This window comes from Schistocerca gregaria, chromosome 11 (assembly GCF_023897955.1).
Source record: "Schistocerca gregaria isolate iqSchGreg1 chromosome 11, iqSchGreg1.2, whole genome shotgun sequence".
In the NCBI taxonomy this organism is placed as follows: domain Eukaryota; kingdom Metazoa; phylum Arthropoda; class Insecta; order Orthoptera; family Acrididae; genus Schistocerca; species Schistocerca gregaria.
Window position 1 is genome coordinate 8,368,543 of NC_064930.1, and position 72,089 is coordinate 8,440,631.

A 72,089-nucleotide genomic window follows, 5' to 3' on the forward strand; every position below is an offset into this window, starting at 1 on the left:
TTTAAGACGTTAAAAACAGACGGAATTTGCATTTGTAATACCAGAGCATTGAAACTACTTGGAACTTTTGTGTATATGAACGTGTCCGCGCCTTTGTACTCTGCTCCCTTCACCGCTACAAACCAACCAACCATCGTGTCCGTGCGCATCAGAGTCGCAAAGAATGGGGAATAGCGCAGTTTGGTCGTGCATGTGGCGTAGCTCAGTTGGTAGAGCGTTCGCTTCGCATCTCAAAGGTGCAGGGTTTAAGCCGCGGCGCTTACATTTTTTGTGGTCAGTGCATGGTAAGTGTTGGTCGCGGCGAACCTAAAGGCACGCAAGATGTTGCAAAGCCAGCGTCACAGACTGATATGATGTATACTGACGTAAGGAGAGCAAGATGTAAGTGTGGGGACCGGCTGTTATCGAGGTGTCATCGAGTGCAGATCTGTCTTAGGTATCACGGCTTAACCTCATTGAAATCTAGAGGGTGGACAACACGTTCGTCTTACTCAGAGCGGTGTCCGAACTCTATTTTTAACGTTATACGTGCCACTTTCATTGTGGCCAACGACGATTCGATACAGAATGCACGAAACCTGAAAGACACCCTAACGGATACATAGAGAGTAGTGTTTGTCTGCTGAATAATGGGAGTGCAAGGGTCTGTGTCGTCTATATTGCTGTATGTAGCACCATTAGTCTTCGGGGGGGCGGGCGTAGCTCAGGTGGTAGAGCGCTCGCTTAGAATGCGAGAGGTACTGGGAACAATACCCAGTGCCTCCAGAATTTTTAACACACCTACATGCGCACCTTGCCATGCAAGTGGAATAATTCTCAGCCTGCAGATGTGTCTAGGAAGATACAAGCGAATGATTAGCATCCACAATTGGCCAGCGTGCTGTTATTAGTGCGCGGGAAGCACCCTCCTCCCACGCCTACACTTTATTTAGAAACAGTACAAGTGTTCCCGTAAGATTCTCAAGCCTATGTCGGAAAGATCTGCCTTGCGCCGAGTTCACGTAAATCCCACTGCACATTCCTATTCTTTGCGTGCAGTCGGCTGCTACTGGTGTTGCTAGTTGTGACTGCTGATAACAGATGCCGTAGCAATCAATTCATGGAGTGAGTTGTATGTTTTGCGATAGTCTGTCTCTGACAAGCAAGCACAGGTGACATAGGTGCGAACACAGGAAGCTAGCAGACCGTCGCTGCCTGCAGACACCGAGCAGCCACACTAGGAGGGCGGCCTAAGCCGTAGGCGAAATGTGCTCATTCGCTTTGGCGCGACGTCGAACTATAAATAATGCTGTCACTAGCGTGAGCGTCATGGAAAGTCGCAAAAGTCGGCTGCGTGGGTGAGTGCCAAGTTTGGGGAGCGTTTTGTAGTATGCGCAGTGCAATGGAGACGCGAAACTTGTTGTGGCCTAGTGTTTTGCAGTTGGACGACAAGATTGGTACACAGTGGTAAAGAGCGAGTCACTGAGTTGGCATGAATAATGGAGTGCACAATGGCGCTCGAGATGTGTTTGTTACCTCAGGTGCTGTATGATTGTCGACAAGGAGTGAAAACGGAGCAATTTGTGACGGCTCTTTCAATTTAAGACGTTAAAAACAGACGGAATTTGCATTTGTAATACCAGAGCATCGAAACTACTTGGAACTTTTGTGTATATGAACGTGTCCGCGCCTTTGTACTCTGCTCCCTTCACCGCTACAAACCAACCAACCATCGTGTCCGTGCGCATCAGAGTCGCAAAGAATGGGGATTCTCGCAGTTTGGTCGTGCATGTGGCGTAGCTCAGTTGGTAGAGCGTTCGCTTCGCATGTGAAAGATGCATTGTTCAAGCCGCGGCGCCTCCATTTTTTGTGGTCAGTGCATTGTAAGTGTTGGTCGCGGCGAACCTAAAGGCACGCAAGATGTTGCAAAGCCAGCGTCACAGACTGATATGATGTATACTGACGTAAGGAGAGCAAGATGTAAGTGTGGGGACCGGCTGTTATCGAGGTGTCATCGAGTGCAGATCTGTCTTAGGTATCACGGCTTAACCTCATTGAAGTCTAGAGGGTGGACAACACGTTCGTCTTACTCAGAGCGGTGTCCGAACTCTATTTTCAACGTTATACGTGCCACTTTCATTGTGGCCAACTACGATTCGATACAGAATGCACGAAACCTGAAAGACACCCTAACGGATACGTAGAGAGTAGTGTTTGTCTGCTGAATAATGGGAGTGCAAGGGTCTGTATCGTCTATATTGCTGTATGTAGCACCATTAGACTTCGGGGGGGAGGGCGGGCGTAGCTCAGATGGTAGAGCGCTCGCTTAGAATGCGAGAGGTACTGGGATCAATACCCAGTGCCTCCAGAACTTTTAACACACCTACATGCGCACCTTTCCATGCAAGTGGAATAATTCTCAGCCTGCAGATGTGTCTAGGAAGATACAAGCGAATGATTAGCATCCACAATTGGCAAGCGTGCTGTTATTAGTGCGCGGGAAGCACCCTCCTCCCACGCCTACACTTTATTTAGAAACAGTACAAGTGTTCCCGTAAGATTCTCAAGCCTATGTCGGAAAGATCTGCCTTGCGCCGAGTTCACGTAAATCCCACTGCACATTCCTATTCTTTGCGTGCAGTCGGCTGCTACTGGTGTTGCTAGTTGTGACTGTTGATAACAGATGCCGTAGCAATCAATTCATGGAGTGAGTTGTATGTTTTGCGATAGTCTGTCTCTGACAAGCAAGCACAGGTGACATAGGTGCGAACACAGGAAGCTAGCAGACCGTCGCTGCCTGCAGACACCGAGCAGACACACTAGGAGGGCGGCCTAAGCCGTAGGCGAAATGTGCTCATTCGCTTTGGCGCGACGTCGAACTATAAATAATGGTGTCACTAGCGTGAGCGTCGTGGAAAGTCGGAAAAGTCGGCTGCGTGGGTGAGTGCCAAGTTTGGGGAGCATTTTGTAGTATGCGCAGTGCAATGGAGACGCGGAAACTTGTTGTGGCCTAGTGTTTTGCAGTTGGACGACAAGATTGGTACACAGTGGTAAAGAGCGAGGCACTGAGTTGGCATGAATAATGGAGTGCACAATGGGGCTCGAGATGTGTTTGTTACCTCAGGTGCTGTATGATTGTCGACAAGGAGTGAAAACGGAGCAATTTGTGACGGCTCTTTCAATTTAAGACGTTAAAAACAGACGGAATTTGCATTTGTAATACCAGAGCATTGAAACTACTTGGAACTTTTGTGTATATGAACGTGTCCGCGGCCTTGTACTCTGCTCCCTTCACCGCTACAAACCAACCAACCATCGTGTCCGTGCGCATCAGAGTCGCAAAGAATGGGGAATAGCGCAGTTTGGTCGTGCATGTGGCGTAGCTCAGTTGGTAGAGCGTTCGCTTCGCATCTGAAAGGTGCAGGGTTCAAGCCGCGGGGCTTCCATTTTTTGTGGTCAGTGCATGGTAAGTGTTGGTCGCGGCGAACCTAAAGGCACGCAAGATGTTGCAAAGCCAGCGTCACAGACTGATATGATGTATACTGACGTAAGGAGAGCAAGATGTAAGTGTGGGGACCGGCTGTTATCGAGGTGTCATCGAGTGCAGATCTGTCTTAGGTATCACGGCTTAACCTCATTGAAGTCTAGAGGGTGGACAACACGTTCGTCTTACTCAGAGCGGTGTCCGAACTCTATTTTCAACGTTATACGTGCCACTTTCATTGTGGCCAACTACGATTCGATACAGAATGCACGAAACCTGAAAGACACCCTAACGGATACATAGAGAGTAGTGTTTGTCTGCTGAATAATGGGAGTGCAAAGGTCTGTATCGTCTATATTGCTGTATGTAGCACCATTAGTCTTCGGGGGGGCGGGCGTAGCTCAGATGGTAGAGCGCTCGCTTAGAATGCGAGAGGTACTGGGATCAATACCCAGAGCCACCAGAATTTTTAACACACCTACATGCGCACCTTGCCATGCAAGTGGAATAATTCTCAGCCTGCAGATGTGTCTAGGAAGATACAAGCGAATGATTAGCATCCACAATTGGCAAGCGTGCTGTTATTAGTGCGCGGGAAGCACCCTCCTCCCACGCATACACTTTATTTAGAAACAGTACAAGTGTTCCCGTAAGATTCTCAAGCCTATGTCGGAAAGATCTGCCTTGCGCCGAGTTCACGTAAATCCCACTGCACATTCCTATTCTTTGCGTGCAGTCGGCTTCTACTGGTGTTGCTAGTTGTGACTGTTGATAACAGAAGCCGTAGCAATCAATTCATGGAGTGAGTTGTATGTTTTGCGATAGTCTGTCTCTGACAAGCAAGCACAGGTGACATAGGTGCGAACACAGGAAGCTAGCAGACCCTCGCTGCCTGCAGACACCGAGCAACCACACTAGGAGGGCGGCCTAAGCCGTAGGCGAAATGTGCTCATACGCTTTGGCGCGACGTCGAACTATAAATAATGCTGTCACTAGCGTGAGCGTCGTGGAAAGTCGCCGCGCCTTTGTACTCTGCTCCCTTCACCGCTACAAACCAACCAACCATCGTGTCCGTGCGCATCAGAGTCGCAAAGAATGGGGAATAGCGCAGTTTGGTCGTGCATGTGGCGTAGCTCAGTTGGTAGAGCGTTCGCTTCGCATGTGAAAGGTGCAGGCTTCAAGCCGCGGCACCTCCATTTTTTGTGGTCAGTGCATTGTAAGTGTTGGTCGCGGCGAACCTAAAGGCACGCAAGATGTTGCAAAGCCAGCGTCACAGACTGATATGATATATACTGACGTAAGGAGAGCAAGATGTAAGTGTGGGGACCGGCTGTTATCGAGGTGTCATCGAGTGCAGATCTGTCTTAGGTATCACGGCTTAACCTCATTGAAGTCTAGAGGGTGGACAACACGTTCGTCTTACTCAGAGCGGTGTCCGAACTCTATTTTCAACGTTATACGTGCCACTTTCATTGTGGCCAACTACGATTCGATACAGAATGCACGAAACCTGAAAGACACCCTAACGGATACATAGAGAGTAGTGTTTGTCTGCTGAATAATGGGAGTGCAAGGGTCTGTGTCGTCTATATTGCTGTATGTAGCACCATTGGTCTTCGGGGGGGCGGCCGTAGCTCAGATGGTAGAGCGCTCGCTTAGAATGCGAGACGTACTGGGATCAATACCCAGTGCCTCCAGAATTTTTAACACACCTACATGCGCACCTTGCCATGCAAGTGGAATAAATCTCAGCCTGCAGATGTGTCTAGGAAGATACAAGCGAATGATTAGCATCCACAATTGGCAAGCGTGCTGTTATTAGTGCGCGGGAAGCACCCTCCTCCCACGCCTACACTTTATTTAGAAACAGTACAAGTGTTCCCGTAAGATTCTCAAGCCTATGTCGGAAAGATCTGCCTTGCGCCGAGTTCACGTAAATCCCACTGCACATTCCTATTCTTTGCGTGCAGTCGGCTGCTACTGGTGTTGCTAGTTGTGACTGCTGATAACAGATGCCGTAGCAATCAATTCATGGAGTGAGTTGTATGTTTTGCGATAGTCTGTCTCTGACAAGCAAGCACAGGTGACATAGGTGCGAACACAGGAAGCTAGCAGACCGTCGCTGCCTGCAGACACCGAGCAGCCACACTAGGAGGGCGGCCTAAGCCGTAGGCGAAATGTGCTCATTCGCTTTGGCGCGACGTCGAACTATAAATAATGCTGTCACTAGCGTGAGCGTCGTGGAAAGTCGGAAAAGTCGGCTGCGTGGGTGAGTGCCAAGTTTGGGGAGCGTTTTGTAGTATGCGCAGTGCAATGGAGACGCGGAAACTTGTTGTGGCCCAGTGTTTTGCAGTTGGACGACAAGATTAGTACAGAGTGGTAAAGAGCGAGGCACTGAGTTGGCATGAATAATGGAGTGCACAATGGGGCTCGAGATGTGTTTGTTACCTCAGGTGCTGTATGATTGTCGACAAGGAGTGAAAACGGAGCAATTTGTGACGGCTCTTTCAATTTAAGACGTTAAAAACAGACGGAATTTGGATTTGTAATACCAGAGCATCGAAACTACTTGGAACTTTTGTGTATATGAACGTGTCCGCGCCTTTGTACTCTGCTCCCTTCACCGCTACAAACCAACCAACCATCGTGTCCGTGCGCATCAGAGTCCCAAAGAATGGGGAATCTCGCAGTTTGGTCGTGCATGTGGCGTAGCTCAGTTGGTAGAGCGTTCGCTTCGCATGTGAAAGATGCAGGGTTCAAGCCGCGACGCCTCCATTTTTTGTGGTCAGTGCATTGTAAGTGTTGGTCGCGGCGAACCTAAAGGCACGCAAGATGTTGCAAAGCCAGCGTCACAGACTGATATGATGTATACTGACGTAAGGAGAGCAAGATGTAAGTGTGGGGACCGGCTGTTATCGAGGTGTCATCGAGTGCAGATTTGTCTTAGGTATCACGGCTTAACCTCATTGAAGTCTAGAGGGTGGACAACACGTTCGTCTTACTCAGAGCGGTGTCCGAACCTCAATTTTCAACGTTATACGTGCCACTTTCATTGTGGCCAACTACGATTCGATACAGAATGCACGAAACCTGAAAGACACCCTAACGGATACATAGAGAGTAGTGTTTGTCAGCTGAATAATGGGAGTGCAAGGGTCTGTGTCGTCTATATTGCTGTATGTAGCACCTTTTGTCTTCGGGGGGGGCGGGCGTAGCTCAGATGGTAGAGCGCTCGCTTAGAATGCGAGAGGTACTGGGATCAATACCCAGTGCCTCCAGAATTTTTAACACACCTACATGCGCACCTTGCCACGCAAGTGGAATAATTCTCAGCCTGCAGATGTGTCTAGGAAGATACAAGCGAATGATTAGCATCCACAATTGGCAAGCGTGCTGTTATTAGTGCGCGGGAAGCACCCTCCTCCCACGCCTACACTTTATTTAGAAACAGTACCAGTGTTCCCGTAAGATTCTCAAGCCTATGTCGGAAAGATCTGCCTTGCGCCGAGTTCACGTAAATCCCACTGCACATTCCTATTCTTTGCGTGCAGTCGGCTGCTACTGGTGTTGCTAGTTGTGACTGCTGATAACAGATGCCGTAGCAATCAATTCATGGAGTGAGTTGTATGTTTTGCGATAGTCTGTCTCTGACAAGCAAGCACAGGTGACATAGGTGCGAACACAGGAAGCTAGCAGACCCTCGCTGCCTGCAGACACCGAGCAGCCACACTAGGAGGGCGGCCTAAGCCGTAGGCGAAATGTGCTCATTCGCTTTGGCGCGACGTCGAACTATAAATAATGCTGTCACTAGCGTGAGCGTCGTGGAAAGTCGGAAAAGTCGGCTGCGTGGGTGAGTGCCAAGTTTGGGGAGCGTTTTGTAGTATGCGCAGTGCAATGGAGACGCGGAAACTTGTTGTGGCCCAGTGTTTTGCAGTTGGAGGACAAGATTAGTACACAGTGGTAAAGAGCGAGGCACTGAGTTGGCATGAATAATGGAGTGCACAATGGGGCTCGAGATGTGTTTGTTACCTCAGGTGCTGTATGATTGTCGACAAGGAGTGAAAACGGAGCAATTTGTGACGGCTCTTTCAATTTAAGACGTTAAAAACAGACGGAATTTGCATTTGTAATACCAGAGCATCGAAACTACTTGGAACTTTTGTGTATATGAACGTGTCAGCGCCTTTGTACTCTGCTCCCTTCACCGCTACAAACCAACCAACCATCGTGTCCGTGCGCATCAGAGTCGCAAAGAATGGGGAATAGCGCAGTTTGGTCGTGCATGTGGCGTAGCTCAGTTGGTAGAGCGTTCGCTTCGCATGTGAAAGGTGCAGGCTTCAAGCCGCGGCACCTCCATTTTTTGTGGTCAGTGCATTGTAAGTGTTGGTCGCGGCGAACCTAAAGGCACGCAAGATGTTGCAAAGGCAGCGTCACAGACTGATATGATATATACTGACGTAAGGAGAGCAAGATGTAAGTGTGGGGACCGGCTGTTATCGAGGTGTCATCGAGTGCAGATCTGTCTTAGGTATCACGGCTTAACCTCATTGAAGTCTAGAGGGTGGACAACACGTTCGTCTTACTCAGAGCGGTGTCCGAACTCTATTTTCAACGTTATACGTGCCACTTTCATTGTTGCCAACTACGATTCGATACAGAATGCACGAAACCTGAAAGACACCCTAACGGATACATAGAGAGTAGTGTTTGTCTGCTGAATAATGGGAGTGCAAGGGTCTGTGTCGTCTATATTGCTGTATGTAGCACCACAGGTCTTCGGGGGGGGCGGCCGTAGCTCAGATGGTAGAGCGCTCGCTTAGAATGCGAGACGTACTGGGATCAATACCCAGTGCCTCCAGAATTTTTAACACACCTACATGCGCACCTTGCCATGCAAGTGGAATAAATCTCAGCCTGCAGATGTGTCTAGGAAGATACAAGCGAATGATTAGCATCCACAATTGGCAAGCGTGCTGTTATTAGTGCGCGGGAAGCACCCTCCTCCCACGCCTACACTTTATTTAGAAACAGTACAAGTGTTCCCGTAAGATTCTCAAGCCTATGTCGGAAAGATCTGCCTTGCGCCGAGTTCACGTAAATCCCACTGCACATTCCTATTCTTTGCGTGCAGTCGGCTGCTACTGGTGTTGCTAGTTGTGACTGCTGATAACAGATGCTGTAGCAATCAATTCATGGAGTGAGTTGTATGTTTTGCGATAGTCTGTCTCTGACAAGCAAGCACAGGTGACATAGGTGCGAACACAGGAAGCTAGCAGACCGTCACTGCCTGCAGACACCGAGCAGCCACACTAGGAGGGCGGCCTAAGCCGTAGGCGAAATGTGCTCATTCGCTTTGGCGCGACGTCGAACTATAAATAATGCTGTCACTAGCGTGAGCGTCGTGGAAAGTCGGAAAAGTCGGCTGCGTGGGTGAGTGCCAAGTTTGGGGAGCGTTTTGTAGTATGCGCAGTGCAATGGAGACGCGGAAACTTGTTGTGGCCCAGTGTTTTGCAGTTGGACGACAAGATTAGTACAGAGTGGTAAAGAGCGAGGCACTGAGTTGGCATGAATAATGGAGTGCACAATGGGGCTCGAGATGTGTTTGTTACCTCAGGTGCTGTATGATTGTCGACAAGGAGTGAAAACGGAGCAATTTGTGACGGCTCTTTCAATTTAAGACGTTAAAAACAGACGGAATTTGCATTTGTAATACCAGAGCATCGACACTACTTGGAACTTTTGTGTATATGAACGTGTCCGCGCCTTTGTACTCTGCTCCCTTCACCGCTACAAACCAACCAACCATCGTGTCCGTGCGCATCAGAGTCGCAAAGAATGGGGAATAGCGCAGTTTGGTCGTGCATGTGGCGTAGCTCAGTTGGTACAGCGTTCGCTTCGCATGTGAAAGGTGCAGGCTTCAAGCCGCGGCACCTCCATTTTTTGTGGTCAGTGCATTGTAAGTGTTGGTCGCGGCGAACCTAAAGGCACGCAAGATGTTGCAAAGGCAGCGTCACAGACTGATATGTTGTATACTGACGTAAGGAGAGCAAGATGTACGTGTGGGGACCGGCTGTTATCGAGGTGTCATCGAGTGCAGATCTGTCTTAGGTATCACGGCTTAACCTCATTGAAGTCTAGAGGGTGGACAACACGTTCGTCTTACTCAGAGCGGTGTCCGAACTCTATTTTCAACGTTATACGTGCCACTTTCATTGTGGCCAACTACGATTCGATACAGAATGCACGAAACCTGAAAGACACCCTAACGGATACATAGAGAGTAGTGTTTGTCTGCTGAATAATGGGAGTGCAAGGGTCTGTGTCGTCTATATTGCTGTATGTAGCACCATTAGTCTTCGGGGGGACGGGCGTAGCTCAGATGGGAGAGCGCTCGCTTAGAATGCGAGAGGTACTGGGATCAATACCCAGTGCCTCCAGAATTTTTAACACACCTACATGCGCACCTTGCCACGCAAGGGGAATAATTCTCAGCCTGCAGATGTGTCTCGGAAGATACAAGCGAATGATTAGCATCCACAATTGGCAAGCGTGCTGTTATTAGTGCGCGGGAAGCACCCTCCTCCCACGCCTACACTTTATTTAGAAACAGTACAAGTGTTCCCGTAAGATTCTCAAGCCTATGTCGGAAAGATCTGCCTTGAGCCGAGTTCACGTAAATCCCACTGCACATTCCTATTTTTTGCGTGCAGTCGGCTGCTACTGGTGTTGCTAGTTCTGACTGCTGATAACAGATGCCGTAGCAATCAATTCATGGAGTGAGTTGTATGTTTTGCGATAGTCTGTCTCTGACAAGCAAGCACAGGTGACATAGGTGCGAACACAGGAAGCTAGCAGACCGTCGCTGCCTGCAGACACCGAGCAGCCACACTAGGAGGGCGGCCTAAGCCGTAGGCGAAATGTGCTCATTCGCTTTGGCGCGACGTCGAACTATAAATAATGCTGTCACTAGCGTGAGCGTCGTGGAAAGTCGGAAAAGTCGGCTGCGTGGGTGAGTGCCAAGTTTGGGGAGCGTTTTGTAGTATGCGCAGTGCAATGGAGACGCGGAAACTTGTTGTGGCCTAGTGTTTTGCAGTTGGACGACAAGATTGGTACACAGTGGTAAAGAGCGAGGCACTGAGTTGGCATGAGTAATGGAGTGCACAATGCGGCTCGAGATGTGTTTGTTACCTCAGGTGCTGTATGATTGTCGACAAGGAGTGAAAACGGAGCAATTTGTGACGGCTCTTTCAATTTAACACGTTAAAAACAGACGGAATTTGCATTTGTAATACCAGAGCATCGAAACTACTTGGAACTTTTGTGTATATGAACGTGTCCGCGCCTTTGTACTCTGCTCCCTTCACCGCTACAAACCAACCAACCATCGTGTCCGTGCGCATCAGAGTCGCAAAGAATGGGGAATCTCGCAGTTTGGTCGTGCATGTGGCGTAGCTCAGTTGGTAGAGCGTTCGCTTCGCATGTGAAGGGTGCAGGGTTCTAGCCGCGGCGCCTCCATTTTTTGTGGTCAGTGCATTGTAAGTGTTGGTCGCGGCGAAACTAAAGGCACGCAAGATGTTGCAAAGCCAGCGTCACAGACTGATATGATGTATACTGACGTAAGGAGAGCAAGATGTAAGTGTGGGGACCGGCTGTTATCGAGGTGTCATCGAGTGTAGATGTGTCTTAGGTATCACGGCTTAACCTCATTGAAGTCTAGAGGGTGGACAACACGTTCGTCTTACTCAGAGCGGTGTCCGAACTCTATTTTCAACGTTATACGTGCCACTTTCATTGTGGCCAACTACGATTCGATACAGAATGCACGAAACCTGAAAGACACCCTAACGGATACATAGAGAGTAGTGTTTGTCTGCTGAATAATGGGAGTGCAAGGGTCTGTGTCGTCTATATTGCTGTATGTAGCACCATTAGTCTTCGGGGTGCCGGGTGTAGCTCAGATGGTAGAGCGCTCGCTTAGAATGCGAGAGGTACTGGGATCAATACCCAGTGCCTCCAGAATTTTTAACACACCTACACGCGCACCTTGCCATGCAAGTGGAATAATTCTCAGCCTGCAGATGTGTCTCGGAAGATACAAGCGAATGATTAGCATCCACAATTGGCAAGCGTGCTGTTATTAGTGCGCGGGAAGCACCCTCCTCCCACGCCTACACTTTATTTAGAAACAGTACAAGTGTTCCCGTAAGATTCTCAAGCCTATGTCGGAAAGATCTGCCTTGCGCCGAGTTCACGTAAATCCCACTGCACATTCCTATTCTTTGCGTGCAGTCGGCTGCTACTGGTGTTGCTAGTTGTGACTGCTGATAACAGATGCCGTAGCAATCAATTCATGGAGTGAGTTGTATGTTTTGCGATAGTCTGTCTCTGACAAGCAAGCACAGGTGACATAGGTGCGAACACAGGAAGCTAGCAGACCGTCGCTGCCTGCAGACACCGAGCAGCCACACTAGGAGGGCGGCCTAAGCCGTAGGCGAAATGTGCTCATTCACTTTGGCGCGACGTCGAACTATAAATAATGCTGTCACTAGCGTGAGCGTCGTGGAAAGTCGGAAAAGTCGGCTGCGTGGGTGAGTGCCAAGTTTGGGGAGCGTTTTGTAGTATGCGCAGTGCAATGGAGACGCGGAAACTTGTTGTGGCCTAGTGTTTTGCAGTTGGACGACAAGATTGGTACACAGTGGTAAAGACCGAGGCACTGAGTTGGCATGAATAATGGAGTGCACAATGGGGCTCGAGATGTGTTTGTTACCTCAGGTGCTGTATGATTGTCGACAAGGAGTGAAAACGGAGCAATTTGTGACGTCTCTTTCAATTTGAGACGTAAAAATCAGACGGAATTTGCATTTGTAATACCAGAGCATCGAAACTACTTGGAACTTTTGTGTATATGAACGTGTCCGCGCCTTTGTACTCTGCTCCCTTCACCGCTACAAACCAACCAACCATCGTGTCCGTGCGCATCAGAGTCGCAAAGAATGGGGAATAGCGCAGTTTGGTCGTGCATGTGGCGTAGCTCAGTTGGTAGAGCGTTCGCTTCGCATGTGAAATGTGCAGCGTTCAAGAAGCGGCGCCTTCATTTTTTGTGGTCAGTGCATTGTAAGTGTTGGTCGCGGCGAACCTAAAGGCACGCAAGATGTTGCAAAGCCAGCGTCACAGACTGATATGATGTATACTGACGTAAGGAGAGCAAGATGTAAGTGTGGTTACCGGCTGTTATCGAGGTGTCATCGAGTGTAGATCTGTCTTAGGTATCACGGCTTAACCTCATTGAAGTCTAGAGGGTGGACAACACGTTCGTCTTACTCAGAGCGGTGTCCGAACTCTATTTTCGACGTTATACGTGCCTCTTTCATTGTGGCCAACTACGATTCGATACAGAATGCACGAAACCTGAAAGACACCCTAACGGATACACAGAGAGTAGTGTTTGTCTGCTGAATAGTGGGAGTGCAAGAGACTGTGTCGTCTATATGGCTGTATGTAGCACCATTAGTCTTGGGGGGGGCGGGCGTAGCTCAGATGGTAGAGCGCTCGCTTAGTATGCGTGAGGTACTGGGATCAATACCCAGTGCCTCCAGAATTTTTAACACACCTACATGCGCACCTTGCCATGCAAGTGGAATAATTCTCAGCCTGCAGATGTGTCTAGGAAGATACAAGCGAATGATTAGCATCCACAATTGGCAAGCGTGCTGTTATTAGTGCGCGGGAAGCACCCTCCTCCCACGCCTAAACTTTATTTAGGAACAGTACAAGTGTTCCCGTAAGATTCTTAAGCCTATGTCGGAAAGATCTGCCTTGCGCCGAGTTCACGTAAATCCCACTGCACATTCCTATTTTTTGCGTGCAGTCGGCTGCTACTGGTGTTGCTAGTTGTGACTGCTGATAACAGATGCCGTAGCAATCAATTCATGGAGTGAGTTGTATGTTTTGCGATAGTCTGTCTCTGACAAGCAAGCACAGGTGACATAGGTGCGAACACAGGAAGCTAGCAGACCCTCGCTGCCTGCAGACACCGAGCAGCCACACTAGGAGGGCGGCCTAAGCGGTAGGCGAAATGTGCTCATTCGCTTTGGCGCGACGTCGAACTATAAATAATGCTGTCACTAGCGTGAGCGTCGTGGAAAGTCGGAGAAGTCGGCTGCGTGGGTGAGTGCCAAGTTTGGGGAGCGTTTTGTAGTATGCGCAGTGCAATGGAGACGCGGAAACTTGTGGTAGCCCAGTGTTTTGCAGTTGGACGACAAGATTGGTACACAGTAGTAAAGAGCGAGGCACTGAGTTGGCATGAATAATGGAGTGCACAATGGGGCTCGAGATGTGTTTGTTACCTCAGGTGCTGTATGATTGTCGACAAGGAGTGAAAACGGAGCAATTTGTGACGGCTCTTTCAATTTAAGACGTTAAAAACAGACGGAATTTGCATTTGTAATACCAGAGCATCGAAACCACTTGGAACTTTTGTGTATAAGAACGTGTCTGCGCCTTTGTACTCTGCTCCCTTCACCGCTACAAACCAACCAACCATCGTGTCCGTGCGCATCAGAGTCGCAAAGAATGGGGAATAGCGCAGTTTGGTCGTGCATGTGGCGTAGCTCAGTTGGTAGAGCGTTCGCTTCGCCTGTGAGAGGTGCAGGGTTCAAGCCGCGGCGCCTCCACTTTTTGTGATCAGTGCATGGTATGTGTTGGTCGCGGCGAACCTAAAGGCACGCAAGATGTTGCAAAGCCAGCGTCACAGACTGATATGATGTATACTGACGTAAGGAGAGCAAGATGTAAGTGTGGGGACCGGCTGTTATCGAGGTGTCATCGAGTGCAGATCTGTCTTAGGTATCACGGCTTAACCTCATTGAAGTCTAGAGGGTGGACAACACGTTCGTCTTACTCAGAGCGGTGTCCGAACTCTATTTTCAACGTTATACGTGCCACTTTCATTGTGGCCAACTACGATTCGATACAGAATGCACGAAACCTGAAAGACACCCTAACGGATGCATAGAGAGTAGTGTTTGCCTGCTGAATAATGGGAGTGCAAGGGTCTGTGTCGTCTATATGGCTGTATGTAGCACCATTAGTCTTCGAGGGGGCGGGCGTAGCTCAGATAGTAGAGCCCTCGCTTAGTATGCGAGAGGTACTGGGATCAATACCCATTGCCTCCAGAATTTTTAACACACCTACATGCGCATCTTGCCATGCAAGTGGAATAATTCTCAGCCTGCAGATGTGTCTAGGAAGATACAAGCGAATGATTAGCATCCACAATTGGCAAGCGTGCTGTTATTAGTGCGCGGGAAGCACCCTCCTCCCACGCCTACACTTTATTTAGAAACAGTACAAGTGTTCCCGTAAGATTCTCAAGCCTATGTCGGAAAGATCTGCCTTGCGCCGAGTTCACGTAAATCCCACTGCACATTCCTATTCTTTGCGTGCAGTCGGCTGCTACTGGTGTTGCTAGTTGTGACTGCTGATAACGGATGCCGGAGCAGTCAATTCATGGAGTGAGTTGTATGTTTTGCGATAGTCTGTCTCTGACAAGCAAGCACAGGTGACATAGGTGCGAACACACGAAGCTAGCAGACCCTCGCTGCCTGCAGACACCGAGCAGCCACACTAGGAGGGCGGCCTAAGCCGTAGGCGAAATGTGCTCATTCGCTTTGGCGCGACGTCGAACTATAAATAATGCTGTCACTAGCGTGAGCGTTGCGTGAGCGTCGTGGAAAGTCGGAAAAGTTGGCTGCGTGGGTGAGTGCCAAGTCTGGGGAGCGTTTTGTAGTATGCGCAGTGCAATGGAGACGTGGAAACTTGTTGTGGCCCAGTGTTTTGCAGTTGGACGACAAGATTAGTACACAGTAGTAAAGAGCGAGGCACTGAGTTGGCATGAATAATGGAGTGCACAATGGGGCTCGAGATGTGTTTGTTACCTCTGGTGCTGTATGATTGTCGACAAGGACTGAAAACGGAGCAATTTGTGACGTCTCTTTCAATTTAAGACGTTAAAAACAGACGGAATTTGCATTTGTAATACCAGAGCATTGAAACTACTTGGAACTTTTGTGTATATGAACGTGTCCGCGCCTTTGTACTCTGCTCCCTTCACCACTACAAACCAACCAACCATCGTGTCCGTGCGCATCAGGTCGCAAAGAATGGGGAATAGCGCAATTTGGTCGTCCATGTGGCGTAGCTCAGTTGGTAGAGCGTTCGCTTCGCATGTGAAAGGTGCAGGGTTCAAGCCGCGGCGCCTCAATTTTTTGTGGTCAGTGCATTGTAAGTGTTGGTCGCGGCGAACCTAAAGGCACGCAAGATGTTGCAAAGCCAGCGTCACAGACTGATATGATGTATACTGACGTAAGGAGAGCAAGATGTAAGTGTGGGGACCGGCTGTTATCGAGGTGTCATCGAGTGCAGATCTGTCTTAGCTATCACGGCTTAACCTCATTGAAGTCTAGAGGGTGGACAACACGTTCGTCTTACTCAGAGTGGTGTCCGAACTCTACTTTCGACGTTATACGTGCCACTTTCATTGTGGCCAACTACGATTCGATACAGAATGCACGAAACCTGAAAGACACCCTAACGGATACATAGAGAGTAGTGTTTGTCTGCTGAATAATGGGAGTGCAAGGGTCTGTGTCGTCTATATGGCTGTATGTAGCACCATTAGTCTTCGTGGGGGGCGGGCGTAGCTCAGATGGTAGAGTGCTCGCTTAGTATGCGAGAGGTACTGGGATCAATACCCAGTGCCTCCAGAATTTTTAACACACCTACATGCGCACCTTGCCATGCAAGTGGAATAAGTCTCAGCCTGCAGATGTGTCTAGGAAGATACAAGCGAATGATTAGCATCCACAATTGGCAAGCGTGCTGTTATTAGTGCGCGGGAAGCACCCTCCTCCCACGCCTACACTTTATTTAGAAACAGTACAAGTGTTCCCGTAAGATTCTCAAGCCTATGTCGGAAAGATCTGGCTTGCGCCGAGTTCACGTAAATCCCACTGCACATTCCTATTCTTTGCGTGCAGTCGGCTGCTACTGGTGGTGCTAGTTGTGACTGCTGATAACAGATGCCGTTGCAATCAATTCATGGAGTGAGTTGTATGTTTTGCGATAGTCTGTCTCTGACAAGCAAGCACAGGTGACATAGGTGCGAACACAGGAAGCTAGCAGACCGTCGCTGCCTGCAGACACCGAGCAGCCACACTAGGAGGGCGGCCTAAGCCGTAGGCGAAATGTGCTCATTCGCTTTGGCGCGACGTCGAACTATAAATAATGCTGTCACTACTGTGAGCGTCGTGGAAAGTCGGAAAAGTAGGCTGCGTGGGTGAGTGCCAAGTTTGGGGAGCGTTTTGTAGTATGCGCAGTGCAATGGAGACGTGGAAACTTGTTGTGGCCCAGTGTTTTGAAGTTGGACGACAAGATTAGTACACAGTAGTAAAGAGCGAGGCACTGAGTTGGCATGAATAATGGAGTGCACAATGGGGCTCGAGATGTGTTTGTTACCTCTGGTGCTGTATGATTGTCGACAAGGAGTGAAAACGGAGCAATTTGTGACGGCTCTTTCAATTTAAGACGTTAAAAACAGACGGAATTTGCATTTGTAATACCAGAGCATCGAAACTACTTGGAACTTTTGTGTATATGAACGTGTCCGCGCCTTTGTACTCTGCTCCCTTCACCACTACAAACCAACCAACCATCGTGTCCGTGCGCATCAGGTCGCAAAGAATGGGGAATAGCGCAATTTGGTTGTCCATGTGGCGTAGCTCAGTTGGTAGAGCGTTCGCTTCGCATGTGAAAGGTGCAGGGTTCAAGCCGCGGCGCCTCAATTTTTTGTGGTCAGTGCATTGTAAGTGTTGGTCGCGGCGAACCTAAAGGCACGCAAGATGTTGCAAAGCCAGCGTCACAGACTGATATGATGTATACTGACGTAAGGAGAGCAAGATGTAAGTGTGGGGACCGGCTGTTATCGAGGTGTCATCGAGTGCAGATCTGTCTTAGCTATCACGGCTTAACCTCATTGAAGTCTAGAGGGTGGACAACACGTTCGTCTTACTCAGAGCGGTGTCCGAACTCTACTTTCGACGTTATACGTGCCACTTTCATTGTGGCCAACTACGATTCGATACAGAATGCACGAAACCTGAAAGACACCCTAACGGATACATAGAGAGTAGTGTTTGTCTGCTGAATAATGGGAGTGCAAGGGTCTGTGTCGTCTATATGGCTGTATGTATCACCATTAGTCTTCGTGGGGGGCGGGCGTAGCTCAGATGGTACAGCGCTCGCTTAGTATGCGAGAGGTACTGGGATCAATACCCAGTGCCTCCAGAATCTTTAACACACCTACATGCGCACCTTGCCATGCAAGTGGAATAAGTCTCAGCCTGCAGATGTGTCTAGGAAGATACAAGCGAATGATTAGCATCCACAATTGGCAAGCGTGCCGTTATTAGTGCGCGGGAAGCACCCTCCTCCCACGCCTACACTTTATTTAGAAACAGTACAAGTGTTCCCGTAAGATTCTCAAGCCTATGTCGGAAAGATCTGGCTTGCGCCGAGTTCACGTAAATCCCACTGCACATTCCTATTCTTTGCGTGCAGTCGGCTGCTACTGGTGTTGCTAGTTGTGACTGCTGATAACAGATGCCGTAGCAATCAATTCATGGAGTGAGTTGTATGTTTTGCGATAGTCTGTCTCTGACAAGCAAGCACAGGTGACATAGGTGCGAACACAGGAAGCTAGCAGACCCTCGCTGCCTGCAGACACCGAGCAGCCACACTAGGAGGGCGGCCTAAGCAGTAGGCGAAATGTGCTCATTCGCTTTGGCGCGACGTCGAACTATAAATAATGCTGTCACTAGCGTGAGCGTCGTGGAAAGTCGGAAAAGTAGGCTGCGTGGGTGAGTGCCAAGTTTGGGGAGCGTTTTGTAGTATGCGCAGTGCAATGGAGACGCGGAAACTTGTTGTGGCCCAGTGTTTTGCAGTTGGACGACAAGATTGGTACACAGTAGTAAAGAGCGAGGCACTGAGTTGGCATGAATAATGGAGTGCACAATGGGGCTCGAGATGTGTTTGTTACCTCAGGTGCTGTATGATTGTCGACAAGGAGTGAAAACGGAGCAATTTGTGACGGCTCTTTCAATTTAAGACGTTAAAAACAGACGGAATTTGCATTTGTAATACCAGAGCATCGAAACTACTTGGAACTTTTGTGTATATGAACGTGTCCGCGCCTTTGTACTCTGCTCCCTTCACCTCTACAAACAAACCAACCATCGTGTCCGTGCGCATCAGAGTCGCAAAGAATGGGGAATAGCGCAGTTTGGTCGTGCGTGTGGCGTAGCTCAGTTGGTAGAGCGTTCGCTTCGCATGTGAAAGGTGCAGGGTTCAAGCCGCGGCGCCTCAATTTTTTGTGGTCAGTGCATTGTAAGTGTTGGTCCCGGCGAACCTAAAGACACGCAAGATGTTGCAAAGCCAGCGTCACAGACTGATATGATGTATACTGACGTAAGGAGAGCAAGATCTAAGTGTGGGGACCGGCTGTTATCGAGGTGTCATCGAGTGCAGATCTGTCTTAGGTATCACGGCTTAACCTCATTGAAGTCTAGAGGGTGGACAACACGTTCGTCTTACTCAGAGCGGTGTCTGAACTCTATTTTCAACGTTATACGTGCCACTTTCATTGTGGCCAACTACGATTCGATACAGAATGCACGAAACCTGAAATACACCCTAACGGATACATAGAGAGTAGTGTTTGTCTGCTGAATAATGGGAGTGCAAGGGTCTGTGTCGTCTATATGGCTTTATGTAGCAACATTAGCCTTCGTGGGGGGCAGGCGAAGCTCAGATGGTAGAGCGCTCGCTTAGTATGCGAGAGGTACTGGGATCAATACCCAGTGCCTCCAGAATTTTTAACACACCTACATGCGCACCTTGCCATGCAAGTGGAATAATTCTCAGCCTGCAGATGTGTCTAGGAAGATACAAGCGAATGATTAGCATCCACAATTGGCAAGCGTGCTTTTATTAGTGCGCGGGAAGCACCCTCCTCCCACGCCTACACTTTATTTAGAAACAGTACAAGTGTTTCCGTAAGATTCTCAAGCCTATGTCGGAAAGATCTGGCTTGCGCCGAGTTCTCGTAAATCCCACTGCACATTCCTATTCTTTGCGTGCAGTCGGCTGCTACTGGTGTTGCTAGTTGTGACTGCTGATAACAGATGCCGTAGCAATCAATTCATGGAGTGAGTTGTATGTTTTGCGATAGTCTGTCTCTGACAAGCAAGCACAGGTGACATAGGTGCGAACACAGGAAGCTAGCAGAACCTCGCTGCCTGCAGACACCGAGCAGCCACACTAGGAGGGCGGCCTAAGCAGTAGGCGAAATGTGCTCATTCGCTTTGGCGCGACGTCGAACTATAAATAATGCTGTCACTAGCGTGAGCGTCGTGGAAAGTCGGAAAAGTCGGCTGCGTGGGTGAGTGCCAAGTTTGGGGAGCGTTTTGTAGTATGCGCAGTGCAATGGAGACGCGGAAACTTGTTGTGGCCCAGTGTTTTGCAGTTGGACGACAAGATTGGTACACAGTAGTAAAGAGCGAGGCACTGAGTTGGCATGAATAATGGAGTGCACAATGGGGCTCGAGATGTGTTTGTTACCTCAGGTGCTGTATGATTGTCGACAAGGAGTGAAAACGGAGCAATTTGTGACGGCTCTTTCAATTTAAGACGTTAAAAACAGACGGAATTTGCATTTGTAATACCAGAGCATCGAAACTACTTGGAACTTTTGTGTATATGAACGTGTCCGCGCCTTTGTACTCTGCTCCCTTCACCGCTACAAACCAACCAACCATCGTGTCCGTGCGCATCAGAGTCGCAAAGAATGGGGAATAGCGCAGTTTGGTCGTGCATGTGGCGTAGCTCAGCTGGTAGAGCGTTCGCTTCGCATGTGAAAGGTGCAGGGTCAAGCCGCGGCGCCTCAATTTTTTGTGGTCAGTGCATTGTAAGTGTTGGTCGCGGCGAACCTAAAGGCACGCAAGATGTTGCAAAGCCAGCGTCACAGACTGATATGATGTATACTGACGTAAGGAGAGCAAGATCTAAGTGTGGGGACCGGCTGTTATCGAGGTGTCATCGAGTGCAGATCTGTCTTAGGTATCACGGCTTAACCTCATTGAAGTCTAGAGGGTGGACAACACGTTCGTCTTACTCAGAGCGGTGTCTGAACTCTATTTTCAACGTTATACGTGCCACTTTCATTGTGGCCAACTACGATTCGATACAGAATGCACGAAACCTGAAATACACCCTAACGGATACATAGAGAGTAGTGTTTGTCTGCTGAATAATGGGAGTGCAAGGGTCTGTGTCGTCTATATGGCTTTATGTAGCAACATTAGCCTTCGTGGGGGGCAGGCGTAGCTCAGATGGTAGAGCGCTCGCTTAGTATGCGAGAGATATTGGGATCAATACCCAGTGCCTCCAGAATTTTTAACACACCTACATGCGCACCTTGCCATGCAAGTGGAATAATTCTCAGCCTGCAGATGTGTCTAGGAAGATACAAGCGAATGATTAGCATCCACAATTGGCAAGCGTGCTGTTATTAGTGCGCGGGAAGCACCCTCCTCCCACGCCTACACGTTATTTAGAAACAGTACAAGTGTTCCCCTAAGATTCTCAAGCCTATGTCGGAAAGATCTGCCTTGCGCCGAGTTCACGTAAATCCCACTGCACATTCCTATTCTTTGCGTGCAGTCGGCTGCTACTGGTGTTGCTAGTTGTGACTGCTGATAACAGATGCCGTAGCAATCAATTCATGGAGTGAGTTGTATGTTTTGCGATAGTCTGTCTCTGACAAGCAAGCACAGGTGACATAGGTGCGAACACAGGAAGCTAGCAGACCCTCGCTGCCTGCAGACACCGAGCAGCCACACTAGGAGGGCGGCCTAAGCAGTAGGCGAAATGTGCTCATTCGCTTTGGCGCGACGTCGAACTATAAATAATGCTGTCACTAGCGTGAGCGTCGTGGAAAGTCGGAAAAGTCGACTGCGTGGGTGAGTGCCAAGTTTGGGGAGCGTTTCGTAGTATCCGCAGTGCAATGGAGACGCGGAAACTTGTTGTGGCCCAGTGTTTTGCAGTTGGACGACAAGATTGGTACACAGTAGTAAAGAGCGAGGCACTGAGTTGGCATGAATAATGTAGTGCACAATGGGGCTCGAGATGTGTTTGTTACCTCAGGTGCTGTATGATTGTCGACAAGGAGTGAAAACGGAGCAATTTGTGACGGCTCTTTCAATTTAAGACGTTAAAAACCGACGGAATTTGCATTTGTAATACCAGAGGATCGAAACTACTTGGAACTTTTGTGTATATGAACGTGTCCGCGCCTTTGTACTCTGCTCCCTTCACCGCTACAAACCAACCAACCATCGTGTCCGTGCGCATCAGAGTCCCAAAGAATGGGGAATAGCGCAGTTCGGTCGTGCATGTGGCGTAGCTCAGTTGGTAGAGCGTTCGCTTCGCATGTGAAAGGTGCAGGGTTCAAGCTGCGGCGCCTCCATTTTTTGTGGTCAGTGCATTGTAAGTGTTGGTCGCGGCGAACCTAAAGGCACGCAAGATGTTGCAAAGCCAGCGTCACAGACTGATATGATGTATACTGACGTAAGGAGAGCAAGATGTAAGTGTGGGGACCGGCTGTTATCGAGGTGTCATCGAGTGCAGATCTGTCTTAGCTATCACGGCTTAACCTCATTGAAGTCTAGAGGGTGGACAACACGTTCGTCTTACTCAGAGCGGTGTCCGAACTCTACTTTCGACGTTATACGTGCCACTTTCATTGTGGCCAACTACGATTCGATACAGAATGCACGAAACCTGAAAGACACCCTAACGGATACATAGAGAGTAGTGTTTGTCTGCTGAATAATGGGAGTGCAAGGGTCTGTGTCGTCTATATGGCTGTATGTATCACCATTAGTCTTCGTGGGGGGCGGGCGTAGCTCAGATGGTACAGCGCTCGCTTAGTATGCGAGAGGTACTGGGATCAATACCCAGTGCCTCCAGAATTTTTAACACACCTACATGCGCACCTTGCCATGCAAGTGGAATAATTCTCAGCCTGCAGATGTGTCTAGGAAGATACAAGCGAATGATTAGCATCCACAATTGGCAAGCGTGCTGTTATTAGTGCGCGGGAAGCACCCTCCTCCCACGCCTACACGTTATTTAGAAACAGTACAAGTGTTCCCCTAAGATTCTCAAGCCTATGTCGGAAAGATCTGCCTTGCGCCGAGTTCACGTAAATCCCACTGCACATTCCTATTCTTTGCGTGCAGTCGGCTGCTACTGGTGTTGCTAGTTGTGACTGCTGATAACAGATGCCGTAACAATCAATTCATGGAGTGAGTTGTATGTTTTGCGATAGTCTGTCTCTGACAAGCAAGCACAGGTGACATAGGTGCGAACACAGGAAGCTAGCAGACCCTCGCTGCCTGCAGACACCGAGCAGCCACACTAGGAGGGCGGCCTAAGCAGTAGGCGAAATGTGCTCATTCGCTTTGGCGCGACGTCGAACTATAAATAATGCTGTCACTAGCGTGAGCGTCGTGGAAAGTCGGAAAAGTCGGCTGCGTGGGTGAGTGCCAAGTTTGGGGAGCGTTTTGTAGTATGCGCAGTGCAATGGAGACGCGGAAACTTGTTGTGGCCCAGTGTTTTGCAGTTGGACGACAAGATTGGTACACAGTAGTAAAGAGCGAGGCACTGAGTTGGCATGAATAATGGAGTGCACAATGGGGCTCGAGATGTGTTTGTTACCTCAGGTGCTGTATGATTGTCGACAAGGAGTGAAAACGGAGCAATTTGTGACGGCTCTTTCAATTTAAGACGTTAAAAACAGACGGAATTTGCATTTGTAATACCAGAGCATCGAAACTACTTGGAACTTTTGTGTATATGAACGTGTCCGCGCCTTTGTACTCTGCTCCCTTCACCGCTACAAACCAACCAACCATCGTGTCCGTGCGCATCAGAGTCGCAAAGAATGGGGAATAGCGCAGTTTGGTCGTGCATGTGGCGTAGCTCAGCTGGTAGAGCGTTCGCTTCGCATGTGAAAGGTGCAGGGTCAAGCCGCGGCGCCTCAATTTTTTGTGGTCAGTGCATTGTAAGTGTTGGTCGCGGCGAACCTAAAGGCACGCAAGATGTTGCAAAGCCAGCGTCACAGACTGATATGATGTATACTGACGTAAGGAGAGCAAGATCTAAGTGTGGGGACCGGCTGTTATCGAGGTGTCATCGAGTGCAGATCTGTCTTAGGTATCACGGCTTAACCTCATTGAAGTCTAGAGGGTGGACAACACGTTCGTCTTACTCAGAGCGGTGTCTGAACTCTATTTTCAACGTTATACGTGCCACTTTCATTGTGGCCAACTACGATTCGATACAGAATGCACGAAACCTGAAATACACCCTAACGGATACATAGAGAGTAGTGTTTGTCTGCTGAATAATGGGAGTGCAAGGGTCTGTGTCGTCTATATGGCTTTATGTAGCAACATTAGCCTTCGTGGGGGGCAGGCGTAGCTCAGATGGTAGAGCGCTCGCTTAGTATGCGAGAGATATTGGGATCAATACCCAGTGCCTCCAGAATTTTTAACACACCTACATGCGCACCTTGCCATGCAAGTGGAATAATTCTCAGCCTGCAGATGTGTCTAGGAAGATACAAGCGAATGATTAGCATCCACAATTGGCAAGCGTGCTGTTATTAGTGCGCGGGAAGCACCCTCCTCCCACGCCTACACGTTATTTAGAAACAGTACAAGTGTTCCCCTAAGATTCTCAAGCCTATGTCGGAAAGATCTGCCTTGCGCCGAGTTCACGTAAATCCCACTGCACATTCCTATTCTTTGCGTGCAGTCGGCTGCTACTGGTGTTGCTAGTTGTGACTGCTGATAACAGATGCCGTAGCAATCAATTCATGGAGTGAGTTGTATGTTTTGCGATAGTCTGTCTCTGACAAGCAAGCACAGGTGACATAGGTGCGAACACAGGAAGCTAGCAGACCCTCGCTGCCTGCAGACACCGAGCAGCCACACTAGGAGGGCGGCCTAAGCAGTAGGCGAAATGTGCTCATTCGCTTTGGCGCGACGTCGAACTATAAATAATGCTGTCACTAGCGTGAGCGTCGTGGAAAGTCGGAAAAGTCGACTGCGTGGGTGAGTGCCAAGTTTGGGGAGCGTTTCGTAGTATCCGCAGTGCAATGGAGACGCGGAAACTTGTTGTGGCCCAGTGTTTTGCAGTTGGACGACAAGATTGGTACACAGTAGTAAAGAGCGAGGCACTGAGTTGGCATGAATAATGTAGTGCACAATGGGGCTCGAGATGTGTTTGTTACCTCAGGTGCTGTATGATTGTCGACAAGGAGTGAAAACGGAGCAATTTGTGACGGCTCTTTCAATTTAAGACGTTAAAAACCGACGGAATTTGCATTTGTAATACCAGAGGATCGAAACTACTTGGAACTTTTGTGTATATGAACGTGTCCGCGCCTTTGTACTCTGCTCCCTTCACCGCTACAAACCAACCAACCATCGTGTCCGTGCGCATCAGAGTCCCAAAGAATGGGGAATAGCGCAGTTCGGTCGTGCATGTGGCGTAGCTCAGTTGGTAGAGCGTTCGCTTCGCATGTGAAAGGTGCAGGGTTCAAGCTGCGGCGCCTCCATTTTTTGTGGTCAGTGCATTGTAAGTGTTGGTCGCGGCGAACCTAAAGGCACGCAAGATGTTGCAAAGCCAGCGTCACAGACTGATATGATGTATACTGACGTAAGGAGAGCAAGATGTAAGTGTGGGGACCGGCTGTTATCGAGGTGTCATCGAGTGCAGATCTGTCTTAGCTATCACGGCTTAACCTCATTGAAGTCTAGAGGGTGGACAACACGTTCGTCTTACTCAGAGCGGTGTCCGAACTCTACTTTCGACGTTATACGTGCCACTTTCATTGTGGCCAACTACGATTCGATACAGAATGCACGAAACCTGAAAGACACCCTAACGGATACATAGAGAGTAGTGTTTGTCTGCTGAATAATGGGAGTGCAAGGGTCTGTGTCGTCTATATGGCTGTATGTATCACCATTAGTCTTCGTGGGGGGCGGGCGTAGCTCAGATGGTACAGCGCTCGCTTAGTATGCGAGAGGTACTGGGATCAATACCCAGTGCCTCCAGAATTTTTAACACACCTACATGCGCACCTTGCCATGCAAGTGGAATAAGTCTCAGCCTGCAGATGTGTCTAGGAAGATACAAGCGAATGATTAGCATCCACAATTGGCAAGCGTGCTGTTATTAGTGCGCGGGAAGCACCCTCCTCCCACGCCTACACTTTATTTAGAAACAGTACAAGTGTTCCCGTAAGATTCTCAAGCCTATGTCGGAAAGATCTGGCTTGCGCCGAGTTCACGTAAATCCCACTGCACATTCCTATTCTTTGCGTGCAGTCGGCTGCTACTGGTGTTGCTAGTTGTGACTGCTGATAACAGATGCCGTAGCAATCAATTCATGGAGTGAGTTGTATGTTTTGCGATAGTCTGTCTCTGACAAGCAAGCACAGGTGACATAGGTGCGAAAACATTAAGCTAGCAGACCGTCGCTGCCTGCAGACACCGAGCAGCCACACTAGGAGGGCGGCCTAAGCAGTAGGCGAAATGTGCTCATTCGCTTTGGCGCGACGTCGAACTATAAATAATGCTGTCACTAGCGTGAGCGTCGTGGAAAGTCGGAAAAGTAGGCTGCGTGGGTGAGTGCCAAGTTTGGGGAGCGTTTTGTAGTATGCGCAGTGCAATGGAGACGCGGAAACTTGTTGTGGCCCAGTGTTTTGCAGTTGGACGACAAGATTGGTACACAGTAGTGAAGAGCGAGGCACTGAGTTGGCATGAATAATGGAGTGCACAATGGGGCTCGAGATGTGTTTGTTACCTCAGGTGCTGTATGATTGTCGACAAGGAGTGAAAACGGAGCAATTTGTGACGGCTCTTTCAATTTAAGACGTTAAAAACAGACGGAATTTGCATTTGTAATACCAGAGCATCGAAACTACTTGGAACTTTTGTGTATATGAACGTGTCCGCGCCTTTGTACTCTGCTCCCTTCACCTCTACAAACAAACCAACCATCGTGTCCGTGCGCATCAGAGTCGCAAAGAATGGGGAATAGCGCAGTTTGGTCGTGCGTGTGGCGTAGCTCAGCTGGTAGAGCGTTCGCTTCGCATGTGAAAGGTGCAGGGTCAAGCCGCGGCGCCTCAATTTTTTGTGGTCAGTGCATTGTAAGTGTTGGTCGCGGCGAACCTAAAGGCACGCAAGATGTTGCAAAGCCAGCGTCACAGACTGATATGATGTATACTGACGTAAGGAGAGCAAGATCTAAGTGTGGGGACCGGCTGTTATCGAGGTGTCATCGAGTGCAGATCTGTCTTAGGTATCACGGCTTAACCTCATTGAAGTCTAGAGGGTGGACAACACGTTCGTCTTACTCAGAGCGGTGTCTGAACTCTATTTTCAACGTTATACGTGCCACTTTCATTGTGGCCAACTACGATTCGATACAGAATGCACGAAACCTGAAATACACCCTAACGGATACATAGAGAGTAGTGTTTGTCTGCTGAATAATGGGAGTGCAAGGGTCTGTGTCGTCTATATGGCTTTATGTAGCAACATTAGCCTTCGTGGGGGGCAGGCGTAGCTCAGATGGTAGAGCGCTCGCTTAGTATGCGAGAGATATTGGGATCAATACCCAGTGCCTCCAGAATTTTTAACACACCTACATGCGCACCTTGCCATGCAAGTGGAATAATTCTCAGCCTGCAGATGTGTCTAGGAAGATACAAGCGAATGATTAGCATCCACAATTGGCAAGCGTGCTGTTATTAGTGCGCGGGAAGCACCCTCCTCCCACGCCTACACGTTATTTAGAAACAGTACAAGTGTTCCCCTAAGATTCTCAAGCCTATGTCGGAAAGATCTGCCTTGCGCCGAGTTCACGTAAATCCCACTGCACATTCCTATTCTTTGCGTGCAGTCGGCTGCTACTGGTGTTGCTAGTTGTGACTGCTGATAACAGATGCCGTAGCAATCAATTCATGGAGTGAGTTGTATGTTTTGCGATAGTCTGTCTCTGACAAGCAAGCACAGGTGACATAGGTGCGAACACAGGAAGCTAGCAGACCCTCGCTGCCTGCAGACACCGAGCAGCCACACTAGGAGGGCGGCCTAAGCAGTAGGCGAAATGTGCTCATTCGCTTTGGCGCGACGTCGAACTATAAATAATGCTGTCACTAGCGTGAGCGTCGTATAAAGTCGGAAAAGTCGGCTGCGTGGGTGAGTGCCAAGTTTGGGGAGCGTTTTGTAGTATGCGCAGTGCAATGGAGACGCGGAAACTTGCTGTGGCCCAGTGTTTTGCAGTTGGACGACAAGATTGGTACACAGTAGTAAAGAGCGAGGCACTGAGTTGGCATGAATAATGTAGTGCACAATGGGGCTCGAGATGTGTTTGTTACCTCAGGTGCTGTATGATTGTCGACAAGGAGTGAAAACGGAGCAATTTGTGACGGCTCTTTCAATTTAAGACGTTAAAAACCGACGGAATTTGCATTTGTAATACCAGAGCATCGAAACTACTTGGAACTTTTGTGTATATGAACGTGTCCGCGCCTTTGTACTCTGCTCCCTTCACAGCTACAAACCAACCAACCATCGTGTCCGTGCGCATCAGAGTCGCAAAGAATGGGGAATAGCGCAGTTCGGTCGTGCATGTGGCGTAGCTCAGTTGGTAGAGCGTTCGCTTCGCATGTGAAAGGTGCAGGGTTCATGCCGCGGCGCTTCAATTTTTTGTGGTCAGTGCATTGTAAGTGTTGGTCGCGGCGAACCTAAAGGCACGCAAGATGTTGCAAAGCCAGCGTCACAGACTGATATGATGTATACTGACGTAAGGAGAGCAAGATGTAAGTGTGGGGACCGGCTGTTATCGAGGTGTCATCGAGTGCAGATCTGTCTTAGCTATCACGGCTTAACCTCATTGAAGTCTAGAGGGTGGACAACACGTTCGTCTTACTCAGAGCGGTGTCCGAACTCTACTTTCGACGTTATACGTGCCACTTTCATTGTGGCCAACTACGATTCGATACAGAATGCACGAAACCTGAAAGACACCCTAACGGATACATAGAGAGTAGTGTTTGTCTGCTGAATAATGGGAGTGCAAGGGTCTGTGTCGTCTATATGGCTTTATGTATCACCATTAGTCTTCGTGGGTGGCGGGCGTAGCTCAGATGGTACAGCGCTCGCTTAGTATGCGAGAGGTACTGGGATCAATACCCAGTGCCTCCAGAATTTTTAACACACCTACATGCGCACCTTGCCATGCAAGTGGAATAAGTCTCAGCCTGCAGATGTGTCTAGGAAGATACAAGCGAATGATTAGCATCCACAATTGGCAAGCGTGCTGTCATTAGTGCGCGGGAAGCACCCTCCTCCCACGCCTACACTTTATTTAGAAACAGTACAAGTGTTCCCGTAAGATTCTCAAGCCTATGTCGGAAAGATCTGGCTTGCGCCGAGTTCACGTAAATCCCACTGCACATTCCTATTCTTTGCGTGCAGTCGGCTGCTACTGGTGTTGCTAGTTGTGACTGCTGATAACAGATGCCGTAGCAATCAATTCATGGAGTGAGTTGTATGTTTTGCGATAGTCTGTCTCTGACAAGCAAGCACAGGTGACATAGGTGCGAACACAGGAAGCTAGCAGACCCTCGCTGCCTGCAGACACCGAGCAGCCACACTAGGAGGGCGGCCTAAGCAGTAGGCGAAATGTGCTCATTCGCTTTGGCGCGACGTCGAACTATAAATAATGCTGTCACTAGCGTGAGCGTCGTGGAAAGTCGGAAAAGTAGGCTGCGTGGGTGAGTGCCAAGTTTGGGGAGCGTTTTGTAGTATGCGCAGTGCAATGGAGACGCGGAAACTTGTTGTGGCCCAGTGTTTTGCAGTTGGACGACAAGATTGGTACACAGTAGTAAAGAGCGAGGCACTGAGTTGGCATGAATAATGGAGTGCACAATGGGGCTCGAGATGTGTTTGTTACCTCAGGTGCTGTATGATTGTCGACAAGGAGTGAAAACGGAGCAATTTGTGACGGCTCTTTCAATTTAAGACGTTAAAAACAGACGGAATTTGCATTTGTAATACCAGAGCATCGAAACTACTTGGAACTTTTGTGTATATGAACGTGTCCGCGCCTTTGTACTCTGCTCCCTTCACCTCTACAAACAAACCAACCATCGTGTCCGTGCGCATCAGAGTCGCAAAGAATGGGGAATAGCGCAGTTTGGTCGTGCGTGTGGCGTAGCTCAGCTGGTAGAGCGTTCGCTTCGCATGTGAAAGGTGCAGGGTCAAGCCGCGGCGCCTCAATTTTTTGTGGTCAGTGCATTGTAAGTGTTGGTCGCGGCGAACCTAAAGGCACGCAAGATGTTGCAAAGCCAGCGTCACAGACTGATATGATGTATACTGACGTAAGGAGAGCAAGATCTAAGTGTGGGGACCGGCTGTTATCGAGGTGTCATCGAGTGCAGATCTGTCTTAGGTATCACGGCTTAACCTCATTGAAGTCTAGAGGGTGGACAACACGTTCGTCTTACTCAGAGCGGTGTCTGAACTCTATTTTCAACGTTATACGTGCCACTTTCATTGTGGCCAACTACGATTCGATACAGAATGCACGAAACCTGAAATACACCCTAACGGATACATAGAGAGTAGTGTTTGTCTGCTGAATAATGGGAGTGCAAGGGTCTGTGTCGTCTATATGGCTTTATGTAGCAACATTAGCCTTCGTGGGGGGCAGGCGTAGCTCAGATGGTAGAGCGCTCGCTTAGTATGCGAGAGATATTGGGATCAATACCCAGTGCCTCCAGAATTTTTAACACACCTACATGCGCACCTTGCCATGCAAGTGGAATAATTCTCAGCCTGCAGATGTGTCTAGGAAGATACAAGCGAATGATTAGCATCCACAATTGGCAAGCGTGCTGTTATTAGTGCGCGGGAAGCACCCTCCTCCCACGCCTACACGTTATTTAGAAACAGTACAAGTGTTCCCCTAAGATTCTCAAGCCTATGTCGGAAAGATCTGCCTTGCGCCGAGTTCACGTAAATCCCACTGCACATTCCTATTCTTTGCGTGCAGTCGGCTGCTACTGGTGTTGCTAGTTGTGACTGCTGATAACAGATGCCGTAGCAATCAATTCATGGAGTGAGTTGTATGTTTTGCGATAGTCTGTCTCTGACAAGCAAGCACAGGTGACATAGGTGCGAACACAGGAAGCTAGCAGACCCTCGCTGCCTGCAGACACCGAGCAGCCACACTAGGAGGGCGGCCTAAGCAGTAGGCGAAATGTGCTCATTCGCTTTGGCGCGACGTCGAACTATAAATAATGCTGTCACTAGCGTGAGCGTCGTATAAAGTCGGAAAAGTCGGCTGCGTGGGTGAGTGCCAAGTTTGGGGAGCGTTTTGTAGTATGCGCAGTGCAATGGAGACGCGGAAACTTGCTGTGGCCCAGTGTTTTGCAGTTGGACGACAAGATTGGTACACAGTAGTAAAGAGCGAGGCACTGAGTTGGCATGAATAATGTAGTGCACAATGGGGCTCGAGATGTGTTTGTTACCTCAGGTGCTGTATGATTGTCGACAAGGAGTGAAAACGGAGCAATTTGTGACGGCTCTTTCAATTTAAGACGTTAAAAACCGACGGAATTTGCATTTGTAATACCAGAGCATCGAAACTACTTGGAACTTTTGTGTATATGAACGTGTCCGCGCCTTTGTACTCTGCTCCCTTCACCGCTACAAACCAACCAACCATCGTGTCCGTGCGCATCAGAGTCGCAAAGAATGGGGAATAGCGCAGTTCGGTCGTGCATGTGGCGTAGCTCAGTTGGTAGAGCGTTCGCTTCGCATGTGAAAGGTGCAGGGTTCATGCCGCGGCGCTTCAATTTTTTGTGGTCAGTGCGTGGTAAGTGTTGGTCGCGGCGAACCTAAAGGCACGCAAGATGTTGCAAAGCCAGCGTCACAGACTGATATGATGTATACTGACGTAAGGAGAGCAAGATGTAAGTGTGGGGACCGGCTGTTATCGAGGTGTCATCGAGTGCAGATCTGTCTTAGGTATCACGGCTTAACCTAAATGAAGTCTAGAGGGTGGACAACACGTTCGTCTTACTCAGAGCGGTGTCCGAACTCTATTTTCGACGTTATACGTGCCACTTTCATTGTGGCCAACTACGATTCGATACAGAATGCACGAAACCTGAAAGACACCCTAGCGGATACATAGAGAGTAGTGTTTGTCTGCTGAATAATGGGAGTGCAAGGGTCTGTGTCGTATATATGGCTGTATGTAGCAACATTAGCCTTCGTGGGGGGCGGGCGTAGCTCAGATGGTAGAGCGCTCGCTTAGTATGCGAGAGGTACTGGGATCAATACCCAGTGCCTCCAGAATTTTTAACACACCTACATGCGCACCTTGCCATGCAAGTGGAATAATTCTCAGCCTGCAGATGTGTCTAGGAAGATACAAGCGAATGATTAGCATCCACAATTGGCAAGCGTGCTGTTATTAGTGCGCGGGAAGCACCCTCCTCCCACGCCTACACTTTATTTAGAAACAGTACAAGTGTTCCCGTAAGATTCTCAAGCCTATGTCGGAAAGATCTGGCTTGCGCCGAGTTCACGTAAATCCCACTGCACATTCCTATTCTTTGCGTGCAGTCGGCTGCTACTGGTGTTGCTAGTTGTGACTGCTGATAACAGATGCCGTAGCAATCAATTCATGGAGTGAGTTGTATGTTTTGCGATAGTCTGTCTCTGACAAGCAAGCACAGGTGACATAGGTGCGAACACAGGAAGCTAGCAGACCCTCGCTGCCTGCAGACACCGAGCAGCCACACTAGGAGGGCGGCCTAAGCAGTAGGCGAAATGTGCTCATTCGCTTTGGCGCGACGTCGAACTATAAATAATGCTGTCACTAGCGTGAGCGTCGTGGAAAGTCGGAAAAGTCGACTGCGTGGGTGAGTGCCAAGTTTGGGGAGCGTTTCGTAGTATCCGCAGTGCAATGGAGACGCGGAAACTTGTTGTGGCCCAGTGTTTTGCAGTTGGACGACAAGATTGGTACACAGTAGTAAAGAGCGAGGCACTGAGTTGGCATGAATAATGTAGTGCACAATGGGGCTCGAGATGTGTTTGTTACCTCAGGTGCTGTATGATTGTCGACAAGGAGTGAAAACGGAGCAATTTGTGACGGCTCTTTCAATTTAAGACGTTAAAAACCGACGGAATTTGCATTTGTAATACCAGAGGATCGAAACTACTTGGAACTTTTGTGTATATGAACGTGTCCGCGCCTTTGTACTCTGCTCCCTTCACCGCTACAAACCAACCAACCATCGTGTCCGTGCGCATCAGAGTCCCAAAGAATGGGGAATAGCGCAGTTCGGTCGTGCATGTGGCGTAGCTCAGTTGGTAGAGCGTTCGCTTCGCATGTGAAAGGTGCAGGGTTCAAGCTGCGGCGCCTCCATTTTTTGTGGTCAGTGCATTGTAAGTGTTGGTCGCGGCGAACCTAAAGGCACGCAAGATGTTGCAAAGCCAGCGTCACAGACTGATATGATGTATACTGACGTAAGGAGAGCAAGATGTAAGTGTGGGGACCGGCTGTTATCGAGGTGTCATCGAGTGCAGATCTGTCTTAGCTATCACGGCTTAACCTCATTGAAGTCTAGAGGGTGGACAACACGTTCGTCTTACTCAGAGCGGTGTCCGAACTCTACTTTCGACGTTATACGTGCCACTTTCATTGTGGCCAACTACGATTCGATACAGAATGCACGAAACCTGAAAGACACCCTAACGGATACATAGAGAGTAGTGTTTGTCTGCTGAATAATGGGAGTGCAAGGGTCTGTGTCGTCTATATGGCTGTATGTATCACCATTAGTCTTCGTGGGGGGCGAGCGTAGCTCAGATGGTACAGCGCTCGCTTAGTATGCGAGAGGTACTGGGATCAATACCCAGTGCCTCCAGAATTTTTAACACACCTACATGCGCACCTTGCCATGCAAGTGGAATAAGTCTCAGCCTGCAGATGTGTCTAGGAAGATACAAGCGAATGATTAGCATCCACAATTGGCAAGCGTGCTGTTATTAGTGCGCGGGAAGCACCCTCCTCCCACGCCTACACTTTATTTAGAAACAGTACAAGTGTTCCCGTAAGATTCTCAAGCCTATGTCGGAAAGATCTGGCTTGCGCCGAGTTCACGTAAATCCCACTGCACATTCCTATTCTTTGCGTGCAGTCGGCTGCTACTGGTGTTGCTAGTTGTGACTGCTGATAACAGATGCCGTAGCAATCAATTCATGGAGTGAGTTGTATGTTTTGCGATAGTCTGTCTCTGACAAGCAAGCACAGGTGACATAGGTGCGAACACAGGAAGCTAGCAGACCCTCGCTGCCTGCAGACACCGAGCAGCCACACTAGGAGGGCGGCCTAAGCAGTAGGCGAAATGTGCTCATTCGCTTTGGCGCGACGTCGAACTATAAATAATGCTGTCACTAGCGTGAGCGTCGTGGAAAGTCGGAAAAGTAGGCTGCGTGGGTGAGTGCCAAGTTTGGGGAGCGTTTTGTAGTATGCGCAGTGCAATGGAGACGCGGAAACTTGTTGTGGCCCAGTGTTTTGCAGTTGGACGACAAGATTGGTACACAGTAGTAAAGAGCGAGGCACTGAGTTGGCATGAATAATGGAGTGCACAATGGGGCTCGAGATGTGTTTGTTACCTCAGGTGCTGTATGATTGTCGACAAGGAGTGAAAACGGAGCAATTTGTGACGGCTCTTTCAATTTAAGACGTTAAAAACAGACGGAATTTGCATTTGTAATACCAGAGCATCGAAACTACTTGGAACTTTTGTGTATATGAACGTGTCCGCGCCTTTGTACTCTGCTCCCTTCACCTCTACAAACAAACCAACCATCGTGTCCGTGCGCATCAGAGTCGCAAAGAATGGGGAATAGCGCAGTTTGGTCGTGCGTGTGGCGTAGCTCAGTTGGTAGAGCGTTCGCTTCGCATGTGAAAGGTGCAGGGTTCAAGCCGCGGCGCCTCAATTTTTTGTGGTCAGTGCATTGTAAGTGTTGGTCCCGGCGAACCTAAAGACACGCAAGATGTTGCAAAGCCAGCGTCACAGACTGATATGATGTATACTGACGTAAGGAGAGCAAGATCTAAGTGTGGGGACCGGCTGTTATCGAGGTGTCATCGAGTGCAGATCTGTCTTAGGTATCACGGCTTAACCTCATTGAAGTCTAGAGGGTGGACAACACGTTCGTCTTACTCAGAGCGGTGTCTGAACTCTATTTTCAACGTTATACGTGCCACTTTCATTGTGGCCAACTACGATTCGATACAGAATGCATGAAACCTGAAATACACCCTAACGGATACATAGAGAGTAGTGTTTGTCTGCTGAATAATGGGAGTGCAAGGGTCTGTGTCGTCTATATGGCTTTATGTAGCAACATTAGCCTTCGTGGGGGGCAGGCGAAGCTCAGATGGTAGAGCGCTCGCTTAGTATGCGAGAGGTACTGGGATCAATACCCAGTGCCTCCAGAATTTTTAACACACCTACATGCGCACCTTGCCATGCAAGTGGAATAATTCTCAGCCTGCAGATGTGTCTAGGAAGATACAAGCGAATGATTAGCATCCACAATTGGCAAGCGTGCTTTTATTAGTGCGCGGGAAGCACCCTCCTCCCACGCCTACACTTTATTTAGAAACAGTACAAGTGTTTCCGTAAGATTCTCAAGCCTATGTCGGAAAGATCTGGCTTGCGCCGAGTTCTCGTAAATCCCACTGCACATTCCTATTCTTTGCGTGCAGTCGGCTGCTACTGGTGTTGCTAGTTGTGACTGCTGATAACAGATGCCGTAGCAATCAATTCATGGAGTGAGTTGTATGTTTTGCGATAGTCTGTCTCTGACAAGCAAGCACAGGTGACATAGGTGCGAACACAGGAAGCTAGCAGAACCTCGCTGCCTGCAGACACCGAGCAGCCACACTAGGAGGGCGGCCTAAGCAGTAGGCGAAATGTGCTCATTCGCTTTGGCGCGACGTCGAACTATAAATAATGCTGTCACTAGCGTGAGCGTCGTGGAAAGTCGGAAAAGTCGGCTGCGTGGGTGAGTGCCAAGTTTGGGGAGCGTTTTGTAGTATGCGCAGTGCAATGGAGACGCGGAAACTTGTTGTGGCCCAGTGTTTTGCAGTTGGACGACAAGATTGGTACACAGTAGTAAAGAGCGAGGCACTGAGTTGGCATGAATAATGGAGTGCACAATGGGGCTCGAGATGTGTTTGTTACCTCAGGTGCTGTATGATTGTCGACAAGGAGTGAAAACGGAGCAATTTGTGACGGCTCTTTCAATTTAAGACGTTAAAAACAGACGGAATTTGCATTTGTAATACCAGAGCATCGAAACTACTTGGAACTTTTGTGTATATGAACGTGTCCGCGCCTTTGTACTCTGCTCCCTTCACCGCTACAAACCAACCAACCATCGTGTCCGTGCGCATCAGAGTCGCAAAGAATGGGGAATAGCGCAGTTTGGTCGTGCATGTGGCGTAGCTCAGCTGGTAGAGCGTTCGCTTCGCATGTGAAAGGTGCAGGGTCAAGCCGCGGCGCCTCAATTTTTTGTGGTCAGTGCATTGTAAGTGTTGGTCGCGGCGAACCTAAAGGCACGCAAGATGTTGCAAAGCCAGCGTCACAGACTGATATGATGTATACTGACGTAAGGAGAGCAAGATCTAAGTGTGGGGACCGGCTGTTATCGAGGTGTCATCGAGTGCAGATCTGTCTTAGGTATCACGGCTTAACCTCATTGAAGTCTAGAGGGTGGACAACACGTTCGTCTTACTCAGAGCGGTGTCTGAACTCTATTTTCAACGTTATACGTGCCACTTTCATTGTGGCCAACTACGATTCGATACAGAATGCACGAAACCTGAAATACACCCTAACGGATACATAGAGAGTAGTGTTTGTCTGCTGAATAATGGGAGTGCAAGGGTCTGTGTCGTCTATATGGCTTTATGTAGCAACATTAGCCTTCGTGGGGGGCAGGCGTAGCTCAGATGGTAGAGCGCTCGCTTAGTATGCGAGAGATATTGGGATCAATACCCAGTGCCTCCAGAATTTTTAACACACCTACATGCGCACCTTGCCATGCAAGTGGAATAATTCTCAGCCTGCAGATGTGTCTAGGAAGATACAAGCGAATGATTAGCATCCACAATTGGCAAGCGTGCTGTTATTAGTGCGCGGGAAGCACCCTCCTCCCACGCCTACACGTTATTTAGAAACAGTACAAGTGTTCCCCTAAGATTCTCAAGCCTATGTCGGAAAGATCTGCCTTGCGCCGAGTTCACGTAAATCCCACTGCACATTCCTATTCTTTGCGTGCAGTCGGCTGCTACTGGTGTTGCTAGTTGTGACTGCTGATAACAGATGCCGTAGCAATCAATTCATGGAGTGAGTTGTATGTTTTGCGATAGTCTGTCTCTGACAAGCAAGCACAGGTGACATAGGTGCGAACACAGGAAGCTAGCAGACCCTCGCTGCCTGCAGACACCGAGCAGCCACACTAGGAGGGCGGCCTAAGCAGAAGGCGAAATGTGCTCATTCGCTTTGGCGCGACGTCGAACTATAAATAATGCTGTCACTAGCGTGAGCGTCGTATAAAGTCGGAAAAGTCGGCTGCGTGGGTGAGTGCCAAGATTGGGGAGCGTTTTGTAGTATGCGCAGTGCAATGGAGACGCGGAAACTTGCTGTGGCCCAGTGTTTTGCAGTTGGACGACAAGATTGGTACACAGTAGTAAAGAGCGAGGCACTGAGTTGGCATGAATAATGTAGTGCACAATGGGGCTCGAGATGTGTTTGTTACCTCAGGTGCTGTATGATTGTCGACAAGGAGTGAAAACGGAGCAATTTGTGACGGCTCTTTCAATTTAAGACGTTAAAAACCGACGGAATTTGCATTTGTAATACCAGAGCATCGAAACTACTTGGAACTTTTGTGTATATGAACGTGTCCGCGCCTTTGTACTCTGCTCCCTTCACCGCTACAAACCAACCAACCATCGTGTCCGTGCGCATCAGAGTCGCAAAGAATGGGGAATAGCGCAGTTCGGTCGTGCATGTGGCGTAGCTCAGTTGGTAGAGCGTTCGCTTCGCATGTGAAAGGTGCAGGGTTCATGCCGCGGCGCTTCAATTTTTTGTGGTCAGTGCGTGGTAAGTGTTGGTCGCGGCGAACCTAAAGGCACGCAAGATGTTGCAAAGCCAGCGTCACAGACTGATATGATGTATACTGACGTAAGGAGAGCAAGATGTAAGTGTGGGGACCGGCTGTTATCGAGGTGTCATCGAGTGCAGATCTGTCTTAGGTATCACGGCTTAACCTAAATGAAGTCTAGAGGGTGGACAACACGTTCGTCTTACTCAGAGCGGTGTCCGAACTCTATTTTCGACGTTATACGTGCCACTTTCATTGTGGCCAACTACGATTCGATACAGAATGCACGAAACCTGAAAGACACCCTAACGGATACATAGAGAGTAGTGTTTGTCTGCTGAATAATGGGAGTGCAAGGGTCTGTGTCGTATATATGGCTGTATGTAGCAACATTAGCCTTCGTGGGGGGCGGGCGTAGCTCAGATGGTAGAGCGCTCGCTTAGTATGCGAGAGGTACTGGGATCAATACCCAGTGCCTCCAGAATTTTTAACACACCTACATGCGCACCTTGCCATGCAAGTGGAATAATTCTCAGCCTGCAGATGTGTCTAGGAAGATACAAGCGAATGATTAGCATCCACAATTGGCAAGCGTGCTGTTATTAGTGCGCGGGAAGCACCCTCCTCCCACGCCTACACTTTATTTAGAAACAGTACAAGTGTTCCCGTAAGATTCTCAAGCCTATGTCGGAAAGATCTGGCTTGCGCCGAGTTCACGTAAATCCCAGTGCACATTCCTATTCTTTGCGTGCAGTCGGCTGCTACTGGTGTTGCTAGTTGTGACTGCTGATAACAGATGCCGTAGCAATCAATTCATGGAGTGAGTTGTATGTTTTGCGATAGTCTGTCTCTGACAAGCAAGCACAGGTGACATAGGTGCGAACACAGGAAGCTAGCAGACCGTCGCTGCCTGCAGACACCGAGCAGCCACACTAGGAGGGCGGCCTAAGCAGTAGGCGAAATGTGCTCATTCGCTTTGGCGCGACGTCGAACTATAAATAATGCTGTCACTAGCGTGAGCGTCGTGGAAAGTCGGAAAAGTCGACTGCGTGGGTGAGTGCCAAGTTTGGGGAGCGTTTCGTAGTATCCGCAGTGCAATGGAGACGCGGAAACTTGTTGTGGCCCAGTGTTTTGCAGTTGGACGACAAGATTGGTACACAGTAGTAAAGAGCGAGGCACTGAGTTGGCATGAATAATGTAGTGCACAATGGGGCTCGAGATGTGTTTGTTACCTCAGGTGCTGTATGATTGTCGACAAGGAGTGAAAACGGAGCAATTTGTGACGGCTCTTTCAATTTAAGACGTTAAAAACCGACGGAATTTGCATTTGTAATACCAGAGGATCGAAACTACTTGGAACTTTTGTGTATATGAACGTGTCCGCGCCTTTGTACTCTGCTCCCTTCACCGCTACAAACCAACCAACCATCGTGTCCGTGCGCATCAGAGTCCCAAAGAATGGGGAATAGCGCAGTTCGGTCGTGCATGTGGCGTAGCTCAGTTGGTAGAGCGTTCGCTTCGCATGTGAAAGGTGCAGGGTTCAAGCTGCGGCGCCTCCATTTTTTGTGGTCAGTGCATGGTAAGTGTTGGTCGCGGCGAACCTAAAGGCACGCAAGATGTTGCAAAGCCAGCGTCACAGAATGATATGATGTATACTGACGTAAAGAGAGCAAGATGTAAGTGTGGGGACGGGCTGTTATCGAGGTGTCATCGAGTGCAGATCTGTCTTAGGTATCACGGCTTAACCTCATTGAAGTCTAGAGGGTGGACAACACGTTCGTCTTACTCAGAGCGGTGTCCGAACTCTATTTTCGACGTTATACGTGCCACTTTCATTGTGGCCAACTACGATTCGATACAGAATGCACGAAACCTGAAAGACACCCTAACGGATACATAGAGAGTAGTGTTTGTCTGCGGAATAATGGGAGTGCAAGGGTCTGTGTCGTCTATATGGCGGTATGTAGCACCGTTGGTCTTCAGGGGGGCGGGCGTAGCTCAGATGGTAGAGCGCTCGCTTAGTATGCGAGAGGTACTGGGATCAATACCCAGTGGCTCCAGAATTTTTAACACACCTTCATGCGCACCTTGCCATGCAAGTGGAATAAGTCTCAGCCTGCAGATATGTCTAGGAAGATACAAGCGAATGATTAGCATCCACAATTGGCAAGCGTGCTGTTATTAGTGCGCGGGAAGCACCCTCCTCCCACGCCTACACTTTATTTAGAAACAGTACAAGTGTTCCCGTAAGATTCTCAAGCCTATGTCGGAAAGATCTGCCTTGCGCCGAGTTCACGTAAATCCCACTGCACATTCCTATTCTTTGCGTGCAGTCGGCTGCTACTTGTGTTGCTAGTTGTGACTGCTGATAACAGATGCCGTAGCAATCAATTCATGGAGTGAGTTGTATGTTTTGCGATAGTCTGTCTCTGACAAGCAAGCACAGGTGACATAGGTGCGAACACAGGAAGCTAGCAGACCGTCGCTGCCTGCAGACACCGAGCAGCCACACTAGGAGGGCGGCCTAAGCCGTAGGCGAAATGTGCTCATTCGCTTTGGCGCGACGTCGAACTATAAATAATGCTGTCACTAGCGTGAGCGTCGTGGAAAGTCGGAAAAGTCGGCTGCGTGGGTGAGTGCCAAGTTTGGGGAGCGTTTTGTAGTATGCGCAGTGCAATGGAGACGCGGAAACTTGTTGTGGCCCAGTGTTTTGCAGTTGGACGACAAGATTGGTACACAGTAGTAAAGAGCGGGGCACTGAGTTGGCATGAATAATGGAGTGCACAATGGGGCTCGAGATGTGTTTGTTACCTCAGGTGCTGTATGATTGTCGACAAGGAGTGAAAACTGAGCAATTTGTGACGGCTCTTTCAATTTAAGGCGTTAAAAACAGACGGAATTTGCATTTGTAATACCAGAGCATCGAAACTACTTGGAAATTTTTGTGTATATGAACGTGTCCGCGCCTTTGTACTCTGCTCCCTTCACCGCTACAAACCAACCAACCATCGTGTCCGTGCGCATCAGAGTCGCAAAGAATGGGGAATAGCGCAGTTTGGTCGTGCATGTGGCGTAGCTCAGTTGGTAGAGCGTTCGCTTCGCATGTGAAAGGTGCAGGGTCAAGCCGCGGCGCCTCAATTTTTTGTGGTCAGTGCATTGTAAGTGTTGGTCGCGGCGAACCTAAAGGCACGCAAGATGTTGCAAAGCCAGCGTCACAGACTGATATGATGTAGACTGACGTAAGGAGAGCAAGATCTAAGTGTGGGGACCGGCTGTTATCGAGGTGTCATCGAGTGCAGATCTGTCTTAGGTATCACGGCTTAACCTCATTGAAGTCTAGAGGGTGGACAACACGTTCGTCTTACTCAGAGCGGTGTCCGAACTCTATTTTCAACGTTATACGTGCCACTTTCATTGTGGCCAACTACGATTCGATACAGAATGCACGAAACCTGAAATACACCCTAACGGATACATAGAGAGTAGTGTTTGTCTGCTGAATAATGGGAGTGCAAGGGTCTGTGTCGTATATATGGCTGTATGTAGCAACAGTAGCCTTCGTGGGGGGCGGGCGTAGCTCAGATGGTAGAGCGCTCGCTTAGTATGCGAGAGGTACTGGGATCAATACCCAGTGCTTCCAGAATTTTTAACACACCTACATGCGCACCTTGCCATGCAAGTGGAATAATTCTCAGCCTGCAGATGTGTCTAGGAAGATACAAGCGAATGATTAGCATCCACAATTGGCAAGCGTGCTGTTATTAGTGCGCGGGAAGCACCCTCCTCCCACGCCTACACTTTATTTAGAAACAGTAAAAGAGTTCCCGTAAGATTCTCAAGCCTATGTCGGAAAGATCTGGCTTGCGCCGAGTTCACGTAAATCCCACTGCACATTCCTATTCTTTGCGTGCAGTCGGCTGCTACTGGTGGTGCTAGTTGTGACTGCTGATAACAGATGCCGTAGCCATCAATTCATGGAGTGAGTTGTATGTTTTGCGATAGTCAGTCTCTGACAAGCAAGCACAGGTGACATAGGGGCGAACACAGGAAGCTAGCAGACCCTCGCTGCCTGCAGACACCGAGCAACCACACTAGGAGGGCGGCCTAAGCCGTAGGCGAAATGTGCTCATTCGCTTTGGCGCGACGTCGAACTATAAATAATGCTGTCACTAGCGTGAGCGTCGTGGAAAGTCGGAAAAGTCGGCTGCGTGGGTGAGTGCCAATTTGGGGAGCGTTTCGTAGTATGCGCAGTGCAATGGAGACGCGGAAACTTGTTGTGGCCCAGTGTTTTGCAGTTGGACGACAAGATTGGTACACAGTAGTAAAGAGCGAGGCACTGAGTTGGCATGAATAATGGAGTGCACAATGGGGCTCGAGATGTGTTTGTTACCTCAGGTGCTGTATGATTGTCGACAAGGAGTGAAAACGGAGCAATTTGTGACGGCTCTTTCAATTTAAGACGTTAAAAACAGACGGAATTTGCATTTGTAATACCAGAGCATCGAAACTACTTGGAACTTTTGTGTATATAAACGTGTCCGCGCCTTTGTACTCTGCTGCCTTCACCGCTACAAACCAACCAACCATCGTGTCCGTGCGCATCAGAGTCGCAAAGAATGGGGAATAGCGCAGTTCGGTCGTGCATGTGGCGTAGCTCAGTTGGTAGAGCGTTCGCTTCGCATCTGAAAGGTGCAGGGTTCAAGCCGCGGCGCCTCCATTTTTTGTGGTCAGTGCATGGTAAGTGTTGGTCGCGGCGAACCTAAAGGCACGCAAGATGTTGCAAAGCCAGCGTCACAGACTGATATGATGTATACTGACGTAAGGAGAGCAAGATGTAAGTGTGGGGACCGGCTGTTATCGAGGTGTCATCGAGTGCAGATCTGTCTTAGGTATCACGGCTTAACCTCATTGAAGTCTAGAGGGTGGACAACACGTTCGTCTTACTCAGAGCGGTGTCCGAACTCTATTTTCGACGTTATACGTGCCACTTTCATTGTGGCCAACTACGATTCGATACAGAATGCACGAAACCTGAAAGACACCCTAATGGATACATAGAGAGTAGTGTTTGTCTGCGGAATAATGGGAGTGCAAGGGTCTGTGTCGTCTATATGGCGGTATGTATCACCATTAGTCTTCGGGGGGGCGGGCGTAGCTCAGATGGTAGAGCGCTCGCTTAGTATGCGAGAGGTACTGGGATCAATACCCAGTGCCTCCAGAATTTTTAACACACCTACATGCGCACCTTGCCATGCAAGTGGAATAAGTCTCAGCCTGCAGATGTGTCTAGGAAGATACAAGCGAATGATTAGCATCCACAATTGGCAAGCGTGCTGTTATTAGTGCGCGGGAAGCACCCTCCTCCCACGCCTACACTTTATTTAGAAACAGTACAAGTGTTCCCGTAAGATTCTCAAGCCTATGTCGGAAAGATCTGGCTTGCGCCGAGTTCACGTAAATCCCACTGCACATTCCTATTCTTTGCGTGCAGTCGGCTGCTACTTGTGTTGCTAGTTGTGACTGCTGATAACAGATGCCGTAGCAATAAATTCATGGAGTGAGTTGTATGTTTTGCGATAGTCTGTCTCTGACAAGCAAGCACAGGTGACATAGGTGCGAACACAGGAAGCTAGCAGACCCTCGCTGCCTGCAGACACCGAGCAGCCACACTAGGAGGGCGGCCTAAGCCGTAGGCGAAATGTGCTCATTCGCTTTGGCGCGACGTCGAACTATAAATAATGCTGTCACTAGCGTGAGCGTCGTGGAAAGTCGGAAAAGTCGGCTGCGTGGGTGAGTGCCAAGTTTGGGGAGCGTTTTGTAGTATGCGCAGTGCAATGGAGACGCGGAAACTTGTTGTGGCCCAGTGTTTTGCAGTTGGACGACAAGATTGGTACACAGTAGTAAAGAGCGGGGCACTGAGTTGGCATGAATAATGGAGTGCACAATGGGGCTCGAGATGTGTTTGTTACCTCAGGTGCTGTATGATTGTCGACAAGGAGTGAAAACTGAGCAATTTGTGACGGCTCTTTCAATTTAAGACGTTAAAAACAGACGGAATTTGCATTTGTAATACCAGAGCATCGAAACTACTTGGAACTTTTGTGTATATGAACGTGTCCGCGCCTTTGTACTCTGCTGCCTTCACCGCTACAAACCAACCAACCATCGTGTCCGTGCGCAACAGAGTCGCAAAGAATGGGGAATAGCGCAGTTCGGTCGTGCATGTGGCGTAGCTCAGTTGGTAGAGCGTTCGCTTTGCATGTGAAAGGTGCAGGGTTCAAGCCGCGGCGCCTCCATTTTTTGTGGTCAGTGCATTGTAAGTGTTGGTCGCGGCGAACCTAAAGGCGCGCAAGATGTTGCAAAGCCAGCGTCACAGACTGATATGATGTATACTGACGTAAGGAGAGCAAGATGTAAGTGTGGGGACCGGCTGTTATCGAGGTGTCATCGAGTGCAGATCTGTCTTAGGTATCACGGCTTAACCTCATTGAAGTCTAGAGGGTGGACAACACGTTCGTCTTACTCAGAGCGGTGTCCGAACTGTATTTTCAGTCAGCCAGCGGCTGCGCTGGAGGTCGGACGTGCCGTGCTGTGTGCTGTGCTGCGTTAGCTCCGCGTGGTAAGTCTCTGCTCTTCCTGCAACGCGTCGCTGTCTATAGTATTTGTGTAGACATGAAAAAGAATTAAGAGAAGTCACAACCGCAACGAAAAGATACTTTGAAATTCACGTTTGATCGCAACTTTGTCCGACCGAGGTCATTTGATGTTGAACAGTGGTTAGAGGATGATGTTAAAATAGGACTTGATGATATTATCGGCATACATTTCTCGATTATGAACAGTGTGGTTTTCGTGAAACTTGCCAGTCCAGAATTGTGTGAAAGGATAGTTCGATCTTGTGGTGGCATTCTGAAATTTAAACATGCTGACGGAAATGTTGGGGAGGTTACCGTTGCCCATGCTGGTCTAGGTATTCGGACCGTGCGAGTCTTTGAACTTCCCTTTGAAATTACAAGTGACCAGATAAATGCTGTTATTGCTCCATACGGGACAGTTTTGAGTAATATTGCCGAACGGTGGTCTGCTGCACACAAATTCCCTGTTTTGAATGGTGTGCGCCAATTAAAAGTCGAATTGCAGAAGCACATTCCGTCGTTTATAAACGTCTGCGGATATAGAGCTGTTGTGATGTATGATGACAAACCGAAAACGTTTGCTGTCTGCAATTTACCAGGCCACGTTCGTGCAGAATGTGTTCAAAGGCGAGTGGCGCAACTGCCTGCCGGCGATGCCGTCAGGCCCCCTGCTATGTCAACGCTGCCCGTGACATATGTCGCCGTAGCGCGCGGTTTTGCAAGTGCCACTGCGCCCCCCGAAGTTACTACGAATACCGACCCACAAGCGACCGACCAACCGACCGACTCATGTGTAGCATCTATAGACACTCAACCCTCCTGCGCAGACATATCTGCTCCTGCCCTTGTCGCCGTGGAATCGCCCAATGAGGCAATGGATACGGACGCGACCTCAGTCGCTTCGGGTAGTGCTCCTCTGCATCCTGGAGCTTCTTTAGGAGGTATCAAAAGCGTATCAGGTGCACAGAAAACGGACGCGCAACCAGCCGTTTCTAGGGGTGCTCCTCCGAATCCTGCAGCTGCCTTAGGCACTGACCACAGCCCGTCAAGTGCAATGAAATCAGACCTGGCGTCAATCACTTCGAGTAGTGCTACTTTGCAACCTGAGGCTTCTTCAGGTACCGTCCAAAGTCCACCACGAGACGCATCTCCCAAGAAATCTAAAAAACGGAGGATCGCGCGTCAAGGTGCAGAGCAGACTGCACCACAACTGCGTGAACAGGCGAAGCAAATAGGGGGCAAAATACGTCAATCTGCATCTGAGAACTTGCAGTGCAATCAGCAGTCATCTAACGAAGACCCTGTGTCCTTGGATAGTACCTCCGGTTCTGCCAGTTTGCCCTCCGATGACGTAGCAATTACCCGAACCGAAGATAAAAATCACCAGCAAACACCTGAATATAGTGCACCACTTAATGACGAACCGATGACAGGGCTGTCGAATCCGTGGGCAGACGATGTCGACGACACTACAAAGGAGGACGAAATTATGGACACCACAGGAACCGATACAGTCACCACGATGGCCACACCACGAGATGACGTCGTCTTGAATGTCATCGCCGCGACGGATACTGTCCCAGACACAGAGAAGCCGACTGATCCCTTCCCAAGTCATGAATATTTCTAGTCTGAACGGTTTTACTGACTTGTGTCCACATGTCTCTCGGGTCAGATTTCTTAATGTTTTTTTTCGAAATGGTATGTTGCCAGAGTTTTTCCTAATTACACTCCCGTCTTGGCTAATGTAGTTCCGTTGCAGGCATATAAGATCGCTACGCTGAACATCAATAAAATTTGTAGCCCATTTAATTTACAAAATTTAAAAGATTTCCTGTATGCAGCTGATGTGGACATTTTGTTTTTACAAGAAGTAACAAACATCGAACTTGACTTCATACAGGGGTATAATGCTATAGTCAATCCTGGAATTGGATGTGATTTGGGTACCGCATTTCTTTTCAAAGAGGGCGTCGTCATTACAGACGTAACAAAACTGCCTAACGGCAGAGGCATTGCCGGCACGCTTTATAACACCAGGATTATTAATGTCTATGCCCCATCTGGTTCTACCAATCGGTGCCAACGAGCACAGTTTTTTAAGGAGGGAATTGTTCCTTTGTTTGGTGTACACTGCACCCATACCATCCTTGGAGGCGACTATAACAGTGTCATACATGCCAAAGACCAAACTCCGAACTACAACAAATCGCCGGACCTGGAACGTATCGTCACCGACCTCCGTTTAACTGATTCGTGGGAGCAAAAGCACGGCGCGGCACCCGGCTTTACCCACCTCACTAATCATTCAGCGAGCCGGTTGGATCGAATATATGTCTCGCCCAATCTGAAACAGCGCATCCTGCAGTCTGAAGTTTGGCCAACCGTTTTTTCGGACCACGCTGCATATATATGCACATTAAATTTGGAACGACAAGGAACCTGTCGATATAAAGGGCCATGGAAACTTAATGTTTCACACTTAAAAGATCCTGCCTGTCGAGAAGCCTTTCTCACCACTTGGAGAGCATGCGAGACCAAACTCATCTCTTACCACTCGACTTTGGATAGGTGGCTCAAATGCGCCAAACCTCAGATCCGGAGATGTTTCATCAACTACTCCCGGGAGAAGAGCTTTTGGCGGAAAAGAACGATAGAATTTTACTTTCATTGTCTCCGAGAACTCTACCTGCAAGGTGCTACAGCTATTGGGAACCATGGGAGAATTAAAAAAATCCAGGCAAAAATACTGACATTAAGGCGACAACAGCTTGAAGGATACCAAATAAGGTCAAGAGCAGAGACTGTGGCGCAAAAAGAAGCCACTTCGGTATATCATGTGATTCGTGAAACTAAACGAGGATTCCGCAAAATACTGACGGAGCTTAAAACTGATAATGGAACCACCTTGACAATGCACAACGACATAAAAGCAGAAATACTAACCCATTTCGACAACTTGTTTTCACATAAAGAGGTAGACGAAAAAGCACAGGACGATTTACTGACCCACCTGCAAGGACGCGTTGGTAACGCGTACGCGGAAGCTCTAATAGCGGAGGCGACCGAAGACGATGTACACTATACTGTCTATCAAAGTGCAAAAAATAAATCCCCTGGAGCTGACGGCATACCAGCAGAATTTTATCAAGTCTTCTGGGAACATATAAAACATAGAATTACATGCATCTGTAATGAACTTCTGAAGCTCAATAAGGAGATACCGAAAGATTTTCGCGAAGGTATGATAGTGTTAATCGCAAAAAAATCGGCTGGCAAGAAAATTGGAAATTTGAGACCAATCACTCTGCTGAACAGTGACTATAAAATTTTTTCGCGGCTCTTAGCCCACAGACTTAAAAATGTAATGGCCAGCGTCACCGGCCCATATCAGTCTAGCGTGGGCAAAGATAGGAAAATTCAGCAGACGCTGTCCGACTACCGCGACATAATTTCAATAGCAGAAGTATGTCGACTAAAATGTGCCATCGTGTCGTTAGATTTCGATAAAGCCTTCGACAGGATCAGCCACTCCTACCTCCTGAAAACCATGGGCGCAATGGGTTTTCCGCCGAGATTCGTCGACCTCATACGACGTTTGGTAACGAATAACTCCTCCAGAATCATCATAAATGGACAGCCTAGCCGGCCAGTCGAGATCGCATGTTCCGTCAGGCAAGGTTGTCCGTTGTCCATGGCACTTTTTGCCATGGCCATCGAACCTTTGCTCGCTACCTTGACTCAGCGGTTACAAGGATTGGAAATACGAGGAAACAAAATAATATGTAAAGCTTATGCGGACGATGTTGGGTTTCTCGTTATGAATGTAGCGGAAGTCGAGACGGCAATGCACATAATAGAAAAATATGAACGAGCGTCAGCCGCGAGGTTAAACAAAACCAAGTCCGGCATATTCAATATCGGATGTGGCATTGGCATGCGCACACACGGTCAGTTACGTGAGGTAACAGCCTTGAAGTGTCTCGGCATTGATTTCCGAAAAAATATACGTCAAACTATTGCGGCCAACTATAGACAAGTACTAACTACCATACGAGCTAGTGTACGGACACATAGTATTCGACAGTTAAATGAAATTCAGAGAGTGTCTTTAGCGAACGTCTCTATTACTTCCAAAGTCAATTATGTCGCCCAGATACTGCCAATACCCGCCGGCATCGCCAAACAAATTATGTCAGCAATAGGCTATTTTGTGAGCCGTGGCCACATATTTAAAATCCAGTATGACACTCTGACGCTCGCCACTAATAATGGCGGCTTAAACTTAACGAATGTTACTAAAAAGTCGCAGGCTCTGTACATCTCCAATACGTTTCAACAATGGAGACAATCCGGCAGCTGTATCGCCGCGCACTTGCTATCTGAAATATCTCCAGATGACCTCTCTCCACCCATTAATGTGCAGCACATACCGAGCGGACTTTACCATTTACGATGGTTTTTAATAGAATATAGCTACCTACGTTCAAGAATTCCGGAAAAAGACATGACAAACGTAAAAGAAATATATGGCAAATTGATGGGAGAAAAGAAGAACAACAAAATAGAACAAAACTATCCATGTTCTAACTGGAAAGTGATATGGGCAAATATTCATAACCGTAACTTAGCTACGCATCTGAAAGCAACATGGTACTTTGTTGTAAATAGGAAAGTTGCAACAAACTCGAAACTTCATTCGATCCACTTAGCGGATTCGCCTTTGTGTGCAACGTGTAGTTTAATTGATAACAAAGAACATCGTTTCGTGTGCGACAAGGTTAAAGATATCTGGCTGAATGTCCGACGAAAGCTGGCACTCATCCTTCGAACGTCACCTAACGCTATAACGCCTGCGGACTTTTTGACACCGGATGATGTGCCCTTTCCTAACACGAAACGCAACGCAGTCAATTGGCTGAAAGCGGCAACGGTCCATTAACTCTTCACGAAGGAAGAGAAAAGCCAAGAGGATTTTTGGATCTCTCTGCTAACTGAGCATCACATGTTACTGAAGACTAGTAAATATAAAGAAACATACGCAAATTTTTTAATCAAGACCTTGATGTAAAAGAATTAACAAGAAATATCTGCGGACACAGAAGACAAACGTAAGAGAGTGTTCACCACTACTAACTTACTTAACAATCGTGGAAAAAAAAAAGAAATTATTTTAGTTTTTACCGGAATTGCCGTTCTTTGAGTTCAACGTTTATTAATTTATTTTTCAAGAAGCCATTATAAATAGTTGCTTCTCACCGAATATGGTTTGTTTTTTAAGCATGTTCAGAGAGAAGAGGCACTTTCGGAATGCCCTCTGACGTTTCTTTGTCAAGGAAGACTATTTGCTTTAAGTGTGACAACAAAAAACAGCGATGAAGAAGGAAACAAACTGAACATAACTTCTGTTTCTACCTACCGAAGACTTCATTCTTTTTTCACATTATCAATAAGCCCAAAGAAGGGGTACATTAGTTTCTCCACGATAAAGGGATTAACTTCGTCTCATCAGTTTATGGTAATGTACATGGCGTGAGAAGCCGACGCCGATGAAGGCGAATTATGGAAAGCGCAAGGATGGGCTAAAAGGGGTGATGGGAGGCCCATATAAAAAAAAAAAAAGATGGTAGAGCGCTCGCTTAGTATGCGAGAGGTACTGGGATCAATACCCAGTGCCTCCAGAATTTTTAACACACCTACATGCGCACCTTGCCATGCAAGTGGAATAAGTCTCAGCCTGCAGATGTGTCTAGGAAGATACAAGCGAATGATTAGCATTCACAACTGGCAAGCGTGCTGTTATTAGTGCGCGGGAAGCACCCTCCTCCCACGCCTACACTTTATTTAGAAACAGTACAAGTGTTCCCGAAAGATTCTCAAGCCTATGTCGGAAAGATCTGCCTTGCGCCGAGTTCACGTAAATCCCACTGCACATTCCTATTCTTTGCGTGCAGTCGGCTGCTACTGGTGTTGCTAGTTGTGACTGCTGATAACAGATGCCGTAGCAATCAATTCATGGAGTGAGTTGTATGTTTTGCGATAGTCTGTCTCTGACAAGCAAGCACAGGTGACATAGGTGCGAACACAGGAAGCTAGCAGACCCTCGCTGCCTGCAGACACCGAGCAGCCACACTAGGAGGGCGGCCTAAGCCGTAGGCGAAATGTGCTCATTCGCTTTGGCGCGACGTCGAACTATAAATAATGCTGTCACTAGCGTGAGCGTCGTGGAAAGTCGGAAAAGTCGGTTGCGTGGGTGAGTGCCAAGTTTGGGGAGCGTTTTGTAGTATGCGCAGTGCAATGGAGACGCGGAAACTTGTTGTGGCCCAGTGTTTTGCAGTTGGACGATAAGATTAGTACACAGTAGTAAAGAGCGAGGCACTGAGTTGGCATGAATAATGGAGTGCACAATGGGGCTCGAGATGTGTTTGTTACCTCAGGTGCTGTATGATTGTCGACAAGGAGCGAAAACGGAGCAATTTGTGATGGCTCTTTCAATTTAAGACGTTAAAAACAGACGGAATTTGCATTTGTAATACCAGAGCATCGAAACTACTTGGAACTTTTGTGTATATGAACGTGTCCGCGCCTTTGTACTCTGCTCCCTTCACCGCTACAAACCAACCAACCATCGTGTCCGTGCGCATCAGAGTCGCAAAGAATGGGGAATATCGCAGTTTGATCGTGCATGTGGCGTAGCTCCGTTGGTAGAGCGTTCGCTTCGCATGTGAAAGGTGCAGTGTTCAAGCTGCGGCGCCTCCATTTTTTGTGGTCAGTGCATGGTAAGTGTTGGTCGCGGCGAATCTAAGGGCACGCAAGATGTTGCAAAGCCAGCGTCACAGAATGATATGATGTATACTGACGTAAGGAGAGCAAGATGTAAGTGTGGGGACCGGCTGTTATCGAGGTGTCATCGAGTGCAGATCTGTCTTAGGTATCACGGCTTAACCTCATAGAAGTCTAGAGGGTGGACAACACGTGCGTCTTACTCAGAGCGGTGTCCGAACTCTATTTTCGACGTTATACGTGCCACTTTCATTGTGGCCAACTACGATTCGATACAGAATCCACGAAACTTGAAAGACACCCTAACGGATAAATAGAGAGTAGTGTTTGTCTGCTGAATAATGGGAGTGCAAGGGTCTGTGTCGTCTATATGGCTGTATGTAGCACCATTAGTCTTCGTGGGGGCGGGCGTAGCTCAGATGGTAGAGCGCTCGCTTAGTATGCGAGAGGTACTGGGATCAATTCCCAGTCCCTCCAGAATTTTTAACACACCTACATGCGCACCTTGCCATGCAAGTGGAATAATTCTCAGCCTGCAGATGTGTCTAGGAAGATACAAGCGAATGATTAGCATCCACAATTGGCAAGCGTGCTGTTATTAGTGCGCGGGAAGCACCCTCCTCCCACGCCTACACTTTATTTAGAAACAGTACAAGTGTTCCCGTAAGATTCTCAAGCCTACGTCGGAAAGATCTGCCTTGCGCCGAGTTCACGTAAATCCCACTGCACATTCCTATTCTTTGCGTGCAGTCGGCTGCTACTGGTGTTGCTAGTTGTGACTGGTGATAACAGATGCCGTAGCAATAAATTCATGGAGTGAGTTGTATGTTTTGCGATAGTCTGTCTCTGACAAGCAAGCACAGGTGACATAGGTGCGAACACAGGAAGCTAGCAGACCCTCGCTGCCTTCGGACACCGAGCAGCCACACTAGGAGGGCGGCCTAAGCCGTAGGCGAAATGTGCTCATTCGCTTTGGCGCGACGTCGAACTATAAATAATGCTGTCACTAGCGTGAGCGTCGTGGAAAGTCGGAAAAGTCGGTTGCGTGGGTGAGTGCCAAGTTTGGGGAGCGTTTTGTAGTATGCGCAGTGCAATGGAGACGCGGAAACTTGTTGTGGCCCAGTGTTTTGCAGTTGGACGACAAGATTGGTACACAGTAGTAAAGAGCGAGGCACTGAGTTGGCATGAATAATGGAGTGCACAATGGGGCTCGAGATGTGTTTGTTACCTCAGGTGCTGTATGATTGTCGACAAGGAGTGAAAACGGAGCAATTTGTGACGGCTCTTTCAATTTAAGACATTAAAAACAGACGGAATTTGCATTTGTAATACCAGAGCATCGAAACTACTTGGAACTTTTGTGTATATGAACGTGTCCGCGCCTTTGTACTCTGCTCCCTTCACCGCTACAAACCAACCAACCAACGTGTCCGTGCGCATCAGAGTCGCAAAGAATGGGGAATATCGTAGTTTGATCGTGCATGTGGCGTAGCTCCGTTGGTAGAGCGTTCGCTTCGCATGTGAAAGGTGCAGTGTTCAAGCTGCGGCGCCTCCATTTTTTGTGGTCAGTGCATGGTAAGTGTTGGTCGCGGCGAACCTAAAGGCGCGCAAGATGTTTGCAAAGCCAGCGTCACAGACTGATATGATGTATACTGACGTAAGGAGAGCAAGATGTAAGTGTGGGGACCGGCTGTTATCGAGGTGTCATCGAGTGCAGATCTGTCTTAGGTATCACGGCTTAAACTCATTGAAGTCTAGAGGGTGGACAACACGTTAGTCTTACTCAGAGCGGTGTCCGAACTCTATTTTCGACGTTATACGTGCCACTTTCATTGTGGCCAACTACGATTCGATACAGAATCCACGAAACCTGAAAGACACCCTAACGGATACATAGAGAGTAGTGTTTGTCTGCTGAATAATGGGAGTGCAAGGGTCTGTGTCGTCTATATGGCTGTATGTAGCACCATTAGTCTTCGTGGGTGGCGGGCGTAGCTTAGATGGTACAGCGCTCAATTAGTATGCGAGAGGTACTGGGATCAATACCCAGTGCCTCCAGAATTTTTAACACACCTACATGCGCACCTTGCCATGCAAGTGGAATAATTCACAGCCAGCAGATGTGTCTAGGAAGATACAAGCGAATGATTAGCATCCACAATTGGCAAGCGTGCTGTTATTAGTGTGCGGGAAGCACCCTCCTCCCACGCCTACACTTTATTTAGAAACAGTACAAGTGTTCCCGTAAGATTCCCAAGCCTATGTCGGAAAGATCTGCCTTGCGCCGAGTTCATGTAAATCCCACTGCACATTCCTATTCTTTGCGTGCAGTCGGCTGCTACTGGTGTTGCTAGTTGTGACTGCTGATAACAGATGCCGTAGCAATCACTTCATGGAATGAGTTGTATGATTTGCGATAGTCTGTCTCTGACAAGCAAGCACAGGTGACATAGGTGCGAACACAGGAAGCTAGCAGACCCTCGCTGCCTGCAGACACCGAGCAGCCACACTAGGAGGGCGGCCTAAGCCGTAGGCGAAATGTAATCATTCGCTTTGGCGCGACGTCGAACTATAAATAATGCTGTCACTAGCGTGAGCGTTGCGTGAGCGTCGTGGAAAGTCGGAAAAGCCGGCTGAGTGGGTGAGTGCCAAGTTTGGGGAGCGTTTTGTAGTATGCGCAGTGCAATGGAGACGCGGAAACTTGTTGTGGCCCAGTGTTTTGCAGTTGGACGACAAGATTGGTACACAGTAGTAAAGAGCGAGGCACTGAGTTGGCATGAATAATGGAGTGCACAATGGGGCTCGAGATGTGTTTGTTACCTCAGATGCTGTATGATTGTCGACAAGGAGTGAAAACGGAGCAATTTCTGACGGCTCTTTCAATTTAAGACGTTAAAAACAGACGGAATTTGCATTTGTAATACCAGAGCATCGAAACTACTTGGAACTTTTGTGTATATGAACGTGTCCGCGCCTTTGTACTCTGCTGCCTTCACCGCTACAAACCAACCAACCATCGTGTCCGTGCGCATCAGAGTCGCAAAGAATGGGGAATAGCGCAGTTTGGTCGTGCCTGGGGCGTAGCTCAGTTTGTAGAGCGTTCGCTTCGCATGTGAAAGGTGCAGGGTTCAAGCCGCGGCGCCTCAATTTTTTGTGGTCAGTGCATTGTAAGTGTTGGTCGCGGCGAACCTAAAGGCGCGCAAGATGTTGCAAAGCCAGCGTCACAGACTGATATGATGTATACTGACGTAAGGAGAGCAAGATGTAAGTGTGGGGACCGGCTGTTATCGAGGTGTCATCGAGTGCAGATCTGTCTTAGGTATCACGGCTTAACCTCATTGAAGTCTAGAGGGTGGACAACACGTTCGTCTTACTCAGAGCGGTGTCCGAACTCTATTTTCAACGTTATACGTGCCACTTTCATTGTGTCCAACTACGATTCGATACAGAATCCACGAAACCTGAAAGACACCCTAACGGATACATAGAGAGTAGTGTTTGTCTGCTGAATAATGGGATTGCAAGGGTCTGTGTCGTCTATATGGCTGTATGTAGCACCATTAGTCTTCGTGGGGGGCGGGCGTAGCTCAGATGGTAGAGCGCTCACTTAGTATGCGAGAGGTACTGGGATCAATACCCAGTGCCTCCAGAATTTTTAACACACCTACATGCGCACCTTGCCATGCAAGTGGAATAATTCTCAGCCTGCAGATGTGTCTAGGAAGATACAAGCGAATGATTAGCATCCACAATTGGCAAGCGTGCTGTTATTAGTGCGCGGGAAGCACCCTCCTCCCACGCCTACACGTTATTTAGAAACAGTACAAGTGTTCCCCTAAGATTCTCAAGCCTATGTCGGAAAGATCTGCCTTGCGCCGAGTTCACGTAAATCCCACTGCACATTCCTATTCTTTGAGTGCAGTCGGCTGCTACTGGTGTTGCTAGTTGTGACTGCTGATAACAGATGCCGTAGCAATCAATTCATGGAGTGAGTTGTATGTTTTGCGATAGTCTGTCTCTGACAAGCAAGCACAGGTGACATAGGTGCGAACACAGGAAGCTAGCAGACCCTCGCTGCCTGCAGACACCGAGCAGCCACACTAGGAGGGCGGCCTAAGCCGTAGGCAAAATGTGCTCATTCGCTTTGGTGCGACGTCGATCTATAAATAATGCTGTCACTAGCGTGAGCGTCGTGGAAAGTCGGAAAAGTCGGCTGCGTGGGTGAGTGCCAAGTTTGGCGAGCGTTTTGTAGTATGCGCAGTGCAATGGAGACGCGGAAACTTGTTGTGGCCCAGTGTTTTGCAGTTGGACGACAAGATTAGTACACAGTAGTAAAGAGCGAGGCACTGAGTTGGCATGAATAATGGAGTGCACAATGGGGCTCGAGATGTGTTTGTTACCTCAGGTGCTGTATGATTGTCGACAAGGAGTGAAAACGGAGCAATTCGTGACGGCTCTTTCAATTTAAGACGTTAAAAACAGACGGAATTTGCATTTGTAATACCAGAGCATCGAAACTACTTGGAACTTTTGTGTATATGAACGTGTCCGCGCCTTTGTACTCTGCTCCCTTCACCGCTACAAACCAACCAACCATCGTGTCCGTGCGCATCAGAGTCACAAAGAATGGGGAATAACGCAGTTTGATCGTGCATGTGGCGTAGCTCAGTTGGTAGAGCGTTCGCTTCGCATGTGAATGGTGCAGTGTTCAAGCCGCGGCGCCTCCATTTTTTGTGGTCAGTGCATCGTAAGTGTTGGTCGCGGCGAACCTAAAGGCGCGCAAGATGTTGCAAAGCCAGCTTCACAGACTGATATGATGTATACTGACGTAAGGAGAGCAAGATGTAAGTGTGGGGACCGGCTGTTATCGAGGTGTCATCGAGTGCAGATCTGTCTTAGGTATCACGGCTTAACCTCATTGAAGTCTAGAGGGTGGACAACACGTTCGTCTTACTCAGAGCGGTGTCCGAACTCTATTTTCAACGTTATACGTGCAACTTTCATTGTGGCCAACTACGATTCGATACAGAATCCACGAATCCTGAAAGACACCCTAACGGATACATAGAGAGTAGTGTTTGTCTGCTGAATAATGGGAGTGCAAGGGTCTGTGTCGTCTATATGGCTGTATGTAGCACCATTAGTCTTCGGGAGGGCGGGCGTAGCTCAGATGGTAGAGCGATCGATTAGTATGCGAGAGGTACTGGGATCAATACCCAGTGCCTCCAGAATATTTAACACACCTACATGCGCACCTTGCGATGCAAGTGGAATAATTCTCAGCCTGCAGATGTGTCTAGGAAGATACAAGCGAATGATTAGCATCCACAATTGGCAAGCGTGCTGTTATTAGTGCGCGGGAAGCACCCTCCTCCCACGCCTACACTTTATTTAGAAACAGTACAAGTGTTCCCCTAAGATTCTCAAGTCTATGTCGGAAAAATCTGCCTTGCGCCGAGTTCACGTAAATCCCACTGCACATTCCTTTTCTTTGCGTGCAGTCGGCTGCTACTGGTGTTGCTAGTTGTGACTGCTGATAACAGATGCCGTAGCAATCAATTCATGGAGTGAGTTGTATGTTTTGCGATAGTCTGTCTCTGACAAGCAAGCACAGGTGACATAGGTGCGAACACAGGAAGCTAGCAGACCTTCGCTGCCTGCAGACACCGAGCAGCCACACTAGGAGGGCGGCCTAAGCCGTAGGCAAAATGTGCTCATTCGCTTTGGCGCGACGTCGAACTATAAATAATGCTGTCACTAGCGTGAGCGTCGTGGAAAGTCGGAAAAGGCGGCTGCGTGCGTGAGTGCCAAGTTTGGGGAGCGTTTTGTAGTATGCGCAGTGCAATGGAGACGCGGAAACTTGTTGTGGCCCAGTGTTTTGCAGTTGGACGACAAGATTAGTACACAGTAGTAAAGAGCGAGGCACTGAGTTGGCATGAATAATGGAGTGCACAATGGGGCTCGAGATGTGTTTGTTACCTCAGGTGCTGTATGATTGTCGACAAGGAGTGAAAACGGAGCAATTTCTGACGGCTCTTTCAATTTAAGACGTTAAAAACAGACGGAATTTGCATTTGTAATACCAGAGCATCGAAACTACTTGGAACTTTTGTGTATATGAACGTGTCCGCGCTTTTGTACTCTGCTGCCTTCACCGCTACAAACCAACCAACCATCGTGTCCGTGCGCATCAGAATCGCAAAGAATGGGGAATAGCGCAGTTTAGTCGTGCCTGGGGCGTAACTCAGTTGGTAGAGCGTTCGCTTCGCATGTGAAAGGTGCAGTGTTCAAGCCGCGGCGCCTCAATTTTTTGTGGTCAGTGCATTGTAAGTGTTGGTCGCGGCGAACCTAAAGGCACGCAAGATGTTGCAAAGCCAGCGTCACAGACTGATATGATGTATACTGACGTAAGGAGAGCAAGATGTAATTGTGGGGACCGGCTGTTATCGAGGTGTCATCGAGTGCAGATCTGTCTGAGGTATCACGGCTTAACCTCATTGAAGTCTAGAGGGTGGACAACACGTTCGTCTTACTCAGAGCGGTGTCCGAACTCTATTTTCAACGTTATACGCGCCACTTTCATTGTGGCCAACTACGATTCGATACAGAATCCACGAATCCTGAAAGACACCCTAACGGATACATAGAGAGTAGTGTTTGTCTGCTGAACAATGGGAGTGCAAGGGTCTGTGTCGTCTATATGGCTGTATGTAGCACCATTAGTCTTCGTGGGGGGCGGGCGTAGCTCAGATGGTAGAGCGCTCGCTTAGTATGCGAGAGGTACTGGGATCAATACCCAGTGCCTCCAGATTTTTTAACACACCTACATGCGCACCTTGCCATGCAAGTGGAATAAATCTCAGCCTGCAGATGTGTCTAGGAAGATACAAGCGAATGATTAGCATCCACAATTGGCAAGCGTGCTGTTATTAGTGCGCGGGAAGCACCCTCCTCCCACGCCTACACTTTATTTAGAAACAGTACAAGTGTTCCCGTAAGATTCTCAACCTATGTCGGAAAGATCTGCCTTGCGCCGAGTTCACGTAAATCCCACTGCACATTCCTATTCTTTGCGTGCAGTCGGCTGCTACTGGTGTTGCTAGTTGTGACTGCTGATAACAGATGCCGTAGCAATCAATTCATGGAGTGAGTTGTATGTTTTGCGATAGTCTGTCTCTGACAAGCAAGCACAGGTGACATAGGTGCGAACACAGGAAGCTAGCAGACCATAGCTGCCTGCAGACACCAAGCAGCCACACTAGGAGGGCGGCCTAAGCCGTAGGCGAAATGTGCTCATTCGCTTTGGCGCGACGTCGAACTATAAATAATGCTGTCACTAGCGTGAGCGTCGTGGAAAGTCGGAAAAGTCGGCTGCGTGGGTGAGTGCCAAGTTTGGGGAGCGTTTTGTAGTATGCGCAGTGCAATGGAGACGCGGAAACTTGTTGTGGCCCAGTGTTTTGCAGTTGGACGACAAGATTGGTACACAGTAGTAAAGAGCGAGGCACTGAGTTGGCATGAATAATGGAGTGCACAATGGGGCTCGAGATGTGTTTGTTACCTCAGGTGCTGTATGATTGTAGACAAGGAGTGAAAACGGAGCAATTTGTGACGGCTCTTTCAATTTAAGACGTTAAAAACCGACGGAATTTGCATTTGTAATACCAGAGCATCGAAACTACTTGGAACTTTTGTGTATATGAACGTGTCCGCGCCTTTGTACTCTGCTGCCTTCACCGCTACAAACCAACCAACCATCGTGTCCGTGCGCATCAGTGTCGCAAAGAATGGGGAATAGCGCAGTTTAGTCGTGCCTGGGGCGTAGCTCAGTTGGTAGAGCGTTCGCTTCGCATGTGAAAGGTGCAGGCTTCATGCCGCGGCGCCTCAATTTTTTGTGGTCAGTGCATTGTAAGTGTTGGTCGCGGCGAACATAAGGGCACGCAAGATGTTGCAAAGCCAGCGTCACAGACTTATATTATGTATACTGACGTAAGGAGAGCAAGATGTAAGTGTGGGGACCGGCTGTTATCGAGGTGTCATAGAGTGCAGATCTGTCTTAGGTATCACGGCTTAACCTCATTGAAGTCTAGAGGGTGGACAACACGTTCGTCTTACTCAGAGCGGTGTCCGAACTCTATTTTCAACGTTATACGTGCCACTTTCATTGTGGCCAACTACGATTCGATACAGAATGCACGAAACCTGAAATACACCCTAACGGATACATAGAGAGTAGTGTTTGTCTGCTGAATAATTGGAGTGCAAGGGTCTGTGTCGTCTATATAGATGTATGTAGCACCATTAGTCTTCGTGGGGGGCGGGCGTAGCTCAGGTGGTAGAGCGCTTGCTTAGTATGCGAGAGGTACTGGGATCAATACCCAGTGCCTCCAGAATTTTTAACACACCTACATGCGCACCTTGCTAGTCAAGTGGAATAATTCTCAGCCTGCAGACGTGTCTAGGAAGATACAAGCGAATGATTAGCATCCACAATTGGCAAGCGTGCTGTTATTAGTGCGCGGGAAGCACCCTCCTCCCACGCCTACACTTTATTTAGAAACAGTACAAGTGTTCCCGTAAGATTCTCAAGCCTATGTCGGAAAGATCTGCGTTGCGCCGAGTTCACGTAAATCCCACTGCACATTCCTATTCTTTGCGTGCAGTCGGCTGCTACTGGTGTCGCTAGTTGTGACTGCTGATAACAGATGCCGTAGCAATCAATTCATGGAGTGAGTTGTATGTTTTGCGATAGTCTGTCTCTGAAAATTAAGCACAGGTGACATAGGTGCGAACACAGGAAGCTAGCAGACCCTCGCTGCCTGCAGACACCGAGCAGCCACACTAGGAGGGCGGCCTAAGCCGTAGGAAAATGTGCTCATTCGCTTTGGCGCGACGTCGAACTATAAATAATGCTGTCACTAGCGTGAGCGTCGTGGAAAGTCGGAAAAGTCGGCTGCGTGGGTGAGTGCCAAGTTTGGGGAGCGTTTTGTAGTATGCGCAGTGCAATGGAGACGCGGAAACTTGTTGTGGCCCAGTGTTTTGCAGTTGGACGACAAGATTGGTACACAGTAGTAAAGAGCGAGGCACTGAGTTGGCATGAATAATGGAGTGCACAATGGGGCTCGAGATGTGTTTGTTACCTCAGGTGCTGTATGATGGTCGACAAGGAGTGAAAACGGAGCAATTTGTGACGGCTCTTTCAATTTAAGACGTTAAAAACAGACGGAATTTGCATTTGTAATACCAGAGCATCGAAACTTCTTGGAACTTTTGTGTATATGAACGTGTCCGCGCCTTTGTACTCTGCTGCCTTCACCGCTACAAACCAACCAACCATCGTGTCCGTGCGCATCAGAGTCGCAAAGAATGGGGAATAGCTCAGTTTGGTCGTGCCTGGGGCGTAGCTCAGTTGGTAGAGCGTTCGCTTCGCATGTGAAAGATGCAGGGTTCAAGCCGCGGCGCCTCCATTTTTTGTGGTCAGTGCATTGTAAGTGTTGGTCGCGACGAACCTAAAGGCACGCAAGATGTTGCAAAGTCAGCGTCACAGACTGATATGATGTATACTGACGTAAGGAGAGCTAGATGTAAGTGTGGGGACCGGCTGTTATCGAGGTGTCATCGAGTGCAGATCTGTCTTAGGTATCACGGCTTAACCTCATTGAAGTATAGAGGGTGGACAACACGTTCGTCTTACTCAGAGCGGTGTCCGAACTCTATTTTCAACGTTATACGTGCCACTTTCATTGTGGCCAACTACGATTCGATACAGAATGCACGAAACCTGAAAGACACCCTAACGGATACATAGAGAGTAGTGTTTGTCTGCTGAATAATGGGAGTGCAAGGGTCTGTGTCGTCTATATGGCTGTTTGTAGCACCATTAGTCTTTGTGGGAGCGGGCGTAGCTCAGATGGTAGAGCGCTCGCTTCGCATGTGGAAGGTGTAGGGTTCAAGACGTGGTGCCTACATTTTTTGTGGTCAGTGCATTGTAAGTGTTGGTCGCGGCAAACCTAAAGGCACGCAAGATGATGCAAAGCCAGCGTGACAGACTGATATGATGTATACTGACGTAAGGAGAGCAAGATGTAAGTGAGGGGACCGGCTGTTATCGAGGTGTCACCGAGTGCAGATCGGTCTTAGGTATCACGGCTTAACCTCATTGAAGTCTAGAGGGTGGACAACACGTTCATCTTACTCAGAGCGGTGTCCGAACTCTATTTTCGACGTTGTACGTGCCACTTTCATTGTGGCCAACTACGATTCGATACAGAATGCACGAAACCTGAAAGACACCCTAACGGATACATAGAGAGTAGTGTTTGTCTGCTGAATAATGGGAGTGCAAGGGTCTGTGTCGTCTATATGGCTGTTTGTAGCACCATTAGTCTTCGTGGAGGCGGGCGTAGCTCAGATCGTAGAGCGCTCGGTTAGTATGCGAGAGGTACTGGGATCAATACCCAGTGCCTCCAGAACTTTTAACACACCTACATGCGCACCTTGCCATGCAAGTGGAATAATTCTCAGCCTGCAGATGTGTCTAGGAAGATACAAGCGAATGATTAGCATCCACAATTGGCAAGCGTGCTGTTATTAGTGCGCGGGAAGCACCCTCCTCCCACGCCTACACTTTATTTAGAAACAGTACAAGTGTTCCCGTAAGATTCTCAAGCCTATGTCGGAAAGATCTGCGTTGCGCCGAGTTCACGTAAATCCCACTGCACATTCCCATTCTTTGCGTGCAGTCGGCTGCTACTGGTGTTGCTAGTTGTGACTGCTGATAACAGATGCCGTAGCAATCAATTCATGGAGTGAGTTGTATGTTTAGCGATAGTCTGTCTCTGACAAGCAAGCACAGGTGACATAGGTGCGAACACAGGAAGCTAGCAGACCCTCGCTGCCTGCAGACACCGAGCAGCCACACTAGGAGGGCGGCCTAAGCCGTAGGCGAAATGTGCTCATTCGCTTTGGCGCGACGTCGAACTATAAATAATGCTGTCACTAGCGTGAGCGTCGTGGAAAGTCGGAAAAGTCGGCTGCGTGGGTGAGTGCCAAGTTTGGGGAGCGTTTTGTAGTATGCGCAGTGCAATGGAGACGCGGAAACTTGTTGTGGCCCAGTGTTTTGCAGTTGGAGGACAAGATTAGTACACAGTAGTAAAGAGCGAGGCACTGAGTTGGCATGAATAATGGAGTGCACAATGGGGCTCGAGATGTGTTTGTTCCCTCAGGTGCTGTATGATTGTCGTCAAGGAGTGAAAACGGAGCAATTTGTGACGGCTCTTTCAATTTAAGACGTTAAAAACAGACGGAATTTGCATTTGTAATACCAGAGCATCGAAACTACTTGGAACTTTTGTGTATATGAACGTGTCCGCGCCTTTGTACTCTGCTCCCTTCACCGCTACAAACCAACCAACCATCGTGTCCGTGCGCATCAGAGTCGCAAAGAATGGGGAAAAGCGCAGTTTGGTCGTGCCTGGGGCGTAGCTCAGTTGGTAGAGCGTTCGCTTCGCATGTGAAAGGTGCAGCGTTCAAGCCGCGGCGCCTCCATTTTTTGTGGTCAGTGCATTGTAAGTGTTGGTCGCGGCGAACCTAAAGGCACGCAAGATGTTGCAAAGCCAGCGTCACAGACTGATATGATGTATACTGACGTAAGGAGAGCAAGATGTAAGTGAGGGGACCGGCTGTTATCGAGGTGTCACCGAGTGCAGATCGGTCTTAGGTATCACGGCTTAACCTCATTGAAGTCTAGAGGGTGGACAACACGTTCGTCTTACTCAGAGCGGTGTCCGAACTCTATTTTCGACGTTGTACGTGCCACTTTCATTGTGGCCAACTACGATTCGATACAGAATGCACGAAACCTGAAAGACACCCTAACGGATACATAGAGAGTAGTGTTTGTCTGCTGAATAATGGGAGTGCAAGGGTCTGTGTCGTCTATATGGCTGTATGTAGCACCATTAGTCTTCGGGGGGGCGGGCGTAGCTCAGATGGTAGAGCGCTCGGTTAGTATGCGAGAGGTACTGGGATCAATACCCAGTGCCTCCAGAATTTTTAACACACCTACATGCGCACCTTGCCATGCAAGTGGAATAATTCTCAGCCTGCAGATGTGTCTAGGAAGATACAAGCGAATGATTAGCATCCGCAATTGGCAAGCGTGCTGTTATTAGTGCGCGGGAAGCACCGTCCTCCCACGCCTACACTTTATTTAGAAACAGTACAAGTGTTCCCGTAAGATTCTCAAGCCTATGTCGGAAAGATCTGCGTTGCGCCGAGTTCACGTAAATCCCACTGCACATTCCCATTCTTTGCGTGCAATCGGCTGCTACTGGTGTTGCTAGTTGTGACTGCTGATAACAGATGCCGTAGCAATCAATTCATGGAGTGAGTTGTATGTTTAGCGATAGTCTGTCTCTGACAAGCGAGCACAGGTGACATAGGTGCGAACACAGGAAGCTAGCAGACCCTCGCTGCCTGCAGACACCGAGCAGCCACACTAGGAGGGCGGCCTAAGCCGTAGGCGAAATGTGCTCATTCGCTTTGGCGCGACGTCGAACTATAAATAATGCTGTCACTAGCGTGAGCGTTGCGTGAGCGTCGTGGAAAGTCAGCTGCGTGGGTGAGTGCCAAGTTTGGGGAGCGTTTTGTAGTATGCGCAGTGCAATGGAGACGCGGAAACTTGTTGTGGCCCAGTGTTTTGCAGTTGGAGGACAAGATTAGTACACAGTAGTAAAGAGCGAGGCACTGAGTTGGCATGAATAATGGAGTGCACAATGGGGCTCGAGATGTGGTTGTTACCTCAGGTGCTGTATGATTGTCGACAAGGAGTGAAAACGGAGCAATTTGTGACGGCTCTTTCAATTTAAGACGTTAAAAACAGACGGAATTTGTATTTGTAATACCAGAGCATCGAAACTACTTGGAACGTTTGTGTATGTGAACGTGTCCGCGCCTTTGTACTCTGCTCCCTTCACCGCTACAAACCAACCAACCATCGTGTCAGTACGCATCAGAGTCGCTAAGAATGGGGAATAGCGCAGTTTGGTCGTGCCTGGGGCGTAGCTCAGTTGGTAGAGCGTTCGCTTCGCATGTGAAAGGTGCAGCGTTCGAGCAGCGGCGCCTCCATTTTTTGTGGTCAGTGCATTGTAAGTGTTGGTCGCGGCGAACCTAAAGGCACGCAAGATGTTGCAAAGCCAGCGTCACAGACTGATATGATGTATACTGACGTAAGGAGAGCAAGATGTAAGTGAGGGGACCGGCTGTTATCGAGGTGTCACCGAGTGCAGATCGGTCTTAGGTATCACGGCTTAACCTCATTGAAGTCTAGAGGGTGGACAACACGTTCGTCTTACTCAGAGCGGTGTCCGAACTCTATTTTCGACGTTGTACGTGCCACTTTCATTGTGGCCAACTACGATTCGATACAGAATGCACGAAACCTGAAAGACACCCTAACGGATACATAGAGAGTAGTGTTTGTCTGCTGAATAATGGGAGTGCAAGGGTCTGTGTCGTCTATATGGCTGTTTGTAGCACCATTAGTCTTCGGGGGGGCGGGCGTAGCTCAGATGGTAGAGCGCTCGGTTAGTATGCGTGAGGTACTGGGATCAATACCCAGTGCCTCCAGAATTTTTAACACACCTACATGCGCACCTTGCCATGCAAGTGGAATAATTCTCAGCCTGCAGATGTGTCTAGGAAGATACAAGCGAATGATTAGCATCCACAATTGGCAAGCGTGCTGTTATTAGTGCGCGGGAAGCACCCTCCTCCCACGCCTACACTTTATTTAGAAACAGTACAAGTGTTCCCGTAAGATTCTCAAGCCTATGTCGGAAAGATCTGCGTTGCGCCGAGTTCACGTAAATCCCACTGCACATTCCCATTCTTTGCGTGCAGTCGGCTGCTACTGGTGTTGCTAGTTGTGACTGCTGATAACAGATGCCGTAGCAATCAATTCATGGAGTGAGTTGTATGTTTAGCGATAGTCTGTCTCTGACAAGCAAGCACAGGTGACATAGGTGCGAACACAGGAAGCTAGCAGACCCTCGCTGCCTGCAGACACCGAGCAGCCACACTAGGAGGGCGGCCTAAGCCGTAGGCGAAATGTGCTCATTCGCTTTGGCGCGACGTCGAACTATAAATAATGCTGTCACTAGCGTGAGCGTTGCGTGAGCGTCGTGGAAAGTCGGCTGCGTGGGTGAGTGCCAAGTTTGGGGAGCGTTTTGTAGTATGCGCAGTGCAATGGAGACGCGGAAACTTGTTGTGGCTCAGTGTTTTGCAGTTGGAGGACAAGATTAGTACACAGTAGTAAAGAGCGAGGCACTGAGTTGGCATGAATAATGGAGTGCACAATGGGGCTCGAGATGTGTTTGTTCCCTCAGGTGCTGTATGATTGTCGACAAGGAGTGAAAACGGAGCAATTTGTGACGGCTCTTTCAATTTAAGACGTTAAAAACAGACGGAATTTGCATTTGTAATACCAGAGCATCGAAACTACTTGGAACTTTTGTGTATATGAACGTGTCCGCGCCTTTGTACTCTGCTCCCTTCACCGCTACAAACCAACCAACCATCGTGTCCGTGCGCATCAGAGTCGCAAAGAATGGGGAATAGCGCAGTTTGGTCGTGCCTGGGGCGTAGCTCAGTTGGTAGAGCGTTCGCTTCGCATGTGATAGGTGCAGCGTTCAAGCCGCGGCGCCTCCATTTTTTGTGGTCAGTGCATTGTAAGTGTTGGTCGCGGCGAACCTAAAGGCACGCAAGATGTTGCAAAGCCAGCGTCACAGACTGATATGATGTATACTGACGTAAGGAGAGCAAGATGTAAGTGAGGGGACCGGCTGTTATCGAGGTGTCATCGAGTGCAGATCGGTCTTAGGTATCACGGCTTAACCTCATTGAAGTCTAGAGGGTGGACAACACGTTCGTCTTACTCAGAGCGGTGTCCGAACTCTATTTTCGACGTTGTACGTGCCACTTTCATTGTGGCCAACTACGATTCGATACAGAATGCACGAAACCTGAAAGACACCCTAACGGATACATAGAGAGTAGTGTTTGTCTGCTGAATAATGGGAGTGCAAGGGTCTGTGTCGTCTATATGGCTGTATGTAGCACCATTAGTCTTCGGGGGGGCGGGCGTAGCTCAGATGGTAGAGCGCTCGCTTAGTATGCGAGAGGTACTGGGATCAATACCCAGTGCCTCCAGAATTTTTAACACACCTACATGCGCACCTTGCCATGCAAGTGGAATAATTCTCAGCCTGCAGATGTGTCTAGGAAGATACAAGCGAATGATTAGCATCCGCAATTGGCAAGCGTGCTGTTATTAGTGCGCGGGAAGCACCGTCCTCCCACGCCTACACTTTATTTAGAAACAGTACAAGTGTTCCCGTAAGATTCTCAAGCCTATGTCGGAAAGATCTGCGTTGCGCCGAGTTCACGTAAATCCCACTGCACATTCCCATTCTTTGCGTGCAATCGGCTGCTACTGGTGTTGCTAGTTGTGACTGCTGATAACAGATGCCGTAGCAATCAATTCATGGAGTGAGTTGTATGTTTAGCGATAGTCTGTCTCTGACAAGCGAGCACAGGTGACATAGGTGCGAACACAGGAAGCTAGCAGACCCTCGCTGCCTGCAGACACCGAGCAGCCACACTAGGAGGGCGGCCTAAGCCGTAGGCGAAATGTGCTCATTCGCTTTGGCGCGACGTCGAACTATAAATAATGCTGTCACTAGCGTGAGCGTTGCGTGAGCGTCGTGGAAAGTCAGCTGCGTGTGTGAGTGCCAAGTTTGGGGAGCGTTTTGTAGTATGCGCAGTGCAATGGAGACGCGGAAACTTGTTGTGGCCCAGTGTTTTGCAGTTGGAGGACAAGATTAGTACACAGTAGTAAAGAGCGAGGCACTGAGTTGGCATGAATAATGGAGTGCACAATGGGGCTCGAGATGTGTTTGTTACCTCAGGTGCTGTATGATTGTCGACAAGGAGTGAAAACGGAGCAATTTGTGACGGCTCTTTCAATTTAAGACGTTAAAAACAGACGGAATTTGTATTTGTAATACCAGAGCATCGAAACTACTTGGAACGTTTGTGTATGTGAACGTGTCCGCGCCTTTGTACTCTGCTCCCTTCACCGCTACAAACCAACCAACCATCGTGTCAGTACGCATCAGAGTCGCTAAGAATGGGGAATAGCGCAGTTTGGTCGTGCCTGGGGCGTAGCTCAGTTGGTAGAGCGTTCGCTTCGCATGTGAAAGGTGCAGCGTTCAAGCCGCGGCGCCTCCATTTTTTGTGGTCAGTGCATTGTAAGTGTTGGTCGCGGCGAACCTAAAGGCACGCAAGATGTTGCAAAGCCAGCGTCACAGACTGATATGATGTATACTGACGTAAGGAGAGCAAGATGTAAGTGAGGGGACCGGCTGTTATCGAGGTGTCACCGAGTGCAGATCGGTCTTAGGTATCACGGCTTAACCTCATTGAAGTCTAGAGGGTGGACAACACGTTCTTCTTACTCAGAGCGGTGTCCGAACTCTATTTTCGACGTTGTACGTGCCACTTTCATTGTGGCCAACTACGATTCGATACAGAATGCACGAAACCTGAAAGACACCCTAACGGATACATAGAGAGTAGTGTTTGTCTGCTGAATAATGGGAGTGCAAGGGTCTGTGTCGTCTATATGGCTGTTTGTAGCACCATTAGTCTTCGGGGGGGCGGGCGTAGCTCAGATGGTAGAGCGCTCGGTTAGTATGCGTGAGGTACTGGGATCAATACCCAGTGCCTCCAGAATTTTTAACACACCTACATGCGCACCTTGCCATGCAAGTGGAATAATTCTCAGCCTGCAGATGTGTCTAGGAAGATACAAGCGAATGATTAGCATCCACAATTGGCAAGCGTGCTGTTATTAGTGCGCGTGAAGCACCCTCCTCCCACGCCTACACTTTATTTAGAAACAGTACAAGTGTTCCCGTAAGATTCTCAAGCCTATGTCGGAAAGATCTGCGTTGCGCCGAGTTCACGTAAATCCCACTGCACATTCCCATTCTTTGCGTGCAGTCGGCTGCTACTGGTGTTGCTAGTTGTGACTGCTGATAACAGATGCCGTAGCAATCAATTCATGGAGTGAGTTGTATGTTTAGCGATAGTCTGTCTCTGACAAGCAAGCACAGGTGACATAGGTGCGAACACAGGAAGCTAGCAGACCCTCACTGCCTGCAGACACCGAGCAGCCACACTAGGAGGGCGGCCTAAGCCGTAGGCGAAATGTGCTCATTCGCTTTGGCGCGACGTCGAACTATAAATAATGCTGTCACTAGCGTGAGCGTTGCGTGAGCGTCGTGGAAAGTCGGCTGCGTGGGTGAGTGCCAAGTTTGGGGAGCGTTTTGTAGTATGCGCAGTGCAATGGAGACGCGGAAACTTGTTGTGGCTCAGTGTTTTGCAGTTGGAGGACAAGATTGGTACACAGTAGTAAAGAGCGAGGCACTGAGTTGGCATGAATAATGGAGTGCACAATGGGGCTCGAGATGTGTTTGTTCCCTCAGGTGCTGTATGATTGTCGACAAGGAGTGAAAACGGAGCAATTTGTGACGGCTCTTTCAATTTAAGACGTTAAAAACAGACGGAATTTGCATTTGTAATACCAGAGCATCGAAACTACTTGGAACTTTTGTGTATATGAACGTGTCCGCGCCTTTGTACTCTGCTCCCTTCACCGCTAAAAACCAACCAACCATCGTGTCCGTGCGCATCAGAGTCGCAAAGAATGGGGAATAGCGCAGTTTGGTCGTGCCTGGGGCGTAGCTCAGTTGGTAGAGCGTTCGCTTCGCATGTGATAGGTGCAGCGTTCAAGCCGCGGCGCCTCCATTTTTTGTGGTCAGTACATTGTAAGTGTTGGTCGCGGCGAACCTAAAGGCACGCAAGATGTTGCAAAGCCAGCGTCACAGACTGATATGATGTATACTGACGTAAGGAGAGCAAGATGTAAGTGAGGGGACCGGCTGTTATCGAGGTGTCATCGAGTGCAGATCGGTCTTAGGTATCACGGCTTAACCTCATTGAAGTCTAGAGGGTGGACAACACGTTCTTCTTACTCAGAGCGGTGTCCGAACTCTATTTTCGACGTTGTACGTGCCACTTTCATTGTGGCCAACTACGATTCGATACAGAATGCACGAAACCTGAAAGACACCCTAACGGATACATAGAGAGTAGTGTTTGTCTGCTGAATAATGGGAGTGCAAGGGTCTGTGTCGTCTATATGGCTGTATGTAGCACCATTAGTCTTCGGGGGGGCGGGCGTAGCTCAGATGGTAGAGCGCTCGCTTAGTATGCGAGAGGTACTGGGATCAATACCCAGTGCCTCCAGAATTTTTAACACACCTACATGCGCACCTTGCCATGCAAGTGGAATAATTCTCAGCCTGCAGATGTGTCTAGGAAGATACAAGCGAATGATTAGCATCCGCAATTGGCAAGCGTGCTGTTATTAGTGCGCGGGAAGCACCCTCCTCCCACGCCTACACTTTATTTAGAAACAGTACAAGTGTTCCCGTAAGATTCTCAAGCCTATGTCGGAAAGATCTGCGTTGCGCCGAGTTCACGTAAATCCCACTGCACATTCCCATTCTTTGCGTGCAATCGGCTGCTACTGGTGTTGCTAGTTGTGACTGCTGATAACAGATGCCGTAGCAATCAATTCATGGAGTGAGTTGTATGTTTAGCGATAGTCTGTCTCTGACAAGCGAGCACAGGTGACATAGGTGCGAACACAGGAAGCTAGCAGACCCTCGCTGCCTGCAGACACCGCGCAGCCACACTAAGAGGGCGGCCTAAGCCGTAGGCGAAATGTGCTCATTCGCTTTGGCGCGACGTCGAACTATAAATAATGCTGTCACTAGCGTGAGCGTTGCGTGAGCGTCGTGGAAAGTCAGCTGCGTGGGTGAGTGCCAAGTTTGGGGAGCGTTTTGTAGTATGCGCAGTGCAATGGAGACGCGGAAACTTGTTGTGGCCCAGTGTTTTGCAGTTGGAGGACAAGATTAGTACACAGTAGTAAAGAGCGAGGCACCGAGTTGGCATGAATAATGGAGTGCACAATGGGGCTCGAGATGTGTTTGTTCCCTCAGGTGCTGTATGATTGTCGACAAGGAGTGAAAACGGAGCAATTTGTGACGGCTCTTTCAATTTAAGACGTTAAAAACAGACGGAATTTGCATTTGTAATACCAGAGCTTCGAAACTGCTTGGAACTTTTGTGTATATGAACGTGTCCGCGCCTTTGTACTCTGCTCCCTTCACCGCTACAAACCAACCAACCATCGTGTCCGTGCGCATCAGAGTCGCAAAGAATGGGGAATAGCGCAGTTTGGTCGTGCCTGGGGCGTAGCTCAGTTGGTAGAGCGTTCGCTTCGCATGTGAAAGGTGCAGCGTTCAAGCCGCGGCGCCTCCGTTTTTTGTGGTCAGTGCATTGTAAGTGTTGGTCGCGGCGAACCTAAAGGCACGCAAGATGTTGCAAAGCCAGCGTCACAGACTGATATGATGTATACTGACGTAAGGAGAGCAAGATGTAAGTGAGGGGACCGGCTGTTATCGAGGTGTCATCGAGTGCAGATCGGTCTTAGGTATCACGGCTTAACCTCATTGAAGTCTAGAGGGTGGACAACACGTTCGTCTTACTCAGAGCGGTGTCCGAACTCTATTTTCGACGTTGTACGTGCCACTTTCATTGTGGCCAACTACGATTCGATACAGAATGCACGAAACCTGAAAGACACCCTAACGGATACATAGAGAGTAGTGTTTGTCTGCTGAATAATGGGAGTGCAAGGGTCTGTGTCGTCTATATGGCTGTTTGTAGCACCATTAGTCTTTGGGATGGCGGTCGTAGCTCAGATGGTAGAGCGCTCACTTAGTATGCGAGAGGTACTGGGATCAATACCCAGTGCCTCCATAATTTTTAACACACCTACATGCGCACCTTGCCATGCAAGTGGAATAATTCACAGCCAGCAGATGTGTCTAGGAAGATACAAGCGAATGATTAGCATCCACAATTGGCAAGCGTGCTGTTATTAGTGCGCGGGAAGCACCCTCCTCCCACGCCTACACTTTATTTAGAAACAGTACAAGTGTTCCCGTAAGATTCTCAAGCCTATGTCGGAAAGATCTGCGTTGCGCCGAGTTCACGTAAATCCCACTGCACATTCCCATTCTTTGCGTGCAGTCGGCTGCTACTGGTGTTGCTAGTTGTGACTGCTGATAACAGATGCCGTAGCAATCAATTCATGGAGTGAGTTGTATGTTTAGCGATAGTCTGTCTCTGACAAGCAAGCACAGGTGACATAGGTGCGAACACAGGAAGCTAGCAGACCCTCGCTGCCTGCAGACACCGAGCAGCCACACTAGGAGGGCGGCCTAAGCCGTAGGCGAAATGTGCTCATTCGCTTTGGCGCGACGTCGAACTATAAATAACGCTGTCACTAGCGTGAGCGTCGTGGAAAGTCGGAAAAGTCGGCTGCGTGGGTGAGTGCCAAGTTTGGGGAGTGTTTTGTAGTATGCGCAGTGCAATGGAGACGCGGAAACTTGTTGTGGCCCAGTGTTTTGCAGTTGGAGGACAAGATTAGTACACAGTAGTAAAGAGCGAGGCACTGAGTTGGCATGAATAATGGAGTGCACAATGGGGCTCGAGATGTGTTTGTTCCCTCAGGTGCTGTATGATTGTCGACAAGGAGTGAAAACGGAGCAATTTGTGACGGCTCTTTCAATTTAAGACGTTAAAAACAGACGGAATTTGCATTTGTAATACCAGAGC